This window comes from Colletes latitarsis, unplaced genomic scaffold (assembly GCF_051014445.1).
Source record: "Colletes latitarsis isolate SP2378_abdomen unplaced genomic scaffold, iyColLati1 scaffold0013, whole genome shotgun sequence".
Taxonomy (NCBI): domain Eukaryota; kingdom Metazoa; phylum Arthropoda; class Insecta; order Hymenoptera; family Colletidae; genus Colletes; species Colletes latitarsis.
The window spans coordinates 4,487,725-4,559,813 of NW_027488368.1; positions in this window are offsets into that span (position 1 = coordinate 4,487,725).

Sequence of the window (72,089 nt, forward strand, 5' to 3'; positions counted from 1 at the left end):
TGACCACGTAGTAATGTGGTACCACACTGAAACAGTCAATAAAAGCTGGTTCCGAATAATAGTTTGGAGGATAACGCTGGTTACGTTTGGGTTAGTACTGGTATTTGCAATCATCAGGCACATACTTTCGCATTTTTCGCATACTTGCTGGCCAGATCCTGGCCTTTTTCTGGCTTGGACCACGTAGTAATGTGGTACCACACTGAAACAGTCAATTAAACCTGGTTCCGATTAATATTTTAGAGGATAACGCCGGTTATGTCTAGGTTAGATCTGGTATTTGCCCTCATCTGGCTCGTACTTTCGCGTTTTTCGCATACTTGTTGGGCAGATCCACGGTTTTTTGTGGTTTGGATACCGTCGTAATGTGGTTCCACACCGAAACTGTCAATTAAACCTGGTTGCGATTAATATTATACAAGATAACGCCGGTTAAGTCTTGGTTAGTTCTAGTATTTGCCATCATCTGTCTCATACTTTCGCTTTTTTCGCATACTTGTTGGCCAGATCCAGGGCTTTTTCTGGTTTGGATCGCGTACTAATGCAGTCCCACACCGAAACAGTCAATTAAACCTGGTTGCAATTAATATTTTGGAGGATAACGCCGGTTATGTCTCGGTTAGGTCTGGGATTTGCCCTCATCTGGCTCGTACTTTCGCATTGTTCGCATACTTGTTGGCCAGATCCTGGGCTTTTTCTGGCTTGGATCACGTAGTAATGTGGTACCACACTGTCAATAAAAGCTGGTTCCGATTAGTATTTTAGAGGATAACGCTGGTTATGTCTGGGTTAGTTCTGGTATTTGTAATCATCTGCCTCATACTTTCTCGTTTTTCGCATACTTGCTGGGCAGATCCTGGGGTATTTCTGGTTTGGATCAGGTATTAATGCGGTACCTCACCGAAAGAGTCAACTAAACCTGGTTGCGATTAATATTTTAGAGGATAACGCCGGTTATGACTGGGTTAGTTCTGGTATTTGCAATCATCTGGCTCATACTTTCGCGTTTTTCGCATACTTGTTGGGCAGATCCTTGGTTTTTTCTGGTTTGGATCATGTAGTAATGTGGTACCACACTGAAACAGTCAATATGAGCTGCTTCCGATTAATAGTTTGGAGGATAACGCTGGTTACGTTTGGGTTAGCTCTGGTATTAGCAATCATCTGGCTCGTACTTTCGCATTTTTGGCATACTTATTGGCCAGGTCCTGGCCTTTTCCCGGCTAGGACCACGTAGTAATGTGGTACCACACCGATACAGTCAGTTATACCTGGTTGCGATTAATATTTTAGAGGATAACGCCGGTTATGTCTCGGTTAGGTCTGGTATTTGCCCTCATCTGGCTCGTACTTTCGCATTGTTCGCATACTTGTTGGCCAGATCCTGGGCTTTTTCTGGCTTGGATCACGTAGTAATGTGGTACCACACTGTCAATAAAAGCTGGTTCCGATTAGTATTTTAGAGGATAACGCTGGTTATGTCTGGGTTAGTTCTGGTATTTGTAATCATCTGCCTCATACTTTCGCGTTTTTCGCATACTTGCTGGGCAGATCCTGGGGTATTTCTGGTTTGGATCAGGTATTAATGCGGTACCTCACCGAAACAGTCAACTAAACCTGGTTGCGATTAATATTTTAGAGGATAACGCCGGTTATGACTGGGTTAGTTCTGGTATTTGCAATCATCTGGCTCATACTTTCGCGTTTTTCGCATACTTGTTGGGCAGATCCTTGGTTTTTTCTGGTTTGGATCATGTAGTAATGTGGTACCACACTGAAACAGTCAATATGAGCTGCTTCCGATTAATAGTTTGGAGGATAACGCTGGTTACGTTTGGGTTAGCTCTGGTATTAGCAATCATCTGGCTCGTACTTTCGCATTTTTGGCATACTTATTGGCCAGGTCCTGGCCTTTTCCCGGCTAGGACCACGTAGTAATGTGGTACCACACCGATACCCCCAGTCAGTTATACCTGGTTGCGATTAATATTTTAGAGGATAACGCCGGTTATGTCTCGGTTAGGTCTGGGATTTGCCATCATCTGGCTCGTACTTTCGGACTTTTCGCATACCTGTTGTCCAGATCCTAGGCTTTTTCTGGTTTGGATCACGTAGTAATGTGGTACCTCACTGAAACAGTCAATTAAACCTGGTTGCGATTCATATTTGTGAGGATATCGCCGGTTATGTCTGGGTTAGTTCTTGTATTTCCAACCATCTGGCTCATACTTTCGCATTTTTCGCATACTTGTTGGCCAGATCCAGGGCTTTTTCTGATTTGGATCGCGTACTAATGCAGTCCCACACCGAAACAGTCAATTAAACCTGGTTGCGATTAATATTTTGGAGGATAACGCCGGTTATGTCTCGGTTAGGTCTGGGATTTGCCATCATCTGGCTCGTACTTTCGCATTTTTCGCATACTTGTTGGCCAGATCCTGTGTTTTTTCTGGTTTGGATAACGTAGTAATGTGGTACCACACCGAAACAATCAACGAAACCTGGTTGCGATTAATATTTTAGAGGACAACGCTGGTTACGTTTGGGTTAGTTCTGGTATTAGCAATCATCTGGCTCGTACTTTCGCATTTTTCGCATACTTGTTTGTCAGATCCTGGCCTTTTTCTGGTTTGGATCCCGTAGTAATGTGGTACCACACTGAAACAGTCAATTTAACCTGGTTGCGATTAATATTTTAGAGAATAACGCCGGTTATGTGTGGGTTGGGTCTGGGATTTGCCCTCATCTGGCTCGTACTTTCGCGTTTTTCGCATACTTGTTTGCCAGATCCTGAGTTTTTTCTGGTTTGGATCTCGTACCAATGTGGTACCACACTGAAACAGTCAATTAAAGCTGGTTCCGTTTAGTATCTTAGAGTATAACGCAGGTTATGTCTGTGTTAGATCTGGTATTTGCAATCATCTGGCACATACTTTCGCGTTTTTCGCATACTTGTTGGCTAGATCCTGGGTTTTCTCTGGTTTGGAGCACGTAGTAATGTGGTACCACACTGAAACAGTCAATAGAAGCTGGTTCCGCTTAGTATTTTAGAGGACAACGCTGGTTACGTTTGGGTTAGTTCTGGTATTAGCAATCATCAGGCTCGTACTTTCGCATTTTTCGCATACTTGTTGGCCAGATCCTGGCCTTTTTCAGGCTTGGACCACGTAGTAAAGTGGTTCCACACTGAAACAGTCAATTAAACCTGGTTGCGATTACTATTTTGGAGGATAACGCCGGTAATGTCTGGGATAGGTCTGGGATTTGCCCTCATCTGGCTCCTACTTTCGCGTTTTTCGCATACTTGTTGGCCAGATCCAGGCCTTTTCTGGTTTGGATCACGTAGTAATGTGGTACCACACAGAAACAGTCAATAGAAGCTGGTTCCGCTTAGTATTTTAGAGGATAACGCTGGTTATGCCTGGGTTAGTTCTGGTATTTGCAATCATCAGGCTCATACTTTCGCGTTGTTCGCATAGTTGTTGGCCAGAACCTGGGTTTTTTTCTGGTTTGGATCTCGTAGTAGTGAGATTCCACGACGAAACAGTCAATTAAACTGGTTGCGATTAATATTTTAGAGGATAACGCCGGTTATGTCTCGGTTAGGTCTGGGATTTGCCCTCATCTGGCTCGTACTTTCGGACTTTTCGCATACTTGTTGGCCAGATCCAGGCCTTTTTCTGGTTTGGATCACGTAGTAATGCGGTACCACACCGAAACAGTCAATTAAAGCTGGCTGCGATTAATATTTTAGAGGATAACGCCGTTTATGTCTCGGTTAGGTCTGGGATTTGCCCTCATCCGGCTCGTACTTTCGGACTTTTCGCATACTTGTTGGCCAGATCCTGGGTTTTTTCTGGCTTGGATCACGTAATAATGTGGTACCACACTGTCAATAAAAGCTGGTTCCGATTAGTATTTTAGAGGATAACGCTGGTTATGTCTGGGTTAGTCCTGGTATGTGCAATCATCTGGCTCATACTTTCGCGTTTTTCGCATACCTGATGGCCAGATCCTGGGTTTTTTCTGGTTTCGATCCCGTAGTAATGTGGTACCACACTGAAACAGTCAATAGAAGCTGGTTCCGCTTAGTATTTTAGAGGATAACGCTGGTTATGCCTGGGTTAGTTCTGGTATTTGCAATCATCAGGCTCATACTTTCGCGATGTTCGCATAGTTGTTGGCCAGAACCTGGGTTTTTTTCTGGTTTGGATCCCGTAGTAGTGAGATTCCACAACGAAACAGTCAATTAAACTGGTTGCGATTAATATTTTAGAGGATGACGCCGGTTATGCCTCGGGTAGGTCTGAGATTTATCTTCATCTGGCTCGTACTTTCGCGTTTTTCGCATACTTGTTGCCCAGATCCTGGCCTTTTTCTGGTTTGGGTCACGTAGTAATGTGGTACCACACTGAAACAGTCAATTAAACCTGTTTGCGATTATTATTTTTGAGGATAACGCCGGTTATGTCTGGGTTAGGCCTGGTATTTCCAACCATCTGGCTCGTACTTTCGCATTTTTCGCATACTTGTCCGGCAGATCCTGGGTTTGTTTGTATCTTGGATCTCGTTGTAACGTGGTTCCACACCGAAACAGTCAATTAAACCTGGTTGCGATTAATATTTTACAGTATAACGCCGGTTATCTCTGGGTTACGTCTAGTATTTGCCCTCATGTGTCTCATACTTTCGCGTTTTTCGCATACTTGTTGGCCAGATCCTGGGCTTTTTCTGGTTTGGATCACGTAGTAATGTGGTACCGCACTGAAACAGTCAATTAAACCTGGTTGCGAATAATATTTTAGAGGATAACGCTGGTTATGTCTGGGTTAGTTCTGGCATTTGCCCTCATCTGGCTCATACTTTCACATTTTTCGCATACTTGTTTGCCAGATCCTGGGTTTTTTCTGGTTTGGATCCCGTAGTAATGTGGTTCCACACCGAAACAGTCAATTAAACCTGGTTGCGATTAATATTTTAGAGGATAACGCCGGTTATGTCTGGGTTACGTCTAGTACTTGCCCTCATGTGTCTCATACTTTCGCGTTTTTCGCATACTTGTTGGCCAGATCCTGGGCTTTTTCTGGTTTGGATCACGTAGTAATGTGGTACCGCACTGAAACAGTCGATTAAACCTGGTTGCGAATAATATTTTAGAGGATAACGCTGGTTATGTCTGGGATAGTTCTGGTATTTGCAATCATCTGGCTCATACTTTCGCATTTTTCGCATACTTGTTTGCCAGATCCTGGTTTTTTTCTGGTTTGGATCCCGTAATAATGTGGTACCACACTGACACAGTCAATTAAACCTGGTTGCGATTAATATTTTAGAGGATAACGCCGGTTATGTCTGGGTTAGGTCTGGGATTTGCCCTCATATGGCTCGTACTTTCGCGTTTTTCGCATACTTGTTGGCCAGATCCTGAGTTTTTTCTGGTTTGGATCCCGTACCAATGTGGTACCACACTGAAACAGTCAATTAAAGCTGGTTCCGATTAGTATTTTCGAGGATAACGCTGGTTATGTCTGGGTTAGTTCTGGTATTTGCAATCATCTGGCTCATACTTTCGCATTTTTCGCATACTTGTTTGCCAGATCCTGGTTTTTTTCTGGTTTGGATCCCGTAATAATGTGGTACCACACTGACACAGTCAATTAAACCTGGTTGCGATTAATATTTTAGAGGATAACGCCGGTTATGTCTGGGTTAGGTCTGGGATTTGCCCTCATATGGCTCGTACTTTCGCATTTTTCGCATACATGTTGGCCAGATCCTGGGCTTTTTCTGGCTTGGATCACGTAGTAATGTGGTACCACACTGTCAATAAAAGTTGGTTCCGATTAGTATTTTAGAGGATAACGCTGGTTATGTCTGCGTTAGTTCTGGTATGTGCAATCATCTGGCTCATACCTTCGCGTTTTTCGCATACTTGTTTGGCAGATCCTGGATTTTTTCTGGTTTGGATCACGTAGTACTGTGGTACCACACTGAAAGAGTCAATAAAAGCTGGTTCCGATTAATAGTTTGCAGGATAACGCTGGTTACGTTTGGTTTAGTTCTGGTATTAGCAATCATCTGGCTCGTTCTTTCGCATGTTTCGCAAACTTGTTGGCCAGGTCCTGGCCTTCTTCCGGCTTGGACCACGTAGTAATGTGGTACCACACCGCAACAGTCAGTTAAACCTGGTTGCGGTTAATATTTTTGAGGATAACGCCGGTTATGTCTGGGTTAGGCCTGGTATTTCCAACCATCTGGCTCGTACTTTCGCATTTTTCGCATACTTGTCCGGCAGATCCTGGGTTTGTTTGTGGCTTGGATCCCGTTGTAATGTGGTTCCATACCGAAACAGTCAATTAAACCTGGTTGCGATTAATATTTTACTGTATAACGCCGGTTATCTTGGGTTACGTCTAGTATTTGCCCTCATGTGTCTCATACTTTCGCGTTTTTCGCATACTTGTTGGCCAGATCCTGGGCTTTTTCTGGTTTGGATCACTTAGTAATGTGGTACCACACTGAGACAGTAAATAAAAGCTGGTTCCAATTATTATTTTAGGTGATAACGCTGGTTATGTCTGTGTTAGTTCTGGTATTTGCAATCATCTGGCTCATACTTTCGCGTTTTGCGCATACTTGTTGGCCAGATCCTGGCCTTTTTCTGGTTTGGATCACGTAGTAATGTGGTACCACACTGAAACAGTCAATAGAAGCTGGTTCCGCTTAGTATTTTAGAGGATAACGCTTGTTATGCCTGGGTTAGTTCTGGTATTTGCAATCATCAGGCTCATACTTTCGCGTTGTTCGCATAGTTGTTGGCCAGAACCTGGGTTTTTTTCTGGTTTGGATCCCGTAGTAGTGAGATTCCACAACGAAACAGTCAATTAAACTGGTTGCGATTAATATTTTAGAGGATGACGCCGGTTATGCCTCGGGTAGGTCTGAGATTTATCTTCATCTGGCTCGTACTTTCGCGTTTTTCGCATACTTGTTGGCCAGATCCTGGCCTTTTTCTGGTTTGGGTCACGTAGTTATGTGGTACCACACTGAAACAGTCAATTAAACCTGTTTGCGATTATTATTTTAGAGGATATCGCCGGTTATGTCTAGGTTAGGTCTGGTATTTGCCCTCATCTGGCTCATACTTTCGCATTTTTCGCATACTTGTTGGCCAGATCCTGGCCTTTTTCTGGCTTTGACATGGCAGTAATGTGGTTCCACACCGAAACAGTCAATTAAACCTTGGTCCGATTAATATTTTAGAGGATAACGCCGGTTATGTCTGGGTTAGGTCTGGTATTTGCCCTCATCTGGCTCGTACCTTCGCATTTTTCGCAGACTTGTTGGCCAGATCCTGGCCTTTTTCTGGCTTGGACCACGTAGTAAAGTGGTTCCACACTGAAACAGTCAATTAAACCTTGGTCCGATTAATATTTTAGAGGATAACGCCGGTTATGTCTGGATTAGGTCTGGTATTTGCCCTCATCTGGCTCGTATTTTCGCATTTTTCGCATAGTTATTGGCCAGGTCCTGGCCTTTTTCCGGCTTGGACCACGTAGTAATGTGGTACCACACCGCAACAGTCAGCTAAACCTGGTTGCGGTTAATATTTTTGAGGATAACGCCGGTTATGTCTGGGTTAGGCCTGGTATTTCCAACCATCTGGCTCGTACTTTCGCATTTTTCGCATACTTGTCCGGCAGATCCTGGGTTTGTTTGTGGCTTGGATCACGTAATAATGTGGTACCACACTGTCAATAAAAGCTGGTTCCGATTAGTATTTTAGAGGATAACGCTGGTTATGTCTGGGTTAGCCCTGGTATTTGCTATCATCTGGCTCATACTTTCGCATTTTTCGCATACTTGTTGGCCAGATCCTGGCCTTTTTCTGGCTTTGACATGGCAGTAATGTGGTTCCACACCGAAACAGTCAATTAAACCTTGGTCCGATTAATATTTTAGAGGATAACGCCGGTTATCTCTGGGTTACGTCTAGTATTTGCCCTCATGTGTCTCATACTTTCGCGTTTTTCGCATACTTGTTGGCCAGATCCTGGGCTTTTTCTGGTTTGGATCACGTAGTATAGTGGTACCGCACTGAAACAGTCAATTAAACCTGGTTGCGAATAATATTTTAGAGGATAACGCTGGTTATGTCTGGGTAAGGTCTGGGATTTGCCCTCATATGGCTCGTACTTTCGCGTTTTTCGCGTACTTGTTGGCCAGATCCTGAGTTTTTTCTGGTTTGGATCCCGTACCAATGTGGTACCACACTGAAACAGTCAATTAAAGCTGGTTCCGATTAGAATTTTCGAGGATAACGCTGGTTATGTCTGGGTCAGTCCTGGTATTTGTAATCGTCTGGCACATACCTTCGAGCTTTTCGCATACTTGTTGGCCAGATCCTGGGCTTTTTCTGGTTTGGATCACGTAGTATAGTGGTACCACACTGACACAGTCAATTAAACCTGGTTGCGATTAACTTTTTGTGAGGATAACGCCGGTTATGTCTGGGTTAGGTCTAGGATTTGCCGTCATCTGTCTCGTACTTTCGCGTCTTTCGCATACTTGTTGGCCAGATCCTGGCCTTTTTCATGTTTGGACCACGTAGTAATGTGGTACCACACTGAGACAGTCAATTAAACCTGTTTGCGATTATTATTTTAGAGGATATCGCTGGTTATGTCTCAGTTAGGTCTAGGATTTGGCGTCATCTGTCTCGTACTTTCGCGTTTTTCGCATACTTGTTGGCCAGATCCAGGCCTTTTTCTGGTTTGGATCACGTAGTAATGCTGTACCACACCGAAACAGTCAATTAAAGCTGGTTGCGATTAATATTTTAGAGGATAACGTCGGTAATGTCTGGGATAGGTCTGGGATTTGCCCTCATCTGGCTCTTACTTTCGCGTTTTTCGCATACTTGTTGGCCAGATCCTGAGTTTTTTCTGGTTTGGATCCCGTACAAATGTGGTACCACACTGAAACAGTCAATAGAAGCTGGTTCCGATGAGTATTTGAGAGGATAACGCTGGTTATGTCTGGGTTAGTTCTGGTATTTGCTATCATCTGGCGCATACCTTCGAGTTTTTCGCAAACTTGTTGGCCAGATCATGGCCCTTTTCTGGCAAGGACCATGTAGTAAAGTGGTACCGCACAGAAACAGTCAATTAAACCTGGGTCCGATTAATATTTTAGAGGATAACGCCGGTTATGTCTGGGTTAGGTCTGGTATTTGCCCTCATCTGGCTCGTACCTGCGCATTTTTCGCATTCTTGTTGGCCAGATCCTGAGTTTTTTCTGGTTTGGATCCCGTACAAATGTGGTACCACACTGAAACAGTCAATAGAAGCTGGTTCCGATGAGTATTTGAGAGGATAACGTCGGTAATGTCTGGGTTAGTCCTGGTATTTGCAATCATCTGGCACATACCTTCGAGCTTTTCGCATACTTGTTGGCCAGATCCTGGGCTTTTTCTGGTTTGGATCACGTAGTAATGTGGTACCACACTGAAACAGTCAATAGAAGCTGGTTCCGATGAGTATTTGAGAGGATAACGCTGGTTATGTCTGGGTTAGTTCTGGTATTTGCTATCATCTGGCGCATACCTTCGAGTTTTTCGCAAACTTGTTGGCCAGATCATGGCCCTTTTCTGGCAAGGACCATGTAGTAAAGTGGTACCGCACAGAAACAGTCAATTAAACCTGGGTCCGATTAATATTTTAGAGCATAACGCCGGTTATGTCTGGGTTAGGTCTGGTATTTGCCCTCATCTGGCTCGTACCTGCGCATTTTTCGCATTCTTGTTGGCCAGATCCTGGCCTTTTTCTGGCATGGACCACGTAGTAAAGTGGTCCCACACTGAAACAGTCAATTAAACCTTGGTCCGATTAATATTTTAGAGGATAACGCCGGTTATGTCTGTGTTAGGTCTGGTATTTTCCCTCATCTGGCTCGTACTTTCGCATTTTTCGCATAGTTGTTGGCCAGATCCTGGGTTTTTTCTGGTTTGGATCCCGTAGTAATGTGGTTCCACACCGAAACCATCAATGAAACCTGGTTGCGATTAATATTTTAGAGGATTACGCCGGTTATGTCTCGGTTAAGTCTGGGATATGCCCTCATGTGGCTCGTACTTTCGCATTTTTCGCATACATGTTGGCCAGATCCTGGGCTTTTTCTGGCTCGGATCACGTAGTAATGTGGTACCACACTGTCAATAAAAGCTGGTTCCGATTAGTATTTTAGAGGATAACGCTGGTTATGTCTGTGTTAGTTCTGGTATGTGCAATCATCTGGCTCATACCTTCGCATTTTTCGCAAACTTGTTGGCCAGATCCTGGCCTTTTTCCGGCTTGGACCACGTAGTAATGTGGTACCACACCGCAACAGTCAGTTAAACCTGGTTGCGGTTAATATTTTTGAGGATAACGCCGGTTATGTCTGGGTTAGGCCTGGTATTTCCAACCATCTGGCTCGTACTTTCGCATTTTTCGCATACTTGTCCGGCAGATCCTGGGTTTGTTTGTGGCTTGTATCCCGTTGTAATGTGGTTCCACACCGAAACAGTCAATTAAACCTGGTTGCGATTAATATTTTACAGTATGACGCCGGTTATCTCTGGGTTACGTCTAGTATTTGCCCTCATGTGTCTCATACTTTCGCGTTTTTCGCATACTTGTTGGCCAGATCCTGGGCTTTTTCTGGTTTGGATCACGTAGTAATGTGGTACCGCACTGAAACAGTCGATTAAACCTGGTTGCGAATAATATTTTACAGGATAACGCTGGTTATGTCTGGGATAGTTCTGGTATTTGCAATCGTCTGGCACATACCTTCGAGCTTTTCGCATACTTGTTGGCCAGATCCTGGGCTTTTTCTGGTTTGGATCCCGTAGTAATGTGGTCCCACACCGAAACAGTCAATTAAACCTGGTTGCGATTAATATTTTAGAGGATAACGCCGGTTATGTCTGGGTTACGTCTATTACTTGCCCTCATGTGTCTCATACTTTCGCGTTTTTCGCATACTTGTTGGCCAGATCCTGGGCTTTTTCTGGTTTGGATCACGTAGTAATGTGATACCGCACTGAAACAGTCGATTAAACCTGGTTGCGAATAATATTTTAGAGGATAACGCTGGTTATGTCTGGGATAGTTCTGGTATTTGCTATCATCTGGCGCATACCTTCGAGTTTTTCGCATACTTGTTGGCCAGATCATGGCCCTTTTCTGGCAAGGACCATGTAGTAAAGTGGTACCGCACTGAAACAGTCAATTAAACCTGGGTCCGATTAATATTTTAGAGCATAACGCCGGTTATGTCTGGGTTAGGTCTGGTATTTTCCCTCATCTGGCTCGTACTTTCGCATTTTTCGCATAGTTGTTGGCCAGATCCTGGGTTTTTTCTGGTTTGGATCCCGTAGTAATGTGGTTCCACACCGAAACAGTCAATGAAACCTGGTTGCGATTAATATTTTAGAGGATAACGCCGGTTATGTCTCGGTTAAGTCTGGGATATGCCCTCATGTGGCTCGTACTTTCGCATTTTTCGCATACATGTTGGCCAGATCCTGGGCTTTTTCTGGCTTGGATCACGTAGTAATGTGGTACCACACTGTCAATAAAAGCTGGTTCCGATTAGTATTTTAGAGGATAACGCTGGTTATGTCTGCGTTAGTTCTGGTATGTGCAATCTTCTGGCTCATACCTTCGCGTTTTTCGCATACTTGTTGGGCAGATCCTGGATTTTTTCTGGTTTGGATCACGTAGTACTGTGGTACCACACTGAAAGAGTCAATAAAAGCTGGTTCCGATTAATAGTTTGCAGGATAACGCTGGTTACGTTTGGTTTAGTTCTGGTATTAGCAATCATCTGGCTCGTTCTTTCGCATGTTTCGCAAACTTGTTGGCCAGGTCCTGGCCTTTTTCCGGCTTGGACCACGTAGTAATGTGGTACCACACCGCAACAGTCAGTTAAGCCTGGTTGCGGTTAATATTTTTGAGGATAACGCCGATTATGTCTGGGTTAGGCCTGGTATTTCCAACCATCTGGCTCGTACTTTCGCATTTTTCGCATACTTGTCCAGCAGATCCTGGGTTTGTTTGTGGCTTGGATCCCGTTGTAATGTGGTTCCATACCGAAACAGTCAATTAAACCTGGTTGCGATTAATATTTTACAGTATAACGCCGGTTATCTCTGGGTTACGTCTAGTATTTGCCCTCATGTGTCTCATACTTTCGCGTTTTTCGCATACTTGTTGGCCAGATCCTGGGCTTTTTCTGGTTTGGATCACGTAGTAATGTGGTACCGCACTGAAACAGTCAATTAAACCTGGTTGCGAATAATATTTTAGAGGATAACGCTGGTTATGTCTGGGATAGTTCTGGTATTTGCAAACATCTGGCTCATACTTTCGCATTTTTCGCATACTTGTTTGCCAGATCCTGGGTTTTTTCTGGTTTGGATCCCGTAGTAATTTGGTTCCACAACGAAACAGTCAATTAAACCTGGTTGCGATTAATATTTTAGAGGATAACGCCGGTTATGTCTGGGTTACGTCTAGTACTTGCCCTCATGTGTCTCATACTTTCGCGTTTTTCGCATACTTGTTGGCCAGATCCTGGGCTTTTTCTGGTTTGGATCACGTAGTAATGTGGTACCGCACTGAAACAGTCAATTGAACCTGGTTGCGAATAATATTTTAGAGGATAACGCTGGTTATGTCTGGGATAGTTCTGGTATTTGCAATCATCTGGCTCATACTTTCGCATTTTTCGCATACTTGTTTGCCAGATCCTGGGTTTTTTCTGGTTTGGATCCCGTAATAATGTGGTACCACACTGACACAGTCAATTAAACCTGGTTGCGATTAATATTTTAGAGGATATCGCTGGTTATGTCTCAGTTAGGTCTAGGATTTGGCGTCATCTGTCTCGTACTTTCGCGTTTTTCGCATACTTGTTGGCCAGATCCAGGCCTTTTTCTGGTTTGGATCACGTAGTAATGCGGTACCACACCGAAACAGTCAATTAAAGCTGGTTGCGATTAATATTTTAGAGGATAACGTCGGTAATGTCTGGGATAGGTCTGGGATTTGCCCTCATCTGGCTCCTACTTTCGCATTTTTCGCATACTTGTTTGCCAGATCCTGGGTTTTTCCTGGTTTGGATCACGTAGTAATGTGGTTCCACACCGAAACAGCCAATTAAACCCGGGTCCGATTAATATCTTAGAGGATAACGCCAGTTACGTCCGGGTTAGGTCTGGTATATGCCCTCATCTGGCACGTACTTTCGCGTTTTTCGCATAGTTGTTGGCCAGATCCTGGGATTTTTCTGGTTTGGATCACGTAGTAATGTGGTACCACACCGGAGCAGTCAATTAAACCTGGTTGCGATTAATATTTTAGAGGATAACGCCGGTTATGTCCGGGTTAGGTCTGGTATATGCCCTCATCTGGCACGTACTTTCGCGTTTTTCGCATAGTTGTTGGCCAGATCCTGGGATTTTTCTGGTTTGGATCACGTAGTAATGCGGTACCACACCGAAACAGTCAACTAAACCTGGTTGCGATTAATATTTTAGAGGATAACGCTGGTTATGTCTAGATTAGTTTTGGTATTTGCCCTCATCTGGCTCGTACTTTCGCATTTTTCGCATACTTGTTGGGCAGATCCTGGGTTTTTTCTGGTTGAAAACGCAGTAATGTGGTACCACACCTCAACAGTCAGTTAAACCTGGTTGCGATTAATATTTTTGAGGATAACGCCGGTTATGTCTGGGTTAGTTCTGGTATTTCCAACCATCTGGCTCGTACTTTCGCATTTTTCGCATACTTGTCCGGCAGATCCTGGGTCTTTTGTGGCTTGGATCCCGTCGTAATGTGGTTCCACACCGAAGCAGTCAATTAAACCTGGTTGCAATTAATATTTTACAGTATAACGCCGGCTATGTCTGGGTTAGTTCTGGTATTTGCTATCATCTGGCACATACTTTCGCGTTTTTCGCATACTTGTTGGCAAGATCCTGGCCTTTTTCTGGCTTGTACTACGTAGTAAAGTGGTTCCACACCGATACAGTCAATTAAACCTGGTTGCGATTACTATTTTGGAGGATAACGCCGGTTATGTCTGGGTTAGGTCTGGTATTTGCCCTCATCTGGCTCGTACTTTCGCGTTTTTCGCATAGTTGTTGGCCAGATCCTGGGTTTTTTCTGGAATGGATCCCGTAGTAATGCGGCACCACACTGAAACAGTCAATAGAATCTGGTTCCGATAAGTATTTTAGAGGATAACGCTGGTTATGTCTGGGTTAGTTCTGGTATTTGCTATCATCTGGCACATACTTTCGCGTTTTTCGCATACTTGTTGGCCAGATCCTGGGCTTTTTCTGGTTTGGATCACGTAGTAATGTGGTACCACACTGAAACAGTCAATAGAAGCTGGTTCCGATAAGTATTTTAGAGGATAACGCTGGTTATGTCTGGGTTAGTTCTGGTATTTGCTATCATCTGGCACATACCTTCGAGTTTTTCGCATACTTGTTGGCCAGATCGTGGGCTTTTTCTGGTTTGGATCACGTAGTAATGTGGTACCACACTGAAAAAGTCAATTAAACATGGTTGCGATTAATATTTTAGAGAATAACGCCGGTTATGTCTCGGGTAGGTCTGGGATTTGTCCACATCTGGCTCGTACTTTCGCATTTTGCGCATTCTTGTTGGCCAGATCCTGGGCTTTTTCTGGATTGGATCACGTAGTACTGTGGTACCACACTGAAACAGTCAATAAAAGCTGGTTCCGATTAATAGTTTGGAGGATAACGCTGGTTACGTTTGGGTTAGTACTGGTATTAGCAACCATCAGGCTCGTACTTTCGCATTTTTCGCATACTTGTTCAGATCCTGGCCTTTTTCTGGCTTGGACCACGTAGTAATGTGGTACCACACCTCAGCAGTCAGTTATACCTGGTTGCGATTAATATTTTAGAGGATAACGCTGGTTATGTCTGGATTAGTTTTGGTATTTGCCCTCATCGGGCTCGTACATTCGCATTTTTCGCATACTTGTTGGGCAGATCCTGGGTTTTTTCTGGTTTGGATCACGTAGTACTGTGGTACCACACTGAAACAGTCAATAAAAGCTGGTTCCGATTAATAGTTTGGAGGATAACGCTGGTTACGTTTGGGTTAGTTCTGGTATTAGCAACCATCGGGCTCGTACTTTCGCATTTTTCGCATACTTGTTCAGATCCTGGCCTTTTTCTGGCTTGGACCACGTAGTAATGTGGTACCACACCTCAACAGTCAGTTAAACCTGGTTGCGATTAATATTTTTGAGGATAACGCCGGTTATGTCTGGGTTAGTTCTGGTATTTCCAACCATCTGGATCGTACTTTCGCATTATTCGAATACTTGTCCGGCAGATCCTGGGTTTTTTGTGGCTTGGATCCCGTCGTAATGTGGTTCCACACCGAAACAGTCCAATAAACCTGGTTGCAATTAATATTTTACAGTATAACGCCGGTTATGTCTGGGTTACGTCTAGTATTTGCCCTCATGTGTCTCATACTTTCGAGTTTTTCGAATACTTGTTGGCCAGATCGTGGGCTTTTTCTGGTTTGGATCACGTAGTAATGTGGTACCACACTGAAACAGTCAATTAAACCTGGTTGCGATTAATATTTTAGAGGATAACGCCGGTTATGTCTCGGGTAGGTCTGGGATTTGTCCACATCTGGCTCGTACTTTCGCATTTTTCGAATTCTGGTTGGCCAGATCCTGAGTTTTTTCTGGTTTGGATCCCGTAGTAATGTGGTACCACACTGAAACAGTCAATTAAACCTGGTTGCGATTAAAATTTCAGAGGATAACGCCGGTTATGTCTCGGTTAGGTCTGGGATTTGCAATCACCTGGCTCGTACTTTCGCATTTTTCGCATACTTGTTGGCCAGATCCAGGCCTTTTTCTGGTTTGGATCCCGTAGTAATGTGGCTCCACACCGGAACAGTCAATTAAACCTGGTTGCGATTAATATTTTACAGTATAACGCCGGTTATGTCTGGGTTACGTCTAGTATTTGCCCTCATGTGTCTCATACTTTCGAGTTTTTCGAATACTTGTTGGCCAGATCGTGGGCTTTTTCTGGTTTGGATCACGTAGTAATGTGGTACCACACTGAAGCAGTCAATTAAACATGTTCGCGATAAATATTTTAGAGGATATCGCCGGTTATGTCTGGGTTAGGTCTGGTATTTGCCCTCATCTGGCTCATACTTACGCGTTTTTCGCATACTTGTTGGGCAGATCCTGGGTTTTTTCTGGTTTGGATAATGTAGTAATGTGGTACCACACTGAAACTGTCAATAAAGGCTGGTTCCGATTAATAGTTTGGAGGATAACGCAGGTTACGTTTGGGTTAGTACTGGTATTTGCAATCATCAGGCACATACTTTCGCATTTTTCGCATACTTGTTGGCCACATCCTGGGAAATTTCTGGTTTGGATCACGTATTAATGCGGTACCACACCGAAACAGTCAACTAAACCTGGTTGCGATTAAAATTTCAGAGGATAACGCCGGTTATGTCTCGGTTAGGTCTGGGATTTGCAATCACCTGGCTCGTATTTTCGCATTTTTCGCATACTTGTTGGCCAGATCCAGGCCTTTTTCTGGTTTGGATCCCGTAGTAATGTGGTTCCACACCGGAACAGTCAATTAAACCTGGTTGCGATTAATATTTTAGAGGATAACGCCGGTTATGTCTGAGTTAGGTCTGGTATTTGCCCTCATCTGGCTCGTACTTTCGCGTTTTTCGCATACTTGCTGGCCAGATCCTGAGTTTTTTCTGGTTTGGATCCCGTAGTAATGCGGCACCACACTGAAACAGTCAATAGAAGCTGGTTCCGATAAGTATTTTAGAGGATAACGCTGGTTATGTCTGGGTTAGTTCTGGTATTTGCTATCATCTGGCACATACTTTCGCGTTTTTGGCATACTTGTTGGCCAGATCCTGGGCTTTTTCTGGTTTGGATCACGTAGTAATGTGGTACGACACTGAAGCAGTCAATAGAAGCTGGTTCCGATAAGTATTTTAGAGTATAATGCTGGTTATGTCTGGGTTAGTTCTGGTATTTGCTATCATCTGGCACATACCTTCGAGTTTTTCGCATACTTGTTGGCCAGATCGTGGGCTTTTTCTGGTTTGGATCAAGTAGTAATGTGGTACCACACTGAAACAGTCAATTAAACATGGTTGCGATTAATATTTTAGAGGATAACGCCGGTTATGTCTCGGGTAGGTCTGGGATTTGTCCACATCTGGCTCGTACTTTCGCATTTTGCGCATTCTTGTTGGCCAGATCCTGGGCTTTTTCTGGTTTGGATCACGTAGTAATGTGGTACCACACTGAAACAGTCAACTAAACCTGGTTGCGATTAATATTTTAGAGGATAACGCTGGTTATGTCTAGATTTGTTTTGGTATTTGCCCTCATCTGGCTCGTACTTTCGCATTTTTCGCATACTAGTTGTCCAGATCCTGGGATTTTTCTGGTTTGGATCCCGTAGTAATGTGGTTCCACACCGGAACAGTCAATTAAACCTGGTTGCGATTAATATTTTAGAGGATAACGCCGGTTATGTCTGAGTTAGGTCTGGTATTTGCCCTCATCTGGCTCGTACTTTCGCGTTTTTGGCATACTTGTTGGCCAGATCCTGGGCTTTTTCTGGTTTGGATCACGTAGTAATGTGGTACGACACTGAAGCAGTCAATAGAAGCTGGTTCCGATTAATATTTTAGAGGATAACGCCGGTTATGACTGAGTTAGGTCTGGTATTTGCCCTCATCTGGCTCGTACTTTCGCGTTTTTCGCATACTTGTTGGCCAGATCCTGGGCTTTTTCTGGTTTGGATCACGTAGTAATGTGGTACGACACTGAAGCAGTCAATAGAAGCTGGTTCCGATAAGTATTTTAGAGGATAACGCTGGTTATGTCTGGGTTAGTTCTGGTATTTGCTATCATCTGGCACATACCTTCGAGTTTTTCGCATACTTGTCGGCCAGATCGTGGGCTTTTTCTGGTTTGGATCACGTAGTAGTGTGGTACCACACTGAAACAGTCAATTAAACATGGTTGCGATTAATATTTTAGAGGATAACGCCGGTTATGTCTCGGGTAGGTCTGGGATTTGTCCACATCTGGCTCGTACTTTCGCATTTTGCGCAATCTTGTTGGCCAGATCCTGGGCTTTTTCTGGTTTGGATCACGTAGTAATGTGGTACCACACTGAAACTGTCAATAAAAGCTGGTTCCGATTAATAGTTTGGAGGATAACACTGGTTACGCTTGGTTTTGTTCTGGTATTAGCAATCATCTGGCTCGTACTTTCGCATTTTTCGCATACTTGTTGGCCAGATCCTGGCCCTTTTCTGGCGTGGATCACGTAGTAATGCGGTACCACACCGAAACAGTCAACTAAACCTGGTTGCGATTAATATTTTAGAGGATAACGCTGGTTATGTCTAGATTTGTTTTGGTATTTGCCCTCATCTGGCTCGTACTTTCGCATTTTTCGCATACTTGTTGGGCAGATCCTGGGTTTTTTCTGGTTTGGATCACGTAGTACTGTGGTACCACACTGAAACAGTCAATAAAAGCTGGTTCCGATTAATAGTTTGGAGGATAACGCTGGTTACGTTTGGGTTAGTTCTGGTATTAGCAACCATCAGGCTCGTACTTTCGCATTTCTCGCATACTTGTTGGCCAGATCCTGGCCTTTTTCTGGCGTGGATCACGTAGTAATGCGGTACCACACCGAAACAGTCAACTAAACCTGGTTGCGATTAATATTTTAGAGGATAACGCTGGTTATGTCTAGATTAGTTTTGGTATTTGCCCTCATCTGGCTCGTACTTTCGCATTTTTCGCATACTTGTTGTCCAGATCCTGGGATTTTTCTGGTTTGGATCCCGTAGTAATGTGGTTCCACACCGGAACAGTCAATTAAACCTGGTTGCGATTAATATTTTAGAGGATAACGCTGGTTATGTCTAGATTAGTTTTGGTATTTGCCCTCATCTGGCTCGTACTGTCGCATTTTTCGCATACTTGTTGTCCAGATCCTGGGATTTTTCTGGTTTGGATCCCGTAGTAATGTGGTTCCACACCGGAACAGTCAATTAAACCTGGTTGCGATTAATATTTTAGAGGATAACGCCGGTTATGTCTGAGTTAGGTCTGGTATTTGCCCTCATCTGGCTCGTACTTTCGCGTTTTTGGCATACTTGTTGGCCAGATCCTGGGCTTTTTCTGGTTTGGATCACGTAGTAATGTGGTACGACACTGAAGCAGTCAATAGAAGCTGGTTCCGATTAATATTTTAGAGGATAACGCCGGTTATGACTGGGTTAGGTCTGGTATTTGCCCTCATCTGGCTCGTACTTTCGCGTTTTTCGCATACTTGTTGGCCAGATCCTGAGTTTCTTCTGGTTTGGATCCCGTAGTAATGCGGCACCACACTGAAACAGTCAATAGAAGCTGGTTCCGATAAGTATTTTAGAGGATAACGCCGCATATGTCTCGGTTAGGTCTGGGATTTGCAATCATCTGGCTCGTACTTTCGCATTTTTCGCATACTTTTTGGCCAGATCCTGGCCTTTTTCCGGCTTGGACCACGTAGTAATGTGGTACCACACCTCAACAGTCAGTTAAACCTGGTTGCGATTAATATTTTTAAGGATAACGCCGGTTATGTCTGGGTTAGTTCTGGTATTTCCAACCATCTGGCTCGTACTTTCGCATTTTTCGCATACTTGTCCGGCAGATCCTGGGCTTTTTCTGGTTTGGATCACGTAGTAATGTGGTACGACACTGAAGCAGTCAATAGAAGCTGGTTCCGATTAATATTTTAGAGGATAACGCCGGTTATGACTGAGTTAGGTCTGGTATTTGCCCTCATCTGGCACATACTTTCGCGTTTTTCGCATACTTGTTGGCCAGATCCTGGGCTTTTTCTGGTTTGGATCACGTAGTAATGTGGTACCACACTGAAACAGTCAATAGAAGCTGGTTCCGATAAGTATTTTAGAGGATAACGCTGGTTATGTCTGGGTTAGTTCTGGTATTTGCTATCATCTGGCACATACCTTCGAGTTTTTCGCATACTTGTTGGCCAGATCGTGGGCTTTTTCTGGTTTGGATCACGTAGTAATGTGGTACCACACTGAAACAGTCAATTAGACATAGTTGCGATTAATATTTTAGAGGAGAACGCCGGTTATGTCTCGGGTAGGTCTGGGATTTGTCCACATCTGGCTCGTACTGTCGCATTTTGCACATTCTTGTTGGCCAGATCCTGGGCTTTTTCTGGTTTGGATCACGTAGTAATGTGGTACCACACTGAAACTGTCAATAAAAGCTGGTTCCGATTAATAGTTTGGGGGATAACGCTGGTTACGTTTGGGTTAGTTCTGGTATTAGCAACCATCAGGCTCGTACTTTCGCATTTTTCGCATAATTGTTGGGCAGATCCTGGGCTTTTTCTGGTTTGGATCACGTAGTAATGTGGTACCACACTGAAACAGTCAATTAAACATGGTTGCGATTAATATTTTAGAGGATAACGCCGGTTATGTCTCGGGTAGGTCTGGGATTTGTCCACATCTGGCTCGTACTTTCGCATTTTTCGCATTCTTGTTGGCCAGATCCTGGGCTTTTTCTGGTTTCGATCACGTAGTAATGTGGTACCACACTGAAACAGTCAATTAATCCTGGGTCCGATTAATATTTTAGAGGATAACGCCGGTTATGTCTGAGTTAGGTCTGGTATTTGCCCTCATCTGGCTCGTACATTCGCGTTTTTCGCATACTTGTTGGCCAGATCCTGAGTTTTTTCTGGTTTGGATCCCGTAGTAATGTGGTACCACACTGAAACAGTCAATAGAAGCTGGTTCCGATAAGTATTTTAGAGGATAACGCTGGTTATGTCTGGGTTAGATCTGGTATTTGCTATAATCTGGTACATACTTGCGCGATTTCGCATACTTGTTGGCCAGATCCTGGGCTTTTTCTGGTTTGGATCACGTAGTAATGTGGTACCACACTGAAACTGTCAATTAATCCTGGTTGCGATTAATATTTTAGAGGATAACGCCGGTTATGTCTGAGTTAGGTCTGGGATTTGCCCCCATCTGGCCCGTACTTTCGCGTTTTTCGCATACTTGTTGGCCAGATCCTGGGCTTTTTCTGGTTTGGATCCCGTAGTAATGTGGTACCACACTGAAACAGTCAATTAAACCTGGTTGCGAATAATATTTTAGAGGATAACGCTGGTTATGTCTGTGCTAGTTCTGGTATTTGCAATCATCTGGATCATACTTTCGCGTTTTTCCCACACTTGTTGGCTAGATCCTGGGATTTTTCTGGTTTGGATCACGTAGTAATGTGGTACCACACTGAAGCAGTCAATTAAGCATGTTCGCGATAAATATTTTAGAGGATATCGCCGGTTATGTCTGGGTTAGGACTGGTATTTGCCCTCATCTGGCTCATACTTACGCGTTTTTCGCATACTTGTTGGGCAGATCCTGGGTTTTCTCTGGTTTGGATCACGTAGTACTGTGGTACCACACTGAAACAGTCAATAAAAGCTGGTTCCCATTAATAGATTGAAGGATAACGCTGGTTACGTTTGGGTTAGTTCTGGTATTAACAATCATCTGGCTCGTTCTTTCGCATTTTTCGCATACTTGTTGGCCAGGTCCTGGCCTTTTTCCGGCTTTGACATGGCAGTAATGTGGTACCACACCGAAACAGTCGGTTAAACCTGGTTGCGATTAATATTTTACAGTATAACGCCGGTTATGTCTGGGTTACGTCTAGTATTTGCCCTCATGTGTCTCATACTTTCGCGTTTTTCGCATACTTGTTGGCCAGATCCTGGGCTTTTTCTGGTTTGGATCACGTAGTAATGTGGTACCACACTGAAACAGTCAATTAAACCTGGGTCCGATTAATATTTTAGAGGATAACGCCGGTTATGTCTGGGTTAGGTCTGGTATTTGCCCTCATCTGGCTCGTACTTTCGCATTTTTCGCATACTTGTTGGCCAGATCCTGGCCTTTTTCTGGCAAGGACCACGTAGTAAAGTGGTACCGCACTGAAACAGTCAATTAAACCTGGGTCCGATTAATATTTTAGAGGATAACGCCGGTTATGTCTGGGTTAGGTCTGGTATTTGCCCTCATCTGGCTCGTACTTTCGCATTTTTCGCATACTTGTTGTCCAGATCCTGGGCTTTTTCTGGTTTGGATCACGTAGTAATGTGGTACCACACTGAAACAGTCAATAGAAGCTGGTTCCGATAAGTATTTTAGAGGATAACGCTGGTTATGTCTGGGTTAGGTCTGGTATTTGCCCTCATCTGGCTCGTACTTTCGCATTTTTCGCATACTTGTTGGCCCGATCCTGGCCTTTTTCTGGCAAGGACCACGAAGTAAAGTGGTACCGCACTGAAACAGTCAATTAAACCTGGGTCCGATTAATATTTTAGAGGATAACGCCGGTTATGTCTGGGTTAGGTCTGGTATTTGCCCTCATCTGGCTCGTACTTTCGCATTTTTCGCATACTTGTTGGTCAGATCCTGGGCTTTTTCTGGTTTGGATCACGTAGTAATGTTGTACCACACTGAAACAGTCAATAGAAGCTGGTTCCGATAAGTATTTTAGAGGATAACGCTGGTTATGTCTGGGTTAGTTCTGGTATTTGCTATAATGTGGCACATACCTTCGAGTTTTTCGCATACTTGTTGGCCAGATCGTGGGCTTTTTCTGGTTTGGATCACGTAGTAATGTGGTACCACACTGAAACAGTCAATGAAACCTGGTTGCGAATAATATTTTAGAGGATAACGCCGGTTATGGCTCGGGTAGGCCTGGGATTTGTCCACATCTGGCTCGTACTTTCGCATTTTTGGCATTCTTGTTGGCCAGATCCTGGGCTTTTTCTGGTTTGGATCCCGTAGTAATGTAGTTCCACACCGGAACAGTCAATTAAACCTGGTTGCGATTAATATTTTAGAGGATAACGCCGGTTATGTCTGAGTTAGGTCTGGTATTTGCCCTCATCTGGCTCGTACTTTCGCGTTTTTCGCATACTTGTTGGCCAGATCCTGAGTTTTTTCTGGTTTGGATCCCGTAGTAATGTGGTACCACACTGAAACAGTCAATAGAAGCTGGTTCCGATAAGTATTTTAGAGGATCACGCTTGTTACGTCTGGGTTAGTTGTGGTATTTGGTATCATCTGGCATATACTTTCGCGTTTTTCGCATACTTGTTGGCCAGATCCTGGCCTTTTTCTGGCTTGGACTACGTAGTAAAGTGGTTCCACACCGATGCAGTCAATTAAACCTGGTTGCGATTACTATTTTGGAGGATAACGCCGGTTATGTCTGGGTTAGGACTGGTATTTGCCCTCATCTGGCTCGTACTTTCGCGTTTTTCGCATAGTTGTTGGCCAGATCCTGGGTTTTTTCTGGAATGGATCCCGTAGTAATGTTGTTCCACACCGAAGCAGTCAATTAAACCTGGTTGCGATTAATATTTTAGAGGATAACGCTGGTTATGTCTGGGACAGTTCTGGTATTTGCAATCATCTGGAACGTACATTCGCATTTTTCGCATACTTGTTTAGAACCTGGCCTTTTTCTGGCTTGGACCACGTAGTAATGCGGTACCACACCGAAACAGACAATCAAACCTGGTTGCGATTAATATTTTAGAGGATAACGCCGCATATGTCTCGGTTAGGTCTGGGATTTGCAATCAGCTGGCTCGTACTTTCGCATTTTTCGCATACTTGTTGGCCAGATCTTGGCCTTTTTCTGGCTTGGACCAGGTAGTAATGTGGTACCACACTGAAACAGTCAATTAAACCCGGGTCCGATTAATATTTTAGAGGATAACGCCGGTGATATCTGGGTTAGGTATAGGATTTGCTGTCATCTGTCTCGTACTTTCGCGTTTTTCGCATACTTGTTGGCCAGATCCTGAGTTTTTTCTGGTTTGGATCCCGTAGTAATGTGGTGCCACACTGAAACAGTCAATAGAAGCTGGTTCCGATAAGTATTTTAGAGCATAACGCTGGTTATGTCTGGGTTAGATCTGGTATTTGCTATAATCTGGTACATACTTGCGCGATTTCGCATACTTGTTGGCCAGATCCTGGGCTTTTTCTGGTTTGGATCACGTAGCAATGTGGTACCACACTGAAACTGTCAATTAATCCTGGTTGCGATTAATATTTTAGAGGATAACGCCGGTTATGTCTTGGTTAGGTCTGGTATTTGCCCTCATCTGGTTCGTACTTTCGAATTTTTCGCATACTTGTTGGCCAGATCCAGGCCTTTTTCTGGTTTGGATCACGTAGTAATGCGGTACCACACCGAAACAGTCAATTAAAGCTGGTTGCGATTAATATTTTAGAGGATAACGCCGGTTATGTCTCGGTTAGGTCTGGGATATGCCCTCATCTGGCTCGTACTTTCGCGTTTTTCGCATACTTGTTGGGCAGATCCTGGGTTTTTTCTGGTTTGGATCACGTAGTACTGTGGTACCACACTGAAACAGTCAATAAAAGCTGGTTCCCATTAATAGTTTGAAGGATAACGCTGGTTACGTTTGGGTTAGTTCTGGTATTAGCAATCATCTGGCTCGTTCTTTCGCATTTTTCGCATACTTGTTTAGATCCTGGTCTTTTTCTGGTTTGGATCACGTAGTAATGCGGTACCATACCGAAACAGTCAATTAAAGCTGGTTGCGATTAATATTTTAGAGGATAACGCCGGTTATGTCTCGGTTAGGTCTGGGATATGCCCTCATCTGTCTCGTACCTCCGCATTTTTCGCATACTTGTTGGCCAGATCCTGGCCTTTTTCTGGCAAGGACTACGTAGTAAAGTGGTTTCACACCGATACAGTCAATTAAACCTGGTTGCGATTACTATTTTGGAGGATAACGCCGGTTATGTCTGGGTTAGGTCTGGTATTTGCCCTCATCTGGCTCGTACTTTCGCGTTTTTCGCATACTTGTTGGCCAGATCCTGAGTTTTTTCTGGTTTGGATCCCGTAGTAATGTGGTACCACACTGATACAGTCAATAGAAGCTGGTTCCGATAAGTATTTTAGAGGATCACGCTGGTTATGTCTGGGTTAGATCTGGTATTTGCTATCATCTGGCACATACTTTCGCATTTTTCGCATACTTGTTGGCCAGGTCCTGGCCTTTTTCCGGCTTTGACATGGCAGTAATGGGGTACCACACCGAAACAGTCGGTTAAACCTGGTTGCGATTAATATTTTTGAGGATAACGCCGGTTATGTCTGGGTTACGTCTAGTATTTGCCCTCATCTGGCTCGTACTTTCGCATTTTTCGCATACTTGTTGGCCAGATCCTGGCCTTTTTCTGGCAAGGACCACGTAGTAAAGTGGTACCGCACTGAAACAGTCAATTAAACCTGGGTCCGATTAATATTTTAGAGGATAACGCCGGTTATGTCTGGGTTAGGTCTGGTATTTGCCCTCATCTGGCTCGTACTTTCGCATTTTTCGCATACTTGTTGGTCAGATCCTGGGCTTCTTCTGGTTTGGATCACGTAGTAATGTAGTTCCACACCGAAGCAGTCAATTAAACCTGGTTCCGATAAGTATTTTAGAGGATCACGCCGGTTATGTCTGGGTTAGGTCTGGTATTTGCCCTCATCTGGCTCGTACTTTCGCGATTTTCGCATAGTTGTTGGCCAGATCCTGGGTTTTTTCTGGAATGGATCCCGTAGTAATGTGGTTCCACACCGAAACAGTCAATTAAACCTGGTTGCGATTAATATTTTAGAGGATAACGCTGGTTATGTCTGGGACAGTTCTGGTATTTGCAATCATCTGGAACGTACTTTCGCATTTTTCGCATACTTGCTTAGATCCTGGCCTTTTTCTGGCTTGGACCACGTAGTAATGCGGTACCACACCGAAACAGACAATCAAACCTGGTTGCGATTAATATTTTAGAGGATAACGCCGCATATGTCTCGGTTAGGTCTGGGATTTGCAATCATCTGGCTCGTACTTTCGCATTTTTCGCATACTTGTTGGCCAGATCTTGGCCTTTTTCTGGCTTGGACCACGTAGTAATGTGGTACCACACTGAAACAGTCAATTAAACCCGGGTCCGATTAATATTTTAGAGGATAACGCCGGTTATGTCTGGTTTTGGTCTGCTATTTGCCCTCATCTGGCTCGTACCTCCGCATTTTTCGCATACTTGTTGGCCAGATCCTGGCCTTTTTCTGGCAAGGACCACGTAGTAAAGTGGTACCGCACTGAAACAGTCAATAAATCCTGTGTCCGATTAATATTTTAGAGGATAACGCCGGTAATGTCTGGGTGAGGTCTGGTATTTGCCCTCGTCTGGCTCGTACTTTCGCGTTTTTCGCGTACTTGTTGGCCAGATCCTGAGTTTTTTCTGGTTTGGATCCCGTAGTAATGCGGTACCACACTGAAACAGTCAATAGAAGCTGGTTCAGATAAGTATTTTAGAGGATCACGCTGGTTATGTCTGGGTTAGTTCTGGTATTTGCTATCATCTGGCACATACTTTCGCGTTTTTCGCATACTTGTTGGCCAGATCCTGGCCTTTTTCTGGCTTGGACCACGTAGTAATGCGGTACCACACCGAAACAGACAATCAAACCTGGTTGCGATTAATATTTTAGAGGATAACGCCGCATATGTCTCGGTTAGGTCTGGGATTTGCAATCATCTGGCTCGTACTTTCGCATTTTTCGCATACTTGTTGGCCAGATCTTGGCCTTTTTCTGGCTTGGACCACGTAGTAATGCGGTACCACACTGAAACAGTCAATAGAAGCTGGTTCAGATAAGTATTTTAGAGGATCACGCTGGTTATGTCTGGGTTAGTTCTGGTATTTGCTATCATCTGGCACATACTTTCGCGTTTTTCGCATACTTGTTGGCCAGATCCTGTCCTTTTTCTGGTTTGGGTCACGTAGTAACGCGGTACCACACCGATACAGTCAATTAAACCTGGTTGAGATTACTATTTTGGAGGATAACGCCGGTTATGTCTGGGATTAGCAATCATCTGGCTCGTACTTTCGCATTTTTCGCATACTTGTTGGCCAGATCCTGTCCTTTCTCTGGTTTGGATCACGTAGTAATGCGGTACCACACCGAAACAGTCAATTAAAGCTGGTTGCGATTAATATTTTAGAGGATAACGCCGGTTATGTCTCGGTTAGGTCTGGGATATGCCCTCCTCTGGCTCGTACTTTCGCGTTTTTCGCATACTTGTTGGGCGGATCCTGGGTTTTTTCTGGTTTGGTTCACGTAGTACTGTGGTACCACACTGAAACAGTCAATAAAAGCTGGTTCCCATTAATAGTTTGAAGGATAACGCTGGTTACGTTTGGGTTAGTTCTGGTATTAGCAATCATCTGGCTCGTTCTTTCGCATTTTTCGCATACTTGTTTAGATCCTGGCCTTTTTCTGGCTTGGACCACGTAGTAATGCGGTACCACACCGAAACAGACAATCAAACCTGGTTGCGATTAATATTTTAGAGGATAACGCCGCATATGTCTCGGTTAGGTCTGGGATTTGCAATCATCTGGCTCGTACTTTCGCATTTTTCGCATACTTGTTGGCCAGATCTTGGCCTTTTTCTGGCTTGGACCACGTAGTAATGTGGTACCACACTGAAACAGTCAATTAAACCCGGGTCCGATTAATATTTTAGAGGATAACGCCGATTATGTCTGGGTTAGGTCTGGTATTTGCCCTCATCTGGCTCGTACCTCCGCATTTTTCGCATACTTGTTGGCCAGATGCTGGCCTTTTTCTGGCAAGAACCACGTAGTAAAGTGGTACCGCACTGAAACAGTCAATAAATCCTGGGTCCGATTAATATTTTAGAGGATAACGCCGGTTATGTCTGGGTGAGGTCTGGTATTTGCCCTCGTCTGGCTCGTACTTTCGCGTTTTTTGCGTACTTGTTGGCCAGATCCTGAGTTTTTTCTGGTTTGGATCCCGTAGTAATGCGGTACCACACTGAAACAGTCAATAGAAGCTGGTTCAGATAAGTATTTTAGAGGATCACGCTGGTTATGTCTGGGTTAGTTCTGGTATTTGCTATCATCTGGCACATACTTTCGCGTTTTTCGCATACTTGTTGGCCAGATCCTGGCCTTTTTCTGGCTTGGACTACGTAGTAAAGTGGTTCCACACCGATACAGTCAATTAAACCTGGTTGCGATTACTATTTTGGAGGATAACGCCGGTTATGTCTGGGTTAGGTCTGGTATTTGCCCTCATCTGGCTCGTACTTTCGCGTTTTTCGCATACTTGTTGGCCAGATCCTGAGTTTTTTCTGGTTTGGATCCCGTAGTAATGTGGTACCACACTGATACAGTCAATAGAAGCTGGTTCCGATAAGTATTTTAGAGGATCACGCTGGTTATGTCTGGGTTAGATCTGTTATTTGCTATCATCTGGCACATACTCTCGCGTTTTTCGCATACCTGTTGGCCAGATCCTGGCCTTTTTCTGGCTTGGACCACGTAGTAATGCGGTACCACACCGAAACAGACAATCAAACCTGGTTGCGATTAATATTTTAGAGGATAACGCCGCATATGTCTCGGTTAGGTCTGGGATTTGCAATCATCTGGCTCGTACTTTCGCATTTTTCGCATACTTGTTGGCCAGATCCTGTCCTTTTTCTGGTTTGGGTCACGTAGTAACGCGGTACCACACCGATACAGTCAATTAAACCTGGTTGAGATTACTATTTTGGAGGATAACGCCGGTTATGTTTGGGTTAGGTCTGGCATTTGCCCTCATCAGGCTCGTACTTTCGCATTTTTCGCATACTTGTTGGCCAGATCCTGGGTTTTTTCCGGTTTGGATCCCGTAGTTGTGTGGTTCCACACCGAAAAGGTCAACTAAACCTGGCTGCGATTAATATTTTAGAGGATAACGCCGGTGATATCTGGGTTAGGTCTGGTACTTGCCCTCATCTGGCTCGTACTTTCGCCTTTTTCGCATACTTGTTGGCCAGATCCTGGCCTTTTTCTGTCTTGGATCAAGTAGTAATGTGGGACCACACTGAAACAGTCAATTGAACCTGGTTGCGACTAATATTTTAGAGGATAACGCCGGTTATGTCTCGGTTAGGTATAGGATTTGCCGTCATCTGTCTCGTACTTTCGCGTTTTTCGCATACTTGTTGGCCAGATCCTGAGTTTTTTCTGGTTTGGTTCCCGTAGTAATGTGGTACCACACTGAAACAGTCAATAGAAGCTGGTTCCGATAAGTATTTTAGAGGATTACGCTGGTTATGTCTGGGTTAGATCTGGTATTTGCTATAATCTGGTACATACTTGCGCGATTTCGCATACTTGTTGGCCAGATCCTGGGCTTTTTCTGGTTTGGATCACGTAGTAATGTGGTACCACACTGAAACTGTCAATTAATCCTGGTTGCGATTAATATTTTAGAGGATAACGCCGGTTATGTTTGGGTTAGGTCTGGTATTTGCCCTCATCTGGCACATACTTTCGCGCTTTTCGCATACTTGTTGGCCAGATCCTGGCCTTTTTCTGGCTTGGACTACGTAGTAAAGTGGTTCCACACCGATACACTCAATTAAACCTGGTTGCGATTACTATTTTGGAGGATAACGCCGGTTATGTCTGGGTTAGGTCTGGTATTTGCCCTCATCTGGCTCGTACTTTCGCGTTTTTCGCATAGTCGTTGGCCAGATCCTGGGTTTTTTCTGGAATGGATCCCGTAGTAATGTGGTTCCACACCGAAACAGTCAATTAAACCTGGTTGCGATTAATATTTTAGAGGGTAACGCTGGTTATGTCTGGGACAGTTCTGGTATTTGCAATCATCTGGAACGTACTTTCGCATTTTTCGCATACTTGTTTAGATCCTGGCCTTTTTCTGGCTTGGACCACGTAGTAATGCGGTACCACACCGAAACAGACTATCAAACCTGGTTGCGATTAATATTTTAGAGGATAACGCCGCATATGTCTCGGTTAGGTCTGGGATTTGCAATCATCTGGCTCGTACTTTCGCATTTTTCGCATACTTGTTGGCCAGATCCTGTCCTTTTTCTGGTTTGGGTCACGTAGTAACGCGGTACCACACCGATACAGTCAATTAAACCTGGTTGAGATTACTATTTTGGAGGATAACGCCGGTTATGTCTGGGATTAGCAATCATCTGGCTCGTACTTTCGCATTTTTCGCATACTTGTTGGCCAGATCCTGTCCTTTCTCTGGTTTGGATCACGTAGTAATGCGGTACCACACCGAAACAGTCAATTAAAGCTGGTTGCGATTAATATTTTAGAGGATAACGCCGGTTATGTCTCGGTTAGGTCTGGGATATGCCCTCCTCTGGCTCGTACTTTCGCGTTTTTCGCATACTTGTTGGGCGGATCCTGGGTTTTTTCTGGTTTGGTTCACGTAGTACTGTGGTACCACACTGAAACAGTCAATAAAAGCTGGTTCCCATTAATAGTTTGAAGGATAACGCTGGTTACGTTTGGGTTAGTTCTGGTATTAGCAATCATCTGGCTCGTTCTTTCGCATTTTTCGCATACTTGTTTAGATCCTGGCCTTTTTCTGGCTTGGACCACGTAGTAATGCGGTACCACACCGAAACAGACAATCAAACCTGGTTGCGATTAATATTTTAGAGGATAACGCCGCATATGTCTCGGTTAGGTCTGGGATTTGCAATCATCTGGCTCGTACTTTCGCATTTTTCGCATACTTGTTGGCCAGATCTTGGCCTTTTTCTGGCTTGGACCACGTAGTAATGTGGTACCACACTGAAACAGTCAATTAAACCCGGGTCCGATTAATATTTTAGAGGATAACGCCGATTATGTCTGGGTTAGGTCTGGTATTTGCCCTCATCTGGCTCGTACCTCCGCATTTTTCGCATACTTGTTGGCCAGATGCTGGCCTTTTTCTGGCAAGAACCACGTAGTAAAGTGGTACCGCACTGAAACAGTCAATAAATCCTGGGTCCGATTAATATTTTAGAGGATAACGCCGGTTATGTCTGGGTGAGGTCTGGTATTTGCCCTCGTCTGGCTCGTACTTTCGCGTTTTTTGCGTACTTGTTGGCCAGATCCTGAGTTTTTTCTGGTTTGGATCCCGTAGTAATGCGGTACCACACTGAAACAGTCAATAGAAGCTGGTTCAGATAAGTGTTTTAGAGGATCACGCTGGTTATGTCTGGGTTAGTTCTGGTATTTGCTATCATCTGGCACATACTTTCGCGTTTTTCGCATACTTGTTGGCCAGATCCTGGCCTTTTTCTGGCTTGGACCACGTAGTAATGCGGTACCACACCGAAACAGACAATCAAACCTGGTTGCGATTAATATTTTAGAGGATAACGCCGCATATGTCTCGGTTAGGTCTGGGATTTGCAATCATCTGGCTCGTACTTTCGCGTTTTTCGCATAGTTGTTGGCCAGATCCTGGGTTTTTTCTGGAATGGATCCCGTAGTAATGTGGTCCCACACCGAAACAGTCAATTAAACCTGGTTGCGATTAATATTTTAGAGGGTAACGCTGGTTATGTCTGGGACAGTTCTGGTATTTGCAATCATCTGGAACGTACTTTCGCATTTTTCGCATACTTGTTTAGATCCTGGCCTTTTTCTGGCTTGGACCACGTAGTAATGCGGTACCACACCGAAACAGACTATCAAACCTGGTTGCGATTAATATTTTAGAGGATAGCGCCGCATATGTCTCGGTTAGGTCTGGGATTTGCAATCATCTGGCTCGTACTTTCGCATTTTTCGCATACTTGTTGGCCAGATCTTGGCCTTTTTCTGGCTTGGACCACGTAGTAATGTGGTACCACACTGAAACAGTCAATTAAACCCGGGTCCGATTAATATTTTAGAGGATAACGCCGGTTATGTCTGGGTTAGGTCTGGTATTTGCCCTCATCTGGCTCGTACCTCCGCATTTTTCACATACTTGTTGGCCAGATCCTGGCCTTCTTCTGGCAAGGACCACGTAGTAAAGTGGTACCGCACTGAAACAGTCAATAAATCCTGGGTCCGATTAATATTTTAGAGGATAACGCCGGTTATGTCTGGGTGAGGTCTGGTATTTGCCCTCGTCTGGCTCGTACTTTCGCGTTTTTCGCGTACTTGTTGGCCAGATCCTGAGTTTTTTCTGGTTTGGATCCCGTAGTAATGCGGTACCACACTGAAACAGTCAATAGAAGCTGGTTCAGATAAGTGTTTTAGAGGATCACGCTGGTTATGTCTGGGTTAGTTCTGGTATTTGCTATCATCTGGCACATACTTTCGCGTTTTTCGCATACTTGTTGGCCAGATCCTGGCCTTTTTCTGGCTTGGACCACGTAGTAATGCGGTACCCCACCGAAACAGACAATCAAACCTGGTTGCGATTAATATTTTAGAGGATAACGCCGCATATGTCTCGGTTAGGTCTGGGATTAGCAATCATCTGGCTCGTACTTTCGCATTTTTCGCATACTTGTTGGCCAGATCCTGTCCTTTTTCTGGTTTGGATCACGTAGTAATGCGGTACCACACCGAAACAGTCAATTAAAGCTGGTTGCGATTAATATTTTAGAGGATAACGCCGGTTATGTCTCGGTTAGGTCTGGGATATGCCCTCATCTGGCTCGTACTTTCGCGTTTTTCGCATACTTGTTGGGCAGATCCTGGGTTTTTTCTGGTTTGGATCACGTAGTACTGTGGTACCACACTGAAACAGTCAATAAAAGCTGGTTCCCATTAATAGTTTGAAGGATAACGCTGGTTACGTTTGGGTTAGTTCTGGTATTAGCAATCATCTGGCTCGTTCTTTCGCATTTTTCGCATACTTGTTTAGATCCTGGCCTTTTTCTGTCTTGGATCAAGTAGTAATGTGGGACCACACTGAAACAGTCAATTGAACCTGGTTGCGACTAATATTTTAGAGGATAACGCCGGTTATGTCTCGGTTAGATATAGGATTTGCCGTCATCTGTCTCGTACTTTCGCGTTTTTCGCATACTTGTTGGCCAGATCCTGAGTTTTTTCTGGTTTGGATCCCGTAGTAATGTGGTACCACACTGAAACAGTCAATAGAAGCTGGTTCCGATAACTATTTTAGAGGATAACGCTGGTTATGTTTGGGTTAGATCTGGTATTTGCTATAATCTGGTACATACTTGCGCGATTTCGCATACTTGTTGGCCAGATCCTGGGCTTTTTCTGGTTTGGATCACGTAGTAATGTGGTACCACACTGAAACTGTCAATTAATCCTAGTTGCGATTAATATTTTAGAGGATAACGCCGGTTATGTCTCGGTTAGGTCTGGGATATGCCGTCATCTGGCTCGTACTTTCGCGTTTTTCGCATACTTGTTGGGCAGATCCTGGGTTTTTTCTGGTTTGGATCACGTAGTACTGTGGTACCACACTGAAACAGTCAATAGAAGCTGGTTCCGATAACTATTTTAGAGGATAACGCTGGTTATGTTTGGGTTAGATCTGGTATTTGCTATAATCTGGTACATACTTGCGCGATTTCGCATACTTGTTGGCCAGATCCTGGGCTTTTTCTGGTTTGGATCACGTAGTAATGTGGTACCACACTGAAACTGTCAATAAAACCTGGTTGCGATTAATATTCTAGAGGATAACGCCGCATATGTCTCGGTTAGGTCTGGTATTTGCCCTCATTTGGCTCGTACTTTCGCATTTTTCGCATTCTTGTTGGCCAGATCCTGGCCTTTTTCTGGTTTGGATAACGTAGTACTGTGGTACCACACCGAAACAGTCAGTTAAACTTGGTTGCGAATTATATTTCAGAGGATAACGCTGGTTATGACTGGGTTAGTTATCATATTTCCAATCATCTGGCTCATACTTTCGCGTTTTTCGCATACTTGTTTGCCAGATCCTGGGTTTTTTCTGGTTTGGATCCCGTAGTAATGTGGTTCCACACCGAAACAGTCAATTAAACCTGGTTGCGATTAATATTTTAGAGGATAACGCCGGTTATGTCTCGGTTAGGTCTGGTATTTGCCCTCATCTGGCTCGTACTTTCGCATTTTTCGCATTCTTGTCGGGCAGATCCTGGGTTTTTTCTGGTTTGGATAAAGTAGTAATGTGGTACCACACTGAAACAGTCAATAAAAGCTGGTTCCAATTAATAGTTTGGAGGATAACGCAGGTTACGTTTGGGTTAGTACTGGTATTTGCAATCATCAGGCTCATACTTTCGCGTTTTTCGCATACTTGTTGGCCAGATCCTGGGCTTTTTCTGGTTTGGATCACGTAGTAATGTGGTACCACACTGAAACAGTCAATAGAAGCTGGTTCAGATAAGTATTTTAGAGGATCACGCTGGTTATGTCTGGGTTAGTTCTGGTATTTGCTATCATCTGGCACATACTTTCGCGTTTTTCGCATACTTGTTGGCCAGATCCTGGCCTTTTTCTGGCTTGGACTACGTAGTAAAGTGGTTCCACACCGATACAGTCAATTAAACCTGGTTGCGATTACTATTTTGGAGGATAACGCCGGTTATGTCTGGGTTAGGTCTGGTATTTGCCCTCATCTGGCTTGTACTTTCGCGTTTTTCGCATACTTGTTGGCCAGATCCTGAGTTTTTTCTGGTTTGGATCCCGTAGTAATGTGGTACCACACTGATACAGTCAATAGAAGCTGGTTCCGATAAGTATTTTAGAGGATCACGCTGGTTATGTCTGGGTTAGATCTGTTATTTGCTATCATCTGGCACATACTTTCGCGTTTTTCGCATACTTGTTGGCCACATCCTGGCCTTTTTCTGGCTTGGACCACGTAGTAATGCGGTACCACACCGAAACAGACAATCAAACCTGGTTGCGATTAATATTTTAGAGGATAACGCCGCATATGTCTCGGTTAGGTCTGGGATTTGCAATCATCTGGCTCGTACTTTCGCATTTTTCGCATACTTGTTGGCCAGATCCTGTCCTTTTTCTGGTTTGGGTCACGTAGTAACGCGGTACCACACCGATACAGTCAATTAAACCTGGTTGAGATTACTATTTTGGAGGATAACGCCGGTTATGTTTGGGTTAGGTCTGGCATTTGCCCTCATCAGGCTCGTACTTTCGCATTTTTCGCATACTTGTTGGCCAGATCCTGGGTTTTTTCCGGTTTGGATCCCGTAGTTGTGTGGTTCCACACCGAAAAGGTCAACTAAACCTGGCTGCGATTAATATTTTAGAGGATAACGCCGGTGATATCTGGGTTAGGTCTGGTACTTGCCCTCATCTGGCTCGTACTTTCGCCTTTTTCGCATACTTGTTGGCCAGATCCTGGCCTTTTTCTGTCTTGGATCAAGTAGTAATGTGGGACCACACTGAAACAGTCAATTGAACCTGGTTGCGACTAATATTTTAGAGGATAACGCCGGTTATGTCTCGGTTAGGTATAGGATTTGCCGTCATCTGTCTCGTACTTTCGCGTTTTTCGCATACTTGTTGGCCAGATCCTGAGTTTTTTCTGGTTTGGTTCCCGTAGTAATGTGGTACCACACTGAAACAGTCAATAGAAGCTGGTTCCGATAAGTATTTTAGAGGATTACGCTGGTTATGTCTGGGTTAGATCTGGTATTTGCTATAATCTGGTACATACTTGCGCGATTTCGCATACTTGTTGGCCAGATCCTGGGCTTTTTCTGGTTTGGATCACGTAGTAATGTGGTACCACACTGAAACTGTCAATTAATCCTGGTTGCGATTAATATTTTAGAGGATAACGCCGGTTATGTCTTGGTTAGGTCTGGTATTTGCCCTCATCTGGTTCGTACTTTCGCATTTTTCGCATACTTGTTGGCCAGATCCAGGCCTTTTTCTGGTTTGGATCACGTAGTAATGCGGTACCACACCGAAACAGTCAATTAAAGCTGGTTGCGATTAATATTTTAGAGGATAACGCCGGTTATGTCTCGGTTAGGTCTGGGATATGCCCTCATCTGGCTCGTACTTTCGCGCTTTTCGCATACTTGTTGGCCAGATCCTGGCCTTTTTCTGGCTTGGACTACGTAGTAAAGTGGTTCCACACCGATACAGTCAATTAAACCTGGTTGCGATTAATAGTTTGAAGGATAACGCTGGTTACGTTTGGGTTAGTTCTGGTATTAGCAATCATCTGGCTCGTTCTTTCGCATTTTTCGCATACTTGTTGGCCAGGTCCTGGCCTTTTTCCGGCTTTGACATGGCAGTAATGTGGTACCACACCGAAACAGTCGGTTAAACCTGGTTGCGATTAATATTTTTGAGGATAACGCCGGTTATGTCTGGGTTAGTTCAGGTATTTCCAACCATCTGGCTCGTACTTTCTCATTTTTCGCATACTTGTCTGGCAGATCCTGGGTTTTTTGTGGCTTGGATCCCGTTGTAATGTAGTTCCACACCGAAGCAGTCAATTAAACCTGGTTGCGATTAATATTTTACAGTATAACGCCGGTTATGTCTGGGTTACGTCTAGTATTTGCCCTCATCTGGCTCGTACTTTCGCATTTTTCGCATACTTGTTGGCCAGATCCTGGCCTTTTTCTGGCAAGGACCACGTAGTAAAGTGGTACCGCACTGAAACAGTCAATTAAACTTGGGTCCGATTAATATTTTAGAGGATAACGCCGGTTATGTCTGGGTTAGGTCTGGTATTTGCCCTCATCTGGCACATACTTTCGCGCTTTTCGCATACTTGTTGGCCAGATCCTGGCCTTTTTCTGGCTTGGACTACGTAGTAAAGTGGTTCCACACCGATACAGTCAATTAAACCTGGTTGCGATTACTATTTTGGAGGATAACGCCGGTTATGTCTGGGTTAGGTCTGGGATTTGCAATCATCTGGCTCATACTTTCGCATTTTTCGCATACTTGTTGGCCAGATCTTGGCCTTTTTCTGGCTTGGACCACGTAGTAATGTGGTACCACACTGAAACAGTCAATTAAACCCGGGTCCGATTAATATTTTAGAGGATAACGCCGGTTATGTCTGGGTTAGGTCTGGTATTTGCCCTCATCTGGCTCGTACCTCCGCATTTTTCGCATACTTGTTGGCCAGATCCTGGCCTTCTTCTGGCAAGGACCACGTAGTAAAGTGGTACCGCACTGAAACAGTCAATAAATCCTGGGTCCGATTAATATTTTAGAGGATAACGCCGGTTATGTCTGGGTGAGGTCTGGTATTTGCCCTCGTCTGGCTCGTACTTTCGCGTTTTTCGCGTACTTGTTGGCCAGATCCTGAGTTTTTTCTGGTTTGGATCCCGTAGTAATGCGGTACCACACTGAAACAGTCAATAGAAGCTGGTTCAGATAAGTGTTTTAGAGGATCACGCTGGTTATGTCTGGGTTAGTTCTGGTATTTGCTATCATCTGGCACATACTTTCGCGTTTTTCGCATACTTGTTGGCCAGATCCTGGCCTTTTTCTGGCTTGGACCACGTAGTAATGCGGTACCACACCGAAACAGACAATCAAACCTGGTTGCGATTAATATTTTAGAGGATAACGCCGCATATGTCTCGGTTAGGTCTGGGATTAGCAATCATCTGGCTCGTACTTTCGCATTTTTCGCATACTTGTTGGCCAGATCCTGTCCTTTTTCTGGTTTGGATCACGTAGTAATGCGGTACCACACCGAAACAGTCAATTAAAGCTGGTTGCGATTAATATTTTAGAGGATAACGCCGGTTATGTCTCGGTTAGGTCTGGGATATGCCCTCATCTGGCTCGTACTTTCGCGTTTTTCGCATACTTGTTGGGCAGATCCTGGGTTTTTTCTGGTTTGGATCACGTAGTACTGTGGTACCACACTGAAACAGTCAATAAAAGCTGGTTCCCATTAATAGTTTGAAGGATAACGCTGGTTACGTTTGGGTTAGTTCTGGTATTAGCAATCATCTGGCTCGTTCTTTCGCATTTTTCGCATACTTGTTTAGATCCTGGCCTTTTTCTGTCTTGGATCAAGTAGTAATGTGGGACCACACTGAAACAGTCAATTGAACCTGGTTGCGACTAATATTTTAGAGGATAACGCCGGTTATGTCTCGGTTAGATATAGGATTTGCCGTCATCTGTCTCGTACTTTCGCGTTTTTCGCATACTTGTTGGCCAGATCCTGAGTTTTTTCTGGTTTGGATCCCGTAGTAATGTGGTACCACACTGAAACAGTCAATAGAAGCTGGTTCCGATAACTATTTTAGAGGATAACGCTGGTTATGTTTGGGTTAGATCTGGTATTTGCTATAATCTGGTACATACTTGCGCGATTTCGCATACTTGTTGGCCAGATCCTGGGCTTTTTCTGGTTTGGATCACGTAGTAATGTGGTACCACACTGAAACTGTCAATTAATCCTAGTTGCGATTAATATTTTAGAGGATAACGCCGGTTATGTCTCGGTTAGGTCTGGGATATGCCGTCATCTGGCTCGTACTTTCGCGTTTTTCGCATACTTGTTGGGCAGATCCTGGGTTTTTTCTGGTTTGGATCACGTAGTACTGTGGTACCACACTGAAACAGTCAATAAAAGCTGGTTCCCATTAATAGTTTGAAGGATAACGCTGGTTACGTTTGGGTTAGTTCTGGTATTAGCAATCATCTGGCTCGTACTTTCGCATTTTTCGCATACTTGTTCAGATCCTGGCCTTTATCTGGCTTGGACCACGTAGTAATGCGGTACCACACCGAAACAGTCAATAGAACCTGGTTGCGATTAATATTCTAGAGGATAACGCCGCATATGTCTCGGTTAGGTCTGGTATTTGCCCTCATCTGGCTCGTACTTTCGCATTTTTCGCATTCTTGTTGGCCAGATCCTGGCCTTTTTCTGGTTTGGATAACGTAGTACTGTGGTACCACACCGAAACAGTCAGTTAAACTTGGTTGCGAATTATATTTCAGAGGATAACGCTGGTTATGACTGGGTTAGTTATCATATTTCCAATCATCTGGCTCATACTTTCGCGTTTTTCGCATACTTGTTTGCCAGATCCAGGGTTTTTTCTGGTTTGGATCCCGTAGTAATGTGGTTCCACACCGAAACAGTCAATTAAACCTGGTTGCGATTAATATTTTAGAGGATAACGCCGGTTATGTCTCGGTTAGGTCTGGTATTTGCCCTCATCTGGCTCGTACTTTCGCATTTTTCGCATTCTTGTCGGGCAGATCCTGGGTTTTTTCTGGTTTGGATAAAGTAGTAATGTGGTACCACACTGAAACAGTCAATAAAAGCTGGTTCCAATTAATAGTTTGGAGGATAACGCAGGTTACGTTTGGGTTAGTACTGGTATTTGCAATCATCAGGCTCATACTTTCGCGTTTTTCGCATACTTGTTGGCCAGATCCTGGGTTCTTTCTGGTTTGGATAACGTAGTAATGTGGTACCACACTGAAACTGTCAATAAAAGCTGGTTCCGATTAAAATTTTAGAGGATAACGCCGCTTACGTCTTGGTTAGGTCTGGTATTTGCCCTCATCTGGTTCGTACTTTCGCATTTTTCGCATACTTGTTGGCCAGATCCAGGCCTTTTTCTGGTTTGGATCACGTAGTAATGCGGTACCACACCGAAACAGTCAATTAAACCTGGTTGCGATTACTATTTTGGAGGATAACGCCGGTTATGTCTGGGTTAGGTCTGGTATTTGCCCACATCTGGCTTGTACTTTCGCGTTTTTCGCATACTTGTTGGCCAGATCCTGAGTTTTTTCTGGTTTGGATCCCGTAGTAATGTGGTACCACACTGATACAGTCAATAGAAGCTGGTTCCGATAAGTATTTTAGAGGATCACGCTGGTTATGTCTGGGTTAGATCTGTTTTTTGCTACCATCTGGCACATACTTTCGCGTTTTTCGCATACTTGTTGGCCACATCCTGGCCTTTTTCTGGCTTGGACCACGTAGTAATGCGGTACCACACCGCAACGGACAATCAAACCTGGTTGCGATTAATATTTTAGAGGATAACGCCGCATATGTCTCGGTTAGGTCTGGGATTTGCAATCATCTGGCTCGTACTTTCGCATTTTTCGCATACTTGTTGGCCAGATCCTGTCCTTTTTCTGGTTTGGGTCACGTAGTAACGCGGTAGCACACCGATACAGTCAATTAAACCTGGTTGAGATTACTATTTTGGAGGATAACGCCGGTTATGTTTGGGTTAGGTCTGGCATTTGCCCTCATCAGGCTCGTACTTTCGCATTTTTCGCATACTTGTTGGCCAGATCCTGGGTTTTTTCCGGTTTGGATCCCGTAGTTGTGTGGTTCCACACCGAAAAGGTCAACTAAACCTGGCTGCGATTAATATTTTAGAGGATAACGCCGGTGATATCTGGGTTAGGTCTGGTACTTGCCCTCATCTGGCTCGTACTTTCGCCTTTTTCGCATACTTGTTGGCCAGATCCTGGCCTTTTTCTGTCTTGGATCAAGTAGTAATGTGGGACCACACTGAAACAGTCAATTGAACCTGGTTGCGACTAATATTTTAGAGGATAACGCCGGTTATGTCTCGGTTAGGTATAGGATTTGCCGTCATCTGTCTCGTACTTTCGCCTTTTTCGCATACTTGTTGGCCAGATCGTGGCCTTTTTCTGTCTTGGATCAAGTAGTAATGTGGTACCACACTGAAACAGTCAATAGAAGCTGGTTCCGATAAGTATTTTAGAGGATTACGCTGGTTATGTCTGGGTTAGATCTGTTATTTGCTACCATCTGGCACATACTTTCGCGTTTTTCGCATACTTGTTGGCCACATCCTGGCCTTTTTCTGGCTTGGACCACGTAGTAATGCGGTACCACACCGCAACAGACAATCAAACCTGGTTGCGATTAATATTTTAGAGGATAACGCCGCATATGTCTCGGTTAGGTCTGGGATTTGCAATCATCTGGCTCGTACTTTCGCATTTTTCGCATACTTGTTGGCCAGATCCTGTCCTTTTTCTGGTTTGGGTCACGTAGTACTGTGGTACCACACTGAAACAGTCAATAAAAGCTGGTTCCCATTAATAGTTTGAAGGATAACGCTGGTTACGTTTGGGTTAGTTCTGGTATTAGCAATCATCTGGCTCGTACTTTCGCATTTTTCGCATACTTGTTCAGATCCTGGCCTTTATCTGGCTTGGACCACGTAGTAATGCGGTACCACACCGAAACAGTCAATAAAACCTGGTTGCGATTAATATTCTAGAGGATAACGCCGCATATGTCTCGGTTAGGTCTGGTATTTGCCCTCATCTGGCTCGTACTTTCGCATTTTTCGCATTCTTGTTGGCCAGATCCTGGCCTTTTTCTGGTTTGGATAACGTAGTACTGTGGTACCACACCGAAACAGTCAGTTAAACTTGGTTGCGAATTATATTTCAGAGGATAACGCTGGTTATGACTGGGTTAGTTATCATATTTCCAATCATCTGGCTCATACTTTCGCGTTTTTCGCATACTTGTTTGCCAGATCCTGGGTTTTTTCTGGTTTGGATCCCGTAGTAATGTGGTTCCACACCGAAACAGTCAATTAAACCTGGTTGCGATTAATATTTTAGAGGATAACGCCGGTTATGTCTCGGTTAGGTCTGGTATTTGCCCTCATCTGGCTCGTACTTTCGCATTTTTCGCATTCTTGTCGGGCAGATGCTGGGTTTTTTCTGGTTTGGATAAAGTAGTAATGTGGTACCACACTGAAACAGTCAATAAAAGCTGGTTCCAATTAATAGTTTGGAGGATAACGCAGGTTACGTTTGGGTTAGTACTGGTATTTGCCCTCATCTGACTCATACTTTCGCATTCTTCACATACTTGTTGAACAGATACTGGGTTTTTTTCCGGTTTGGATCACGTAGTAATGTGGTACCACACTGAAACAGTCGATTAAACCTGGTTTCGATCAATATTTTTGAGGGTAACGCGTGGTAGGTCTGGGTTGGGTCTAGGATTTGACCTCATCTGACTCATACTTTCGCATTTTTCGCATACTCGTTGGCCAGATCCTGGGCTTTTTCTGGTTTGGATCAGGTGGTAATGTGGTACCACACTGAAACAGTCGAGTAAACCTGGTTTCTATCAATATTTTAGATGATAACGCATGTTAGGTCCAGGTTAGGCCTGGGATTTGCCCTCATCAGACTCATACTTTCGCGTTTTTCGCATACTTGTTGGCCAGATCCTGAGTTTTTTCTGGTTTGGATCCCGTAGTAATGTGGTACCACACTGAAACAGTCAATAGAAGCTGGTTCCGATAACTATTTTAGAGGATAACGCTGGTTATGTCTGGGTTAGATCTGGTATTTGCTATAATCTGGTACATACTTGCGCGATTTCGCATACTTGTTGGCCAGATCCTGGGCTTTTTCTGGTTTGGATCACGTAGTAATGTGGTACCACACTGAAACTGTCAATTAATCTTGGTTGCGATTAATATTTTAGAGGATAACGCCGGTTATGTCTGAGATAGGTCTGGGGTTTGCCCCCATCTGGCCCGTACTTTCGCGTTTTTCGCATACTTGTTGGCCAGATCCTGGGCTTTTTCTGGTTTGGATCCCGTAGTAATGTGGTACCACACTGAAACAGTCAATTAAACCTGGTTGCGAATAATATTTTAGAGGATAACGCTGGTTATGTCTGTGTTAGTTCTGGTATTTGCAATCATCTGGCTCATACTATCGCGTTTTTCGCACACTTGTTGGCCAGATCCTGGGATTTTTCTGGTTTGGATCACGTAGTAATGTGGTACCACACTGAAGCAGTCAATTAAGCATGTTCGCGATAAATATTTTAGAGGATATCGCCGGTTATGTCTGGGTTAGGACTGGTATTTGCCCTCATCTGGCTCATACTTACGCGTTTTTCGCATACTTGTTGGGCAGATCCTGGGTTTTTTCTGGTTTGGATCCCGTAGTAATGCGGTACCACACCGAAACAGTCAATTAAAGCTGGTTGCGATTAATATTTTAGAGGATAACGCCGGTTATGTCTCGGTTAGGTCTGGGTTATGCCCTCATCTGGCTCGTACTTTCGCGTTTTTCGCATACTTGTTGGGCAGATCCTGGGCTTTTTCTGGTATGGATCACGTAGTAATGTGGTACCACACTGAAACAGTCTATTAAACCTGGTTTCGATCAATATTTTAGATGATAACGCATGCTAGGTCTGGGCTAGGTCTAGGATTTGCCATCATCTATCTCATACTTTCGCATTCTTCACATACTTGTTGAACAGATCCTGGGTTTTTTCTTGGTTTGGATCACGTAGTAATGTGATATTACACTGAAACAGTCCATGAAACCTGGTTTCGATCAATATTTTAGACGATAACGCATGTTAGGTCTAGGTAAGGCCTGGGATTTGCCCTCATCAGACTAAACTTTCGCATATTTCTCATACTTGTTGGGCAGATCCTTGGATTTGTATGGATTGGATAACGTAGTATGTGGCACCACAATGAAACAGTTAATTAAACCTGGATACGACCAATATTTTAGACGTTACACAATGTTAGGTCTAGGTGGGCCTGGGATTTGCCCTCATGAGACTCGTACATTCGCGTATTTCTCATACTTGTTGAACAGATCCTGGGTTTTTTCTGGTTTGGATCACGTAGTAATGTGGAACCACACTGAAACAGTCAATTAAACCTGGTTTCGATCAATATTTTAGATGATAACGCATGTTAGGTCTAGGTTAGGCCTGGGATTTGCCCTCATCAGACTCATACTTTCGCATTCTTCACATACTTGTTGAACAGATCCTCGGTTTTTTTCCGGTTTGGATCACGTAGTAATGTGGTACCACACTGAAACAGTCAATTAAACCTGGTTTCGATCAATATTTTAGATGATGACGCAGGTTAGGTCTAGGTTAGGCCTGGGATTTGCCCTCATCAGACTCATACTATCGCATTCTTCACATACTTGTTGAACAGATCCTGGGTTTTTTCTGGTTTGGATCACGTAGTAATGTGGTATCACACTGAAACAGTCCATGAAACCTGGTTTCGATCAACATTTTAGAGGATAACGCATGTTAGGTCTAGGTTAGGCCTGGGATTTGCCCTCATCAGACTCAAACTTTCGCATATTTCACATACTTGTTGAACTGATCCTGGGTTTTTTCTGGTTTGGATCACGTAGTAATGTGGAACCACACTGAAACAGTCAATTAAACCTGGTTTCGATCAATATTTTAGATGATAACGCATGTTAGGACTCGGTTAGGTGTGGGATTTGCCCTCATGAGGCTCATACTTTCGCATATTTTCCATACCTGTAGGCCAGATCCTGGGCTTTTTCTGGTTCGGATCACGTAGTAATGTGGTGCCACACGGAAACAGTCCATGAAACCTAGTCTCGGTCAATATTTTAAAGGATATCGCATGTTAGGTCTGGGTTAGGTCTGGGATTTGCCCTCATGAGGCTCATACTTTCGCATATTTCTCATACTTGTTTGCCTGATCCTGGGCTTTTTCTGGTTTGGATCACGTAGTAATGTGGTACCATACTGAAACAGTCCATTAAACCTGGTTTCGATCAATATTTTAGAGGATAACTCATGTTAGGTCTAGGTTAGGCCTGGGATTTGCCATCATTAGAACCATACTTTCGCATTCTTCACATACTTGTTGAACAGATCCTGGGTTATTTCTGGTTTGGATCACGTAGTAATGTGGTACCATACTGAAACAGTCCATTAAACCTGGTTTCGATCAATATTTTAGAGGATAACTCATGTTAGGTCTAGGTTAGGCCTGGGATTTGCCATCATCAGAACCATACTTTCGCATTCTTCACATACTTGCTGAACAGATCCTGGGTTATTTCTGGTTTGGATCATGTAGTAATGTGGTACCACACTGAAACAGTCAATTATACCTGGTCTAGATCAATATTTTAGATGATAACGCATGCTAGGTCTGGGTTAGGCCTGGGATTTGCCCTCATCAGACTCAAACTTTCGGATATTTCTCATACTTGTTGGGCAAATCCTTGGATTTTCCTGGATTGGATCACGTAGTAATGTGGTACCTCACTGTAACAGTTAATTAAACCTGGATACGACCAATATTTTTGACGTTACACCATGTTAGGTCTAGGTCAGGCCTGGGATTTGCCCTCATGAGACTCGTACTTTCGCATATTTCCCATACTTGTTGAACAGATCCTGGGTTTTCTCAGGTTTGGATCACGTAGTAATGTCGTACCACACTGAAACAGTCAATTAAACATGGTTTCGATCAATATTTTAGATGATAACGCAGGTTAAGTCTAGGTTAGGCCTGGGATTTGCCCTCATCTGACTCATACTTTCGCATTCTTCACATACTTGTTGAACAGATCCCGGGGTTTTTTCCGGTTTGGATCACGTAGTAATGTGGTACCACTCTGAAACAGTCGATTAAACCTGGTTTCGATCAATATTTTTGAGGGTAACGCATGGTAGGTCTGGGTTAGGTCTAGTATTTGACCTCATCTGGCTCATAATTTCGCATTTTTCGCATACTCGTTGGCCAGATCCTGGGCTTTTTCTGGTTTGGATCACGTGGTAATGTGGTACCACACTGAAACAGTCGATTAATCCTGGTTTCAATCAATATTTTAGAGGAAAACTCTTTCTCGGTCTAGGTTAGGCCTGGGATTTGCCCCCATCAGACCCATACTATCGCATTCTTCACATACTTGTTCAACAGATCCTGGGTTATTTCTGGTTTGGATCACGTAGTAAAGAGGTACCACACTGAAACAGTCGACTAACCCTGGTCTCGACCAATATTTTAGAGGAGAACGCAAGTTGGGTCTGGGATAGGTCTGGGATTTGCCCTCATCTGGGACATTCTTTTGCATTTATCGCATACTCGTTGGCCAGATCCTTGGCTTTTTCTGGTCTGGATCACGTGGTAATGTGGTACCACACTGAATCAGTCGATTAAACCTGGTTTCGATCAATATTCTAGATGATAACGCATGTTAGGTCTAGGTTAGGCCTGGGATTTGCCCTCATCAGACTCATACTATCGCATTCTTCACATACTTGTTCAACAGATCCTGGGTTATTTCTGGTTTGGATCACGTAGTAATGTGGTACCACAGTGAAACTGTCAATAAAAGCTGGTTCCGATTAAAATTTTAGAGGATAACGCCGCTTACGTCTTGGTTAGGTCTGGTATTTGCCCTCATCTGGTTCGTACTTTCGCATTTTTCGCATACTTGTTGGCCAGATCCAGGCCTTTTTCTGGTTTGGATCACGTAGTAATGCGGTACCACACCGAAACAGTCAATTAAACCTGGTTGCGATTACTATTTTGGAGGATAACGCCGGTTATGTCTGGGTTAGGTCTGGTATTTGCCCACATCTGGCTTGTACTTTCGCGTTTTTCGCATACTTGTTGGCCAGATCCTGAGTTTTTTCTGGTTTGGATCCCGTAGTAATGTGGTACCACACTGATACAGTCAATAGAAGCTGGTTCCGATAAGTATTTTAGAGGATCACGCTGGTTATGTCTGGGTTAGATCTGTTTTTTGCTACCATCTGGCACATACTTTCGCGTTTTTCGCATACTTGTTGGCCACATCCTGGCCTTTTTCTGGCTTGGACCACGTAGTAATGCGGTACCACACCGCAACGGACAATCAAACCTGGTTGCGATTAATATTTTAGAGGATAACGCCGCATATGTCTCGGTTAGGTCTGGGATTTGCAATCATCTGGCTCGTACTTTCGCATTTTTCGCATACTTGTTGGCCAGATCCTGTCCTTTTTCTGGTTTGGGTCACGTAGTAACGCGGTAGCACACCGATACAGTCAATTAAACCTGGTTGAGATTACTATTTTGGAGGATAACGCCGGTTATGTTTGGGTTAGGTCTGGCATTTGCCCTCATCAGGCTCGTACTTTCGCATTTTTCGCATACTTGTTGGCCAGATCCTGGGTTTTTTCCGGTTTGGATCCCGTAGTTGTGTGGTTCCACACCGAAAAGGTCAACTAAACCTGGCTGCGATTAATATTTTAGAGGATAACGCCGGTGATATCTGGGTTAGGTCTGGTACTTGCCCTCATCTGGCTCGTACTTTCGCCTTTTTCGCATACTTGTTGGCCAGATCCTGGCCTTTTTCTGTCTTGGATCAAGTAGTAATGTGGGACCACACTGAAACAGTCAATTGAACCTGGTTGCGACTAATATTTTAGAGGATAACGCCGGTTATGTCTCGGTTAGGTATAGGATTTGCCGTCATCTGTCTCGTACTTTCGCCTTTTTCGCATACTTGTTGGCCAGATCGTGGCCTTTTTCTGTCTTGGATCAAGTAGTAATGTGGTACCACACTGAAACAGTCAATAGAAGCTGGTTCCGATAAGTATTTTAGAGGATTACGCTGGTTATGTCTGGGTTAGATCTGTTATTTGCTACCATCTGGCACATACTTTCGCGTTTTTCGCATACTTGTTGGCCACATCCTGGCCTTTTTCTGGCTTGGACCACGTAGTAATGCGGTACCACACCGCAACAGACAATCAAACCTGGTTGCGATTAATATTTTAGAGGATAACGCCGCATATGTCTCGGTTAGGTCTGGGATTTGCAATCATCTGGCTCGTACTTTCGCATTTTTCGCATACTTGTTGGCCAGATCCTGTCCTTTTTCTGGTTTGGGTCACGTAGTACTGTGGTACCACACTGAAACAGTCAATAAAAGCTGGTTCCCATTAATAGTTTGAAGGATAACGCTGGTTACGTTTGGGTTAGTTCTGGTATTAGCAATCATCTGGCTCGTACTTTCGCATTTTTCGCATACTTGTTCAGATCCTGGCCTTTATCTGGCTTGGACCACGTAGTAATGCGGTACCACACCGAAACAGTCAATAAAACCTGGTTGCGATTAATATTCTAGAGGATAACGCCGCATATGTCTCGGTTAGGTCTGGTATTTGCCCTCATCTGGCTCGTACTTTCGCATTTTTCGCATTCTTGTTGGCCAGATCCTGGCCTTTTTCTGGTTTGGATAACGTAGTACTGTGGTACCACACCGAAACAGTCAGTTAAACTTGGTTGCGAATTATATTTCAGAGGATAACGCTGGTTATGACTGGGTTAGTTATCATATTTCCAATCATCTGGCTCATACTTTCGCGTTTTTCGCATACTTGTTTGCCAGATCCTGGGTTTTTTCTGGTTTGGATCCCGTAGTAATGTGGTTCCACACCGAAACAGTCAATTAAACCTGGTTGCGATTAATATTTTAGAGGATAACGCCGGTTATGTCTCGGTTAGGTCTGGTATTTGCCCTCATCTGGCTCGTACTTTCGCATTTTTCGCATTCTTGTCGGGCAGATGCTGGGTTTTTTCTGGTTTGGATAAAGTAGTAATGTGGTACCACACTGAAACAGTCAATAAAAGCTGGTTCCAATTAATAGTTTGGAGGATAACGCAGGTTACGTTTGGGTTAGTACTGGTATTTGCCCTCATCTGACTCATACTTTCGCATTCTTCACATACTTGTTGAACAGATACTGGGTTTTTTTCCGGTTTGGATCACGTAGTAATGTGGTACCACACTGAAACAGTCGATTAAACCTGGTTTCGATCAATATTTTTGAGGGTAACGCGTGGTAGGTCTGGGTTGGGTCTAGGATTTGACCTCATCTGACTCATACTTTCGCATTTTTCGCATACTCGTTGGCCAGATCCTGGGCTTTTTCTGGTTTGGATCAGGTGGTAATGTGGTACCACACTGAAACAGTCGAGTAAACCTGGTTTCTATCAATATTTTAGATGATAACGCATGTTAGGTCCAGGTTAGGCCTGGGATTTGCCCTCATCAGACTCATACTTTCGCGTTTTTCGCATACTTGTTGGCCAGATCCTGAGTTTTTTCTGGTTTGGATCCCGTAGTAATGTGGTACCACACTGAAACAGTCAATAGAAGCTGGTTCCGATAACTATTTTAGAGGATAACGCTGGTTATGTCTGGGTTAGATCTGGTATTTGCTATAATCTGGTACATACTTGCGCGATTTCGCATACTTGTTGGCCAGATCCTGGGCTTTTTCTGGTTTGGATCACGTAGTAATGTGGTACCACACTGAAACTGTCAATTAATCTTGGTTGCGATTAATATTTTAGAGGATAACGCCGGTTATGTCTGAGATAGGTCTGGGGTTTGCCCCCATCTGGCCCGTACTTTCGCGTTTTTCGCATACTTGTTGGCCAGATCCTGGGCTTTTTCTGGTTTGGATCCCGTAGTAATGTGGTACCACACTGAAACAGTCAATTAAACCTGGTTGCGAATAATATTTTAGAGGATAACGCTGGTTATGTCTGTGTTAGTTCTGGTATTTGCAATCATCTGGCTCATACTATCGCGTTTTTCGCACACTTGTTGGCCAGATCCTGGGATTTTTCTGGTTTGGATCACGTAGTAATGTGGTACCACACTGAAGCAGTCAATTAAGCATGTTCGCGATAAATATTTTAGAGGATATCGCCGGTTATGTCTGGGTTAGGACTGGTATTTGCCCTCATCTGGCTCATACTTACGCGTTTTTCGCATACTTGTTGGGCAGATCCTGGGTTCTTTCTGGTTTGGATAACGTAGTAATGTGGTACCACACTGAAACTGTCAATAAAAGCTGGTTCCGATTAAAATTTTAGAGGATAACGCCGCTTACGTCTTGGTTAGGTCTGGTATTTGCCCTCATCTGGTTCGTACTTTCGCATTTTTCGCATACTTGTTGGCCAGATCCAGGCCTTTTTCTGGTTTGGATCACGTAGTAATGCGGTACCACACCGAAACAGTCAATTAAAGCTGGTTGCGATTAATATTTTAGAGGATAACGCCGGTTATGTCTCGGTTAGGTCTGGGTTATGCCCTCATCTGGCTCGTACTTTCGCGTTTTTCGCATACTTGTTGGGCAGATCCTGGGCTTTTTCTGGTATGGATCACGTAGTAATGTGGTACCACACTGAAACAGTCTATTAAACCTGGTTTCGATCAATATTTTAGATGATAACGCATGCTAGGTCTGGGCTAGGTCTAGGATTTGCCATCATCTATCTCATACTTTCGCATTCTTCACATACTTGTTGAACAGATCCTGGGTTTTTTCTTGGTTTGGATCACGTAGTAATGTGATATTACACTGAAACAGTCCATGAAACCTGGTTTCGATCAATATTTTAGACGATAACGCATGTTAGGTCTAGGTAAGGCCTGGGATTTGCCCTCATCAGACTAAACTTTCGCATATTTCTCATACTTGTTGGGCAGATCCTTGGATTTGTATGGATTGGATAACGTAGTATGTGGCACCACAATGAAACAGTTAATTAAACCTGGATACGACCAATATTTTAGACGTTACACAATGTTAGGTCTAGGTGGGCCTGGGATTTGCCCTCATGAGACTCGTACATTCGCGTATTTCTCATACTTGTTGAACAGATCCTGGGTTTTTTCTGGTTTGGATCACGTAGTAATGTGGAACCACACTGAAACAGTCAATTAAACCTGGTTTCGATCAATATTTTAGATGATAACGCATGTTAGGTCTAGGTTAGGCCTGGGATTTGCCCTCATCAGACTCATACTTTCGCATTCTTCACATACTTGTTGAACAGATCCTCGGTTTTTTTCCGGTTTGGATCACGTAGTAATGTGGTACCACACTGAAACAGTCAATTAAACCTGGTTTCGATCAATATTTTAGATGATGACGCAGGTTAGGTCTAGGTTAGGCCTGGGATTTGCCCTCATCAGACTCATACTATCGCATTCTTCACATACTTGTTGAACAGATCCTGGGTTTTTTCTGGTTTGGATCACGTAGTAATGTGGTATCACACTGAAACAGTCCATGAAACCTGGTTTCGATCAACATTTTAGAGGATAACGCATGTTAGGTCTAGGTTAGGCCTGGGATTTGCCCTCATCAGACTCAAACTTTCGCATATTTCACATACTTGTTGAACTGATCCTGGGTTTTTTCTGGTTTGGATCACGTAGTAATGTGGAACCACACTGAAACAGTCAATTAAACCTGGTTTCGATCAATATTTTAGATGATAACGCATGTTAGGACTCGGTTAGGTGTGGGATTTGCCCTCATGAGGCTCATACTTTCGCATATTTTCCATACCTGTAGGCCAGATCCTGGGCTTTTTCTGGTTCGGATCACGTAGTAATGTGGTGCCACACGGAAACAGTCCATGAAACCTAGTCTCGGTCAATATTTTAAAGGATATCGCATGTTAGGTCTGGGTTAGGTCTGGGATTTGCCCTCATGAGGCTCATACTTTCGCATATTTCTCATACTTGTTTGCCTGATCCTGGGCTTTTTCTGGTTTGGATCACGTAGTAATGTGGTACCATACTGAAACAGTCCATTAAACCTGGTTTCGATCAATATTTTAGAGGATAACTCATGTTAGGTCTAGGTTAGGCCTGGGATTTGCCATCATTAGAACCATACTTTCGCATTCTTCACATACTTGTTGAACAGATCCTGGGTTATTTCTGGTTTGGATCACGTAGTAATGTGGTACCATACTGAAACAGTCCATTAAACCTGGTTTCGATCAATATTTTAGAGGATAACTCATGTTAGGTCTAGGTTAGGCCTGGGATTTGCCATCATCAGAACCATACTTTCGCATTCTTCACATACTTGCTGAACAGATCCTGGGTTATTTCTGGTTTGGATCATGTAGTAATGTGGTACCACACTGAAACAGTCAATTATACCTGGTCTAGATCAATATTTTAGATGATAACGCATGCTAGGTCTGGGTTAGGCCTGGGATTTGCCCTCATCAGACTCAAACTTTCGGATATTTCTCATACTTGTTGGGCAAATCCTTGGATTTTCCTGGATTGGATCACGTAGTAATGTGGTACCTCACTGTAACAGTTAATTAAACCTGGATACGACCAATATTTTTGACGTTACACCATGTTAGGTCTAGGTCAGGCCTGGGATTTGCCCTCATGAGACTCGTACTTTCGCATATTTCCCATACTTGTTGAACAGATCCTGGGTTTTCTCAGGTTTGGATCACGTAGTAATGTCGTACCACACTGAAACAGTCAATTAAACATGGTTTCGATCAATATTTTAGATGATAACGCAGGTTAAGTCTAGGTTAGGCCTGGGATTTGCCCTCATCTGACTCATACTTTCGCATTCTTCACATACTTGTTGAACAGATCCCGGGGTTTTTTCCGGTTTGGATCACGTAGTAATGTGGTACCACTCTGAAACAGTCGATTAAACCTGGTTTCGATCAATATTTTTGAGGGTAACGCATGGTAGGTCTGGGTTAGGTCTAGTATTTGACCTCATCTGGCTCATAATTTCGCATTTTTCGCATACTCGTTGGCCAGATCCTGGGCTTTTTCTGGTTTGGATCACGTGGTAATGTGGTACCACACTGAAACAGTCGATTAATCCTGGTTTCAATCAATATTTTAGAGGAAAACTCTTTCTCGGTCTAGGTTAGGCCTGGGATTTGCCCCCATCAGACCCATACTATCGCATTCTTCACATACTTGTTCAACAGATCCTGGGTTATTTCTGGTTTGGATCACGTAGTAAAGAGGTACCACACTGAAACAGTCGACTAACCCTGGTCTCGACCAATATTTTAGAGGAGAACGCAAGTTGGGTCTGGGATAGGTCTGGGATTTGCCCTCATCTGGGACATTCTTTTGCATTTATCGCATACTCGTTGGCCAGATCCTTGGCTTTTTCTGGTCTGGATCACGTGGTAATGTGGTACCACACTGAATCAGTCGATTAAACCTGGTTTCGATCAATATTCTAGATGATAACGCATGTTAGGTCTAGGTTAGGCCTGGGATTTGCCCTCATCAGACTCATACTATCGCATTCTTCACATACTTGTTCAACAGATCCTGGGTTATTTCTGGTTTGGATCACGTAGTAAAGTGGTACCACACTGAAACAGTCGACTAACCCTGGTCTCGACCAATATTTTAGAGGGTAACGCAAGTTGGGTCTGGGATAGGTCTGGGATTTGCCCTCATCTGGCTCATACTTTCGCATTCTTCACATACTTGTTGAACAGATCCTAGGTTTTTTCTGGTTTCTATCACGCAGTAATGTGGTACCTCACTGTAACAGTTAATTAAACCTGGATACGACCAATATTTTAGACGTTACACCATGTTAGGTCTAGGTCAGGCCTGGGATTTGCCCTCACGAGACTCGTACTTTCGCATATTTCCCATACTTGTTGAACAGATCCTGGGTTTTCTCTGGTTTGGATCACGTAGTAATGTCGTACCACACTGAAACAGTCAATTAAACCTGGTTTCGATCAATATTTTAGATGATAACGCAGGTTAAGTCAAGGTTAGGCCTGGGATTTGCCCTCATCAGATTCATACTTTCGCATTCTTCACATACTTGTTGAACAGATCCCGGGTTTTTTTCCGGTTTGTATCACGTAGTAATGTGGTACCACTGAAACAGTCGATTAAACCTGGTTTCGATCAATATTTTTGAGGGTAACGCATGGTAGGTCTGGGTTAGGTCTAGGATATGCCCTCATCTGGCTCATACTTTCGCATTTTTCGCATACTCGTTGGCCAGATCCTGGGCTTTTTCTGGTTTGGATCACGTGGTAATGTGGTACCACACTGAAACAGTCCATGAAACCTGGTTTCGATCAATATTTTAGAGGATAACGCATGTTAGGTCTAGGTTAGGCCTGGTATTTGCCCTCATCAGACTCAAACTTTCGCATATTTCTCATACTTGTTGGGCAAATCCTTGCACTTTTCTGGATTTGACCACGTATTAATGTGGTACCACACTGAAACAGTTAATTAAACCTTGATACGACCAATATTTTAGACGTTACACCATGATAGGTCTAGGTTAGGCCTGGGATTTGCCCTCATGAGACTCGTACTTTCGCATATTTCTCATACTTGTTGAACAGATCCTGGGTTTTTTCTGGTTTGGATCACGTAGTGATGTGGTATCACACTGAAACAGTCCATGAAATCTGGTTTCGATCAATACTTTAGAGGATAACGCACGTTAGGTCTAGGTTAGGCCTGGGATTTGCCCTCATCAGACTCAAACATTCGCATATTTCTCATACTTGTTGGGCAGATCCTTGGATTTTACTGGATTGGATCACGTAGTAATGTGGTACCACACTGAAACAGTCGAGTAAACCTGGTTTCTATCAATATTTTAGATGATAACGCATGTTAGGTCCAGGTTAGGCCTGGGATTTGCCCTCATCAGACTAATACTATCGCATTCTTCACATACTTGTTGAACAGATCCCGGGTTTTTTCTGGTTTGGATCACGTAGTAATGTGGTGTCACACTGAAACAGTCCATGAAATCTGGTTTCGATCAATACTTTAGAGGATAACACACGTTAGGTCTAGCTTAGGCCTGGGATTTGCCCTCATCAGACTCAAACATTCGCATATTTCTCATACTTGTTGTGCAGATCCTTGGATTTTACTGGATTGGATCACGTAGTAATGTGGTACCACTCTGAAACAGTCGATTAAACCTGGTTTCGATCAATATTATTGATGATAACGCATGTTAGGTCTGGGTTAGGTCTAGGATTTGCCCTCATCAGACACATTCTTTCGCATTCTTCAGATACTTGTTGAACAGATCCTGGGTTATTTCTGGTTTGGATCATGTAGTAATGTGGTACCACATTGAAACAGTCAAATATACCTGGTCTAGATCACTATTTTAGATGATAACGCATGCTAGGTCTGGGTTAGGCCTGGGATTTGCCCTCATCAGACTCAAACTTTCGGATATTTCTCATACTTGTTGGGCAAATCCTTGGATTTTTCTGGATTGGATCACGTGGTAATGTGGTACCTCACTGTAACAGTTAATTAAACCTGGATACGACCAATATTTTAGACGTTACACCATGTTAGGTCAAGGTCAGGCCTGGAATTTGCCCTCATGAGACTCGTACTTTCGCATATTTCCCATACTTGTTGAACAGATCCTGGGTTTTCTCAGGTTTGGATCACGTATTAATGTCGTACCACACTGAAACAGTCAATTAAACATGGTTTCGTTCAATATGTTAGATGATAACGCAGGTTAAGTCTAGGTTAGGCCTGGGATTTGCCCTCATCTGACTCATACTTTCGCATTCTTCACATACTTGTTGAACAGATCCCGGGTTTTTTTCCGGTTTGGATCACGTAGTAATGTGGTACCACTCTGAAACAGTCGATTAAACCTGGTTTCGATCAATATTTTTGAGGGTAACGCATGGTAGGTCTGGGTTAGGTCTAGGATATGCCCTCATCTGGCTCATACTTTCGCATTTTTCGCATACTCGTTGGCCAGATCCTGGGCTTTTTCTGATTTGGATCACGTGGTAATGTGGTACCACACTGAAACAGTCCATGAAACCTGGTTTCGATCAATATTTTAGAGGATAACGCATGTTAGGTCTAGGTTAGGCCTGGTATTTGCCCTCATCAGACTCAAACTTTCGCATATTTCTCATACTTGTTGGGCAAATCCTTGGATTTTTCTGGATTTGACCACGTATTAATGTGGTACCACACTGAAACAGTTAATTAAACCTTGATACGACCAATATTTTAGACGTTACACCATGATCGGTCTAGGTTAGGCCTGGGATTTGCCCTCATGAGACTCGTACTTTCGCATATTTCTCATACTTGTTGAACAGATCCTGGGTTTTTTCTGTCTTGGATCAAGTAGTAATGTGGGACCCGGCCCACGAAGCGCACGGAGATGCGCGTTTGTGGGCTGGACGACTCGGTCAGCGCACAGGATGTGTCCCGTGCCCTTGCGAGGGCGGGGGACTGTCCTGTGGAGGACCTGCGGATCGGAGAGATCCGCAGGTCGCCCTCCGGCCTCGGGTCGGTGTGGGCCCGGTGCCCCCTCTCCGCCGCCCGTAAGGTGGTGGAATCCGGGAGGGTGTTGGTGGGGTGGGTTTCGGCGCGAGTGGAAATCCTCGCGCCGCGCCCGCTCCAGTGTCACCGCTGCCTCGAATTGGGGCACGTGAGGCAGTGGTGCACCTCGCCGGTGGACCGCAGCGGTCAGTGTTACCGCTGCGGTGCCAAAGAGCACCGTGCGAGCCAGTGCTCGGCGGCCCCCCACTGCCCGCTGTGTGCGGACATGGGGAGGCCAGCCGATCACAGGGTGGGGAGCAAGAAGTGCTCCCCCCCCTCCCGGAAGGAGAGGAAGAGGCGGGCTGCACCGGCTCCGGTGCCGAGGGCGGTGGCCTCGTCCTCCATGGAGGTGGACGGTGCTACGGGGACGGACGGCCGGGAGGAGGCTGGCGCGGCCATTAATTAATGCCGCCCCGCCTCCTCCTCCAGGCCAACCTCAACCACTGCCGCGCGGCACAGGACTTGATGTCCCAAGTCCTCGCGGAGTGGGGGGTTGGTCTGGCGGTCGCCGCCGAGCCGTACCGCGTCCCTGATCACCCTCATTGGGTGGGCGACGCGGACGGCTTGGTGGCGACGGTATGGGGAGGGGGCGACGGGTCCCCACCGTTCTCCTTGTTGGAGCGCGGTCGGGGATTCGTCGCCGTGGACTGGGGGGGAGTCGCTGTGGTGGGGTGCTACATTTCGCCCCGTAGCGGTCACGCTGCGTTCGAGCTGTACTTGGCCGAGGTCGCGGCATGCGTGCAGCGCTACGCGGCCCGGCCGGTGCTGGTCCTGGGGGATTTTAATGCCAAGTCGGTGGCTTGGGGATCCCCCAGGACCTCCGTTCGCGGCGGGATCCTGGGCGATTGGGCGGCGGGGCTCGACCTCCGGGTATTGAACCGGGGGTCGGAGCACACATGCGTGCGGCGATATGGGGGGTCCATCGTGGATGTTGGATTCGCGACCCCCAACGCCGTGCGCATGGTGTCGGGTTGGCACGTGGTCGCGGGGGCAGAGACACTCTCCGATCACCGGTACATCCGGATGGAGGTCTCTGCCGCCGCGAGTGTATCCCGACACGGCCGCCTGCGTGGCACCCCACCACGCCGCTGGGCGCTTCGGCGCCTGGACAAGGACGCCCTGATGGCAGCTGCCCTCGCTGCAACTTGGCCGCAGGGAGCGGCCGAGTTGCCGAGCATAGAGGAGGAGGTCGCCCGGCTCGGAGCATTGGTCGCGGGTATTTGCGACGCGGCGATGCCTCGGGTCGGGCGGGCTTCTCCTCGCCGGGCGGTGTACTGGTGGTCGGACGCGATCGCGGAGTTGCGAGTCGCGACTGTCCGCGCCCGACGCCAGTACACCCGCGCGCGCCGTCGTCAACGTACAGGCGACGGCGTGGCGCGAGCGAGGGCAGCTGATGACCTGTATGGAGCATACCGCGTGGCGCGGGTTGCTCTGCAGGTCGCCATCAAACGGGCCAAGACCCAGGCATGGAAGGAGCTCCTCCAGACCCTTGATGACGATCCATGGGGGCGCCCATATAAGGTGGTGCTGAATAAGCTCCGCCCGTGGGCGCCCCCCGTCACCGAGGGTCTTGACCCCCGGCTGCTGGAGGACGTGGTCAATACACTCTTCCCAATTGGGGAGGGGGGACCGCGTCCTACGGCGGCGGCGGCTGTCCCAGTGGAGTGGACGGCCGAGCTGGGGGTCACGCAGGAGGAGCTGGCAGCGGCCATCAGGCGGCTCGGGGTTCGTAATACGGCCCCAGGTCCGGATGGTGTGCCCGGCCGGGTTTGGGTCTTGACCCAGGGCGTCCTTGGGGCCGACCTCAGGCGGTTGTTCGACCGCTGCCTGAGGGACGGGCGATTCCCCCCCAGTTGGAAGGTGGCGAGGATGGTCCTCCTCCGGAAGGAGGGTCGGCCCGCGGAGTCTCCCTCCGCATACCGGCCCATTTGTCTCCTCGACGAGGTGGGCAAGCTCTTCGAGCGGGTGATTGCTGCCCGCCTCGTCGAGCACCTGTCGCGGGGTGATCCCGGTCTGGCCGACTGCCAGTTCGGTTTCCGGGGGGGCCGATCGACTATCGACGCGATAGGTCGTGTGAGGGCCCTCTCGGGGGCGGCCGTCTCCCGGGGAGGGGTGGCATTGGCAATATCCTTGGATATTGCCAATGCCTTTAACACCCTCCCCTGGGAAGAGATAAGGAGGGGACTCGAATATCATCGGGTCCCCCCCTGTCTCAGGGCGGTCGTCGGGGCTTATCTCCGCGGCAGGTGGATCGAGTATCCGGGCCGGGATGGTGATATGCGGAGGGAGGTGTACTGCGGTGTTCCGCAGGGATCGGTCCTCGGGCCACTCCTGTGGAACATCGCGTACGACTCGGTGTTGCGGGCCGGCCTCCCCGACGGCGTCAGCACGGTGTGTTATGCGGATGACACACTGGTGCTGGCCGTCGGGGCGCACTGGGGGAGGGCCATGCGTCGCGCGGAGGAGGGGTCGCAACGCGTCGTCGACCGGATCAGGGGGATGGGGATGACGGTGGCGGTCCATAAGACCGAGGTGATTGCGTTTCATTCACCTCGGCAGGATCCGCCACCCCCTCTGATCCGGGTGGGTGGGGCTGACATCGAGGTGAAGCCCCGGATCAGGTATCTAGGGCTGATCCTCGATAGCCACTGGCGTTTCGAGGAGCATTTCCGCTGCCTGGTCCCCCGGTTGGAAAGGATGGTTGCGGCTCTGGGCCGGATCCTGCCCAACCTGGGGGGCCCGGCGGGCCGAGTTCGTCGCCTCTATGTGGCAATGGTCCAGTCGGTGGCCCTATACGGGGCCCCCGTCTGGGCGGACGACCTGGCTGCCTCCCGGCGCAGCATGACTATGCTGCGTCGGGTGCAGAGGCGCATGGCGCTCAGGGTCGTCCGCGGGTATCGGACCATGTCACATGAGGCGGCGACGGTTCTAGCGGGGATGTCGCCCATGGACCTGCTCGCGCGGTCGCACGCGGTGATGTACCGGCACCGCGTCGACCGTCGCGCGGGGGTGGGGGCGGTCCCGGGCGGGCAGGAACCTGCTTGGGGCGATTTGAAGCGCCAGGCCCGGCAGTCCGTGTTGCTCGCGTGGCAGGAGCGGCTGGCTCTGCCAACCGCGGGGCACCGGACTGTCGGGGCGGTTCGGCCACTCCTGAAGGAGTGGCTGGACAGAGGCCATGGCAGCCTCACCTACCGGATGGCACAGGTATTTTCCGGGCATGGCAGCTTCGGAAGATACCTGTGCCGGATAGGGAAGGAGCCGACGGCGCGTTGCTGCCACTGCGACGCTGAGCAGGACACGGCGGATCATACCCTGGAGGTATGCCCCGCGTGGGAGGGGGAGCGCCGTGTCCTGGTCGGCGTCGTCGGGCGGGATGTCTCGCTGCCGGGCGTGGTGCGCGCCATGCTCGGCAGCGAGGAGAAGTGGAGGGCCGTGGCCTCCTTCTGCGAGAACGTAATGTTGCAGAAGGAGGCCGCGGGGAGGGAGCGCGAGCTTCAGCGGCGCGCTGAAGCTCGCGCTCGTGCGGTGGCCCGAGGTCGTCGCCCGGTCGCGAGGCGTCGCGGGCGGCCGCCTCGGCGTGGCGGGTGACCTAGGCTGGGAGGGGGGTCCTGAGGGGACCCTCCTCCCGCCAGGCGGCGCCGGGTCGGACCGGTTGGGGGTAGAAGTGCCTCCCCCTACCGGTCCGACGCAAGGGGAGGCACCCTCGGCGGTCTGGTGCGGCCATGAACGCCCGGCCGCCGAGGGGTGGAAACGGGGTCGCGGGCGGTTGCGAGTTGGGGCTCGCAGCCGCCACTAAACGCGGCCCCGGGACGGATAGCGGCGGGATGGAGTGGCCCCGTCCCGCCGCTATGAGGCAGTGTGTCTACTGGGGGGACCGATTGTCCCCCCGGGGGATGGGCGCGAAAGCGCGGGCACGGGGAGGATACCGGAGGAATGCTTCGAGCGATTCCCGGTATCCTCCCAAAGCGTGCCGAAGGGTCACCGTGGGGTTTTTAGTGGGTAGGTCCCGCGCCTGTCGTTGTACGGGCGCGGGGAATCCCACACACCCCTCACACCTCTCCCCAAGGAGGTGGGAGGGAGTCTTTCGAAGATTTTCCCCACGACAAAAAAAAAAAAAAAAAAAAAAAAAAAAAGTAGTAATGTGGGACCACACTGAAACAGTCAATTGAACCTGGTTGCGACTAATATTTTAGAGGATAACGCCGGTTATGTCTCGGTTAGATATAGGATTTGCCGTCATCTGTCTCGTACTTTCGCGTTTTTCGCATACTTGTTGGCCAGATCCTGAGTTTTTTCTGGTTTGGATCCCGTAGTAATGTGGTACCACACTGAAACAGTCAATAGAAGCTGGTTCCGATAACTATTTTAGAGGATAACGCTGGTTATGTTTGGGTTAGATCTGGTATTTGCTATAATCTGGTACATACTTGCGCGATTTCGCATACTTGTTGGCCAGATCCTGGGCTTTTTCTGGTTTGGATCACGTAGTAATGTGGTACCACACTGAAACTGTCAATTAATCCTAGTTGCGATTAATATTTTAGAGGATAACGCCGGTTATGTCTCGGTTAGGTCTGGGATATGCCGTCATCTGGCTCGTACTTTCGCGTTTTTCGCATACTTGTTGGGCAGATCCTGGGTTTTTTCTGGTTTGGATCACGTTGTACTGTGGTACCACACTGAAACAGTCAATAAAAGCTGGTTCCCATTAATAGTTTGAAGGATAACGCTGGTTACGTTTGGGTTATTTCTGGTATTAGCAATCATCTGGCTCGTACTTTCGCATTTTTCGCATACTTGTTCAGATCCTGGCCTTTATCTGGCTTGGACCACGTAGTAATGCGGTACCACACCGAAACAGTCAATAAAACCTGGTTGCGATTAATATTCTAGAGGATAACGCCGCATATGTTTCGGTTAGGTCTGGTATTTGCCCTCATCTGGCTCGTACTTTCGCATTTTTCGCATTCTTGTTGGCCAGATCCTGGCCTTTTTCTGGTTTGGATAACGTAGTACTGTGGCACCACACCGAAACAGTCAGTTAAACTTGGTTGCGAATTATATTTCAGAGGATAACGCTGGTTATGACTGGGTTAGTTATCATATTTCCAATCATCTGGCTCATACTTTCGCGTTTTTCGCATACTTGTTTGCCAGATCCTGGGTTTTTTCTGGTTTGGATCCCGTAGTAATGTGGTTCCACACCGAAACAGTCAATTAAACCTGGTTGCGATTAATATTTTAGAGGATAACGCCGGTTATGTCTCGGTTAGGTCTGGTATTTGCCCTCATCTGGCTCGTACTTTCGCATTTTTCGCATTCTTGTCGGGCAGATCCTGGGTTTTTTCTGGTTTGGATAAAGTAGTAATGTGGTACCACACTGAAACAGTCAATAAAAGCTGGTTCCAATTAATAGTTTGGAGGATAACGCAGGTTACGTTTGGGTTAGTACTGGTATTTGCAATCATCAGGCTCATACTTTCGCGTTTTTCGCATACTTGTTGAACTGATCCTGGGTTTTTTCTGGTTTGGGTCACGTAGTAATGTGGTATCACACTGAAACAGTCAATCAAACCTGGATACGACCAATATTTTAGAGGATAACGAATGTTAGGTCTAGGTTAGGCCTGGGATTTGCCCTCATCAGACTCAAACTTTCGCATATTTCTCATACTTGTTGGGCAAATCCTTGGATTTTTCTGGATTGGATCACGTAGTAATGTGGTACCACACTGAAACAGTTAATTAAACCTGGATACGACCAATAATTTAGACGTTACACCATGTTAGGTCTGGGTCAGGCCTGGAATTTGCCCTCATCTGACTCATACTTTCGCATTCTTCACATACTTGTTGAACAGATACTGGGTTTTTTTCCGGTTTGGATCACGTAGTAATGTGGTACCACACTGAAACAGTCGATTAAACCTGGTTTCGATCAATATTTTTGAGGGTAACGCGTGGTAGGTCTGGGTTGGGTCTAGGATTTGACCTCATCTGACTCATACTTTCGCATTTTTCGCATACTCGTTGGCCAGATCCTGGGCTTTTTCTGGTTTGGATCAGGTGGTAATGTGGTACCACACTGAAACAGTCGAGTAAACCTGGTTTCTATCAATATTTTAGATGATAACGCATGTTAGGTCCAGGTTAGGCCTGGGATTTGCCCTCATCAGACTCATACTTTCGCGTTTTTCGCATACTTGTTGGCCAGATCCTGAGTTTTTTCTGGTTTGGATCCCGTAGTAATGTGGTACCACACTGAAACAGTCAATAGAAGCTGGTTCCGATAACTATTTTAGAGGATAACGCTGGTTATGTCTGGGTTAGATCTGGTATTTGCTATAATCTGGTACATACTTGCGCGATTTCGCATACTTGTTGGCCAGATCCTGGGCTTTTTCTGGTTTGGATCACGTAGTAATGTGGTACCACACTGAAACTGTCAATTAATCTTGGTTGCGATTAATATTTTAGAGGATAACGCCGGTTATGTCTGAGATAGGTCTGGGGTTTGCCCCCATCTGGCCCGTACTTTCGCGTTTTTCGCATACTTGTTGGCCAGATCCTGGGCTTTTTCTGGTTTGGATCCCGTAGTAATGTGGTACCACACTGAAACAGTCAATTAAACCTGGTTGCGAATAATATTTTAGAGGATAACGCTGGTTATGTCTGTGTTAGTTCTGGTATTTGCAATCATCTGGCTCATACTATCGCGTTTTTCGCACACTTGTTGGCCAGATCCTGGGATTTTTCTGGTTTGGATCACGTAGTAATGTGGTACCACACTGAAGCAGTCAATTAAGCATGTTCGCGATAAATATTTTAGAGGATATCGCCGGTTATGTCTGGGTTAGGACTGGTATTTGCCCTCATCTGGCTCATACTTACGCGTTTTTCGCATACTTGTTGGGCAGATCCTGGGTTCTTTCTGGTTTGGATAACGTAGTAATGTGGTACCACACTGAAACTGTCAATAAAAGCTGGTTCCGATTAAAATTTTAGAGGATAACGCCGCTTACGTCTTGGTTAGGTCTGGTATTTGCCCTCATCTGGTTCGTACTTTCGCATTTTTCGCATACTTGTTGGCCAGATCCAGGCCTTTTTCTGGTTTGGATCACGTAGTAATGCGGTACCACACCGAAACAGTCAATTAAAGCTGGTTGCGATTAATATTTTAGAGGATAACGCCGGTTATGTCTCGGTTAGGTCTGGGTTATGCCCTCATCTGGCTCGTACTTTCGCGTTTTTCGCATACTTGTTGGGCAGATCCTGGGCTTTTTCTGGTATGGATCACGTAGTAATGTGGTACCACACTGAAACAGTCTATTAAACCTGGTTTCGATCAATATTTTAGATGATAACGCATGCTAGGTCTGGGCTAGGTCTAGGATTTGCCATCATCTATCTCATACTTTCGCATTCTTCACATACTTGTTGAACAGATCCTGGGTTTTTTCTTGGTTTGGATCACGTAGTAATGTGGTACCACACTGAAACAGTCAATTAAACCTGGTTTCGATCAATATTTTAGATGATGACGCAGGTTAGGTCTAGGTTAGGCCTGGGATTTGCCCTCATCAGACTCATACTATCGCATTCTTCACATACTTGTTGAACAGATCCTGGGTTTTTTCTGGTTTGGATCACGTAGTAATGTGGTATCACACTGAAACAGTCCATGAAACCTGGTTTCGATCAACATTTTAGAGGATAACGCATGTTAGGTCTAGGTTAGGCCTGGGATTTGCCCTCATCAGACTCAAACTTTCGCATATTTCACATACTTGTTGGGCAAATCCTTGGATTTTTGTGGATTGGATCACGTAGTAATGTGGTACCACAATGAATCAGTTAATTCAACCTGGATACGACCAATATCTTAGACGTTACACCATGTTAGGTCTAGGTTAGGCCTGGGATTTGCCCTCATGAGACTCGTACTTTCGCATTCTTCACATACTCGTTGGACAGATCCTGGGTTATTTCTGGTTTGGATCAGGTAGTAATGTGGTACCACACTGAAACAGTCAATTATACCTGGTCTAGATCAATATTTTAGATGATAACGCATGCTAGGTCTGGGTTAGGCCTGGGATTTGCCCTCATCAGACTCAAACTTTCGCATATTTCTCATACTTGTTGGGCAAATCCTTGGATTTTTCTGGATTGGATCACGTAGTAATGTGGTACCTCACTGTGACAGTTAATTAAACCTGGATACGACCAATATTTTAGACGTTACACCATGTTAGGTCTAGGTCAGGCCTGGGATTTGCCCTCATGAGTCTCGTACTTTCGCATATTTCCCATACTTGTTGAACTGATCCTGGGTTTTTTCTGGTTTGGATCACGTAGTAATGTGGAACCACACTGAAACAGTCAATTAAACCTGGTTTCGATCAATATTTTAGATGATAACGCATGTTAGGACTCGGTTAGGTGTGGGATTTGCCCTCATGAGGCTCATACTTTCGCATATTTTCCATACCTGTAGGCCAGATCCTGGGCTTTTTCTGGTTCGGATCACGTAGTAATGTGGTGCCACACGGAAACAGTCCATGAAACCTAGTCTCGGTCAATATTTTAAAGGATATCGCATGTTAGGTCTGGGTTAGGTCTGGGATTTGCCCTCATGAGGCTCATACTTTCGCATATTTCTCATACTTGTTTGCCTGACCCTGGGCTTTTTCTGGTTTGGATCACGTAGTAATGTGGTACCATACTGAAACAGTCCATTAAACCTGGTTTCGATCAATATTTTAGAGGATAACTCATGTTAGGTCTAGGTTAGGCCTGGGATTTGCCATCATTAGAACCATACTTTCGCATTCTTCACATACTTGTTGAACAGATCCTGGGTTATTTCTGGTTTGGATCACGTAGTAATGTGGTACCATACTGAAACAGTCCATTAAACCTGGTTTCGATCAATATTTTAGAGGATAACTCATGTTAGGTCTAGGTTAGGCCTGGGATTTGCCATCATCAGAACCATACTTTCGCATTCTTCACATACTTGCTGAACAGATCCTGGGTTATTTCTGGTTTGGATCATGTAGTAATGTGGTACCACACTGAAACAGTCAATTATACCTGGTCTAGATCAATATTTTAGATGATAACGCATGCTAGGTCTGGGTTAGGCCTGGGATTTGCCCTCATCAGACTCAAACTTTCGGATATTTCTCATACTTGTTGGGCAAATCCTTGGATTTTCCTGGATTGGATCACGTAGTAATGTGGTACCTCACTGTAACAGTTAATTAAACCTGGATACGACCAATATTTTTGACGTTACACCATGTTAGGTCTAGGTCAGGCCTGGGATTTGCCCTCATGAGACTCGTACTTTCGCATATTTCCCATACTTGTTGAACAGATCCTGGGTTTTCTCAGGTTTGGATCACGTAGTAATGTCGTACCACACTGAAACAGTCAATTAAACATGGTTTCGATCAATATTTTAGATGATAACGCAGGTTAAGTCTAGGTTAGGCCTGGGATTTGCCCTCATCTGACTCATACTTTCGCATTCTTCACATACTTGTTGAACAGATCCCGGGGTTTTTTCCGGTTTGGATCACGTAGTAATGTGGTACCACTCTGAAACAGTCGATTAAACCTGGTTTCGATCAATATTTTTGAGGGTAACGCATGGTAGGTCTGGGTTAGGTCTAGTATTTGACCTCATCTGGCTCATAATTTCGCATTTTTCGCATACTCGTTGGCCAGATCCTGGGCTTTTTCTGGTTTGGATCACGTGGTAATGTGGTACCACACTGAAACAGTCGATTAATCCTGGTTTCAATCAATATTTTAGAGGAAAACTCATTCTCGGTCTAGGTTAGGCTTGGGATCTGCCCCCATCAGACCCATATCTTCGCATTTCTCAATTACTTGTTGGCCAGATCCTGGGCATTCACTCGTCTGGATCTCGTAGTAATGTGGTACCACACTGAAACAGTCCATTAAACCTGGTTTCGATCAATATTTTAGAGGATAACTCATGTTAGGTCTAGGTTAGGCCTGGGAATTGCCATCATGAGAACCATACTTTCGCATTCTTCACATACTTGTTGAACCGATCCTGGGTTATTTCTGGTTTGGATCATGTAGTAATGTGGTACCACACTGAAACAGTCAATTGTACCTGGTCTAGATCAATATTTTAGATGATAACGCATACTAGGCCGGTGTTAGGCCTGGGATTTGCCCTCATCAGACTCAAACTTTCGCATATTTCTCATACTTGTTGGGCAAATCCTTGGATTTTTCTGGATTGGATCACGCAGTAATGTGGTACCTCACTGTAACAGTTAATTAAACCTGGATACGACCAATATTTTAGACGTTACACCATGTTAGGTCTAGGTCAGGCCTGGGATTTGCCCTCACGAGACTCGTACTTTCGCATATTTCCCATACTTGTTGAACAGATCCTGGGTTTTCTCTGGTTTGGATCACGTAGTAATGTCGTACCACACTGAAACAGTCAATTAAACCTGGTTTCGATCAATATTTTAGATGATAACGCAGGTTAAGTCAAGGTTAGGCCTGGGATTTGCCCTCATCAGATTCATACTTTCGCATTCTTCACATACTTGTTGAACAGATCCCGGGTTTTTTTCCGGTTTGGATCACGTAGTAATGTGGTACCACTCTGAAACAGTCGATTAAACCTGGTTTCGATCAATATTTTTGAGGGTAACGCATGGTAGGTCTGGGTTAGGTCTAGGATATGCCCTCATCTGGCTCATACTTTCGCATTTTTCGCATACTCGTTGGCCAGATCCTGGGCTTTTTCTGGTTTGGATCACGTGGTAATGTGGTACCACACTGAAACAGTCCATGAAACCTGGTTTCGATCAATATTTTAGAGGATAACGCATGTTAGGTCTAGGTTAGGCCTGGTATTTGCCCTCATCAGACTCAAACTTTCGCATATTTCTCATACTTGTTGGGCAAATCCTTGCACTTTTCTGGATTTGACCACGTATTAATGTGGTACCACACTGAAACAGTTAATTAAACCTTGATACGACCAATATTTTAGACGTTACACCATGATAGGTCTAGGTTAGGCCTGGGATTTGCCCTCATGAGACTCGTACTTTCGCATATTTCTCATACTTGTTGAACAGATCCTGGGTTTTTTCTGGTTTGGATCACGTAGTAATGTGGTATCACACTGAAACAGTCCATGAAATCTGGTTTCGATCAATACTTTAGAGGATAACGCACGTTAGGTCTAGGTTAGGCCTGGGATTTGCCCTCATCAGACTCAAACATTCGCATATTTCTCATACTTGTTGGGCAGATCCTTGGATTTTACTGGATTGGATCACGTGGTAATGTGGTACCACACTGAAACAGTCGAGTAAACCTGGTTTCTATCAATATTTTAGATGATAACGCATGTTAGGTCCAGGTTAGGCCTGGGATTTGCCCTCATCAGACTAATACTATCGCATTCTTCACATACTTGTTGAACAGATCCCGGGTTTTTTCTGGTTTGGATCACGTAGTAATGTGGTGTCACACTGAAACAGTCCATGAAATCTGGTTTCGATCAATACTTTAGAGGATAACGCACGTTAGGTCTAGCTTAGGCCTGGGATTTGCCCTCATCAGACTCAAACATTCGCATATTTCTCATACTTGTTGTGCAGATCCTTGGATTTTACTGGATTGGATCACGTAGTAATGTGGTACCACTCTGAAACAGTCGATTAAACCTGGTTTCGATCAATATTATTGATGATAACGCATGTTAGGTCTGGGTTAGGTCTAGGATTTGCCCTCATCAGACACATTCTTTCGCATTCTTCAGATACTTGTTGAACAGATCCTGGGTTATTTCTGGTTTGGATCATGTAGTAATGTGGTACCACATTGAAACAGTCAAATATACCTGGTCTAGATCACTATTTTAGATGATAACGCATGCTAGGTCTGGGTTAGGCCTGGGATTTGCCCTCATCAGACTCAAACTTTCGGATATTTCTCATACTTGTTGGGCAAATCCTTGGATTTTTCTGGATTGGATCACGTGGTAATGTGGTACCTCACTGTAACAGTTAATTAAACCTGGATACGACCAATATTTTAGACGTTACACCATGTTAGGTCAAGGTCAGGCCTGGGATTTGCCCTCATGAGACTCGTACTTTCGCATATTTCCCATACTTGTTGAACAGATCCTGGGTTTTCTCAGGTTTGGATCACGTATTAATGTCGTACCACACTGAAACAGTCAATTAAACATGGTTTCGTTCAATATGTTAGATGATAACGCAGGTTAAGTCTAGGTTAGGCCTGGGATTTGCCCTCATCTGACTCATACTTTCGCATTCTTCACATACTTGTTGAACAGATCCCGGGTTTTTTTCCGGTTTGGATCACGTAGTAATGTGGTACCACTCTGAAACAGTCGATTAAACCTGGTTTCGATCAATATTTTGGAGGGTAACGCATGGTAGGTCTGGGTTAGGTCTAGGATATGCCCTCATCTGGCTCATACTTTCGCATTTTTCGCATACTCGTTGGCCAGATCCTGGGCTTTTTCTGATTTGGATCACGTGGTAATGTGGTACCACACTGAAACAGTCCATGAAACCTGGTTTCGATCAATATTTTAGAGGATAACGCATGTTAGGTCTAGGTTAGGCCTGGTATTTGCCCTCATCAGACTCAAACTTTCGCATATTTCTCATACTTGTTGGGCAAATCCTTGGATTTTTCTGGATTTGACCACGTATTAATGTGGTACCACACTGAAACAGTTAATTAAACCTTGATACGACCAATATTTTAGACGTTACACCATGATCGGTCTAGGTTAGGCCTGGGATTTGCCCTCATGAGACTCGTACTTTCGCATATTTCTCATACTTGTTGAACAGATCCTGGGTTTTTTCTGGTTTGGGTCACGTAGTAATGTGGTACCACACTGAAACAGTCAATTATACCTGGTCTAGATCAATATTTTAGATGTTAACGCAGGTTAGGTCTAGGTTAGGCCTGGGATTTGCCCTCATCAGGCTCATACTTTCGCATTCTTCACATACTTGTTGAACAGATCCTGGGTTTTTTTCCGCTTTGCATCACGTAGTAATGTGGTACCACACTGAAACAGTCGACTAAACCTGGTTTAGATCAATATTTTTGAGGCTAACGCATGGTAGGTCTGGGTTAGGTCTAGTATTTGACCTCATCTGGCTCATAATTTCGCATTTTTCGCATACTCGTTGCCCAGATCCTGGGCTTTTTCTGGTTTGGATCACGTGGTAATGTGGTACCACACTGAAACAGTCGATTAATCCTGGTTTCAATCAATATTTTAGAGGAAAACTCATTCTCGGTCTAGGTTAGGCCTGGGATTTGCCCCCATCAGACCCATACTATCGCATTCTTCACATACTTGTTCAACAGATCCTGGGTTATTTCTGGTTTGGATCACGTAGTAAAGTGGTACCACACTCAAACAGTCGACTAACCCTGGTCTCGACCAATATTTTAGAGGAGAACGCAAGTTGGGTCTGGGATAGGTCTGGGATTTGCCCTCATCTGGGACATTCTTTTGCATTTATCGCATACTCGTTGGCCAGATCCTTGGCTTTTTCTGGTCTGGATCACGTGGTAATGTGGTACCACACTGAATCAGTCGATTAAACCTGGTTTCGATCAATATTCTGGATGATAACGCATGTTAGGTCTAGGTTAGGCCTGGGATTTGCCCTCATCAGACTCACACTATCGCATTCTTCACATACTTGTTCAACAGATCCTGGGTTATTTCAGGTTTGGATCACGTAGTAAAGTGGTACCACACTGAAACAGTCGACTAACCCTGGTCTCGACCAATATTTTAGAGGGTAACGCAAGTTGGGTCTGGGATAGGTCTGGGATTTGCCCTCATCTGGCTCATACTTTCGCATTCTTCACATACTTGTTGAACAGATCCTAGGTTTTTTCTGGTTTCGATCACGTAGTAATGTGGTACCACACTGAAACAGTCGATTAAACCTGGTTTCGATCAATATTTTACACGAAAATCAATGCTCGGTCTAGGTTAGGCCTGGGATCTGCCCCCATCAGACCCATATCTTCGCATTTCTGACATACTTGTTGGCCAGATCCTGGGCATTCACTCGTCTGGATCTCGTAGTAATGTGGTACCACACTGAAACAGCCCATTAAACCTGGTTTCGATCAATATTTTAGAGGATAACTCATGCTCGGTCTAGGTTACGCCTGGGATTTGCCCTCATCAGACCCATGCTTTCGCATTCTTCACATACTTGTTGAACCGATCCTGGGTTATTTCTGGTTTGGATCATGTAGTAATGTGGTACCACACTGAAACAGTCAATTGTACCTGGTCTAGATCAATATTTTAGATGATAACGCATGCTGGGTCGGTGTTAGGCCTGGGATTTGCCCTCATCAGACTCAAACTTTCGCATATTTCTCATACTTGTTGGGCAAATCCTTGGATTTTTCTGGATTTGACCACGTATTAATGTGGTACCACACTGAAACAGTTAATTAAACCTTGATACGACCAATATTTTAGACGTTACACCATGATAGGTCTAGGTTAGGTCTGGGATTTGCCCTCATGAGGCTCATACTTTCGCATATTTCTCATTCTTGTTTGCCTGATCCTGGGCTTTTTCTGGTTTGGATCACGTAGTAATGTGGTACAACACTGAAACAGTCCATTAAACCTGGTTTCGATCAATATTTTAGAGGATAACTCATGTTAGGTCTAGGTTAGGCCTGGGAATTGCCATCATGAGAACCATACTTTCGCATTCTTCACATACTTGTTGAACCGATCCTGGGTTATTTCTGGTTTGGATCATGTAGTAATGTGGTACCACACTGAAACAGTCAATTGTACCTGGTCTAGATCAATATTTTAGATGATAACGCATGCTGGGTCGGTGTTAGGCCTGGGATTTGCCCTCATCAGACTCAAACTTTCGCATATTTCTCATACTTGTTGGGCAAATCCTTGGATTTTTCTGGATTGGATCACGTAGTAATGTGGTACCTCACTGTAACAGTTAATTAAACCTGGATACGACCAATATTTTAGACGTTACACCATGTTAGGTCTAGGTCAGGCCTGGGATTTGCCCTCACGAGACTCGTACTTTCGCATATTTCCCATACTTGTTGAACAGATCCTGGGTTTTCTCTGGTTTGGATCACGTAGTAATGTCGTACCACACTGAAACAGTCAATTAAACCTGGTTTCGATCAATATTTTAGATGATAACGCAGGTTAAGTCTAGGTTAGGCCTGGGATTTGCCCTCATCAGATTCATACTTTCGCATTCTTCACATACTTGTTGAACAGATCCCGGGTTTTTTTCCGGTTTGGATCACGTAGTAATGTGGTACCACTCTGAAACAGTCGATTAAACCTGGTTTCGATCAATATTTTTGAGGGTAACGCATGGTAGGTCTGGGTTAGGTCTAGGATATGCCCACATCTGGCTCATACTTTCGCATTTTTCGCATACTCGTTGGCCAGATCCTGGGCTTTTTCTGGTTTGGATCACGTGGTAATGTGGTACCACACTGAAACAGTCCATGAAACCTGGTTTCGATCAATATTTTAGAGGATAACGCATGTTAGGTCTAGGTTAGGCCTGGTATTTGCCCTCATCAGACTCAAACTTTCGCATATTTCTCATACTTGTTGGGCAAATCCTTGGACTTTTCTGGATTTGACCACGTATTAATGTGGTACCACACTGAAACAGTTAATTAAACCTTGATACGACCAATATTTTAGACGTTACACCATGATAGGTCTAGGTTAGGCCTGGGATTTGCCCTCATGAGACTCGTACTTTCGCATATTTCTCATACTTGTTGAACAGATCCTGGGCTTTTTCTGGTTTGGATCACGTGGTAATGTGGTACCACACTGAAACAGTCCATGAAACCTGGTTTCGATCAATATTTTAGAGGATAACGCATGTTAGGTCTAGGTTAGGCCTGGGA